Source organism: Saccostrea cucullata, unplaced genomic scaffold, assembly GCF_032062105.1.
Source record: "Saccostrea cucullata isolate Sc308-1 unplaced genomic scaffold, CSIRO_AGI_Scuc_v1 ctg786, whole genome shotgun sequence".
Lineage (NCBI taxonomy): Eukaryota > Metazoa > Mollusca > Bivalvia > Ostreida > Ostreidae > Saccostrea > Saccostrea cuccullata.
In genome coordinates this window covers 31868-97500 of record NW_026941723.1, presented here as the reverse complement: position 1 = coordinate 97500, position 65633 = coordinate 31868, and the positions used below count along the sequence as shown (strand labels likewise).

The window sequence follows — 65633 nt, the reverse complement described above, 5'->3', positions numbered from 1 at the left end:
GTCATAAGATCAATTGTCATTTCAGGTACAGGGAGTCAGTGGCTATGGAGATCAGATCCCCCCCCCCCTGGAATTAGCAGTTATTTAAATAAGACTATATATGTACTGTAGAGAATAAAAATGACTTTGGACATCCTCCCCCTTAGAAAACAGGGACTCCACCATCATTGTTTTTATTATTATTTTTTATTTCCATCTCAGGAAATCTTGGGCTGATTTTTTTGACTGAGGTGTGACACCCCCCCCCCCCCTTTCTGAAAAAAAAAATTCTGGATCTGCGTCTGTTATATACTGAATGTCCGCAACGGGAGATAACTTGACAATGTGAAATTTGTCGACTGTGGCATGCGATGATCTTTGACCATGTTGACCCTTTTTGAACTTCAACCTAACCATTTGCATTTATTTATTTTTATGCAATCTATACTAAATCTTGTACTTACCGAATGTCATAGGTCGTGACAACGAATTCATGAAATATAATCCATATAATCCAATTAAAACACAAATGATTTTAACTGACCACACTGCATCATCAGCATACATGTGCTAAATAATCTCATTCGACAAACCTTTGCTGATTCCGTTGCCAGTATGAATTGGCCGAGGTGTGCCGAGAGGTGATATCTATAAATATGATAATGGGTGACGCAAACCCAATGTGAATGTAGAAAATAAAACTGTTTAGTACAAGAACAAATTTCAAACTATCATAATAAACTAAACTATGTTTTTTTAAAAAAATGTGAGAGTGAGAGAGAGAGAGTGTGTGTGTGGGGGGGGGGAGGGGGGGGGGGGAGATAGGCATTTACAAATTAATCGGGTTGTATTTTCAATGGGTTTTTTTCCCGACCAAATACTAAAATCAGTTTGCACATTTTGATAAATTCATCAAAAACGCTTTGTACTAAAATAATATTTTATGTCGTTGAGAAAGTAAATTTAAAAAGTTCCAAATTATGGGAAAATTATTTATTTGAATCTAATTAAGTAATTTACTTCAATCATTAATTAAATTCTGTTATTTCAGACTGGTTATGAATTAAGTATTTTAAAATACATATGTGAGGCTCAGAGTTGATATGGTCATCTGAAAATTTTAAGTTCAATTTGACGAATACATGTACGGTGATAATTATAGAATTATTTTGACTTCTTCCTTGGAAAGTCCAATATGAATGAGTGTATATTTAGAGGCAAACACCATAGTGCGGGTATTACTGTCTCATGACAGCATCTAGTTTGTGACTTGTTAAAATATTGTTGTGTGACGTTAGCTATAGGTTTGTCATTAGGACAGAGAAGCTCTTACAAAGTTAAATCATACTGTGTAAGTATATTGTAGCTACTTGGCTAGAGTTAAAATGGCAACTTGGTAAGCAGTAAGACACCAGGCAGGTGTTAAAGGCTAAATCAAGAGGCACCAGACTCATATAGTCAGTTGTATAGTGAGGCAATTGTCATATGGCACCAGGCAGATGCCGGTATTAACTGAAGATATATAATTGTACAAAGCACTTAGGTCATTTGATTTAAAGACACCAGGCAGGTGTCATTATTATCTGTATATATTGCATTCAATCGTATCCCCAGTAAAACTCGGTAATCCGAGCACGGACCTACTGACCGCTCAGGTCCGACACGTTACAGTAGAACGTTGCAATTGAGTGTCAATCTTAAAACTTAATTTCCGTTTCACTGCTTTAGTGTAACTGGGCTAGATATGATATGTAATGTGTATAATGTGTTACATATACTTTCTTAACGTCGAAATAAAATAAAGGCGCTAAGAATGTTTTATTTTTGAAATTTAATTGAAGCTATCATACCTATTTAATAGATCAGTCCAAAGAAAAGGCGCGAATATTTACTCGTGGCGTTTGGCACGAAATTATGAATGCTTTTTTATAATTCTTAGACAGGTGATCTGTTGCAAAAGTATACACAAAGTATATTTAGAGCAGTACTCCCAATAGCTTAATGGTAAGCGCGTTGGGGATAAAAAAGTATTTTTTAAAAAAGCGCATTCACTTTGGCGACATGGGTTTAATCCTCCTTGTGACCAAATTTTGAATCTCTTTTCAGCTCGATTTTTCCTGGGTTTCTTTTCCTAAAGCGGACGGAAGACCTCTTGTTGCTCGCAACGAGATCGTTTCTAGTTTTCGCATATATTTGTATTCTTAAAGTTTATATATAGCTGTAGTTGCAATTCGTGAAAATTTCATCTCGCTAACAAAGGGTTAATGTCTTCCTTGCGAACATGAGGTGTAGCGAAAACTAAGTGATCTTTACTATATACGATATTTCAACTCTAGAACTGTAAAAGTGCAGTACAACTTAAAGATATCACGCTTAGAATAAATCAAAAATTGTATGTAAAGAAAATCTTATTTCAAACATTATAGAGTTTTGATTGAAATTCACTTCATCAATATGTTCAAGATTGTACTTCTTTCTTTTTCAATTAAAAAGTTACTCATAGGAAATTTCTAAATCTGATTTCAGATTAGGTTTTGTCAAAAATAAATATAACATGACTTTTTGTGCAAATTCAAACTGTTCAGGTTTTAGGTGATTTAGGTGTGATTCAAATGTCTGTAGTTTTAGCTCAAGTAAACAGGGAGATCCCCCTACCATTGTTGTATATATGTAACCTGGTGATTTCCCATCTTCTAAATGTACATTTATCAATGATAATCATATCTTGCTTAGACTTTGGGGAGATCCTACTGCCATTGTGATATTAGGTGCTCAATAAGTCTCTGTGCGTTTTTCTGGGATCTCCCGAGTAGTTAAGTTAGTTTATTTAAGAAATAAATAACAAGTTTATAAACTTCAATGGGAATTGAAGTGGGTCTGTAACCTGATCAAATAATGTGAAGGCCAAAGACCTTCTCAGAAGATTTGATCACGTACAAACCACTTCAATTCCCATTGAAGTTTATAAACTTGTTATTTATTACTTATATATACATTTGAGACAGACAATTGAATATTATCGAATTTAAATTATTGCACTAACCGTCCGTCGTAGATTTTGAAAAATGACGCAAGGTGTAAATCGGCTTGCATGGCGGTTAGGCTTCGAATTCATTAGGCTAAGGAATCTATTTCGAAGGGAATATTTTGTGAAAGGCTGCTTGTGATCAGTAATAGTGAACAGATTGTTGTCTGGGAATATTTTATTCGTGAAAAATGATAATCGATGCTGAAAAGACACAAGAAACACGTCCGAAGTTTGATGATAAAAAGTTGGAGGAATTTCGGTCGCTGGAAAGGGATGGATGGATCATGGACTGAGACACTTGTTCGAGCCAGTTAATTTGCAATTTGATCAAAAACATTCCACGGTTTCAGCAACTAAAGGCATACTTATCGTAAAACACTGATAAACACGGAGACACTGGCGACAGCTTTACATTGAACTACGAAAACGCCGAGGTGTTTGGCAGCTGTTCATGGCATGATTGCAAAGATATTTTCCAACAGATTTACACATTTATCGTGAGTAAAATTTAAAGATAAAATAAAAGTTTATCATGAAAATTTAACCAAAGGTCTATCCAAAAAATAAGGATGAACGTTAGAGACTGTGCAACTGACAAAAGTGAAGAAAAATGTAAACAAACGCTTGGCTCCTAGTTTTCTCTATGTACACAGGTTGAATCGATAGCCCAAAAACTGTATGAAATACTTGTTTACATTTAAAATAAAATAATATTATCATTTTACTTGCTTATTTTATTCATTTTTATACATGAAAAGCAAGCAGAGCAGGTCATTTTATAATTCATGTACCGGTAGATATTATTGCGCCGTGTGATTAGGTCATGTATTGACCTCTGACCTCTGACAAATTTCATACAGAATTGAAGATATTTTCTCTCTGTATGTTTATATAATGGAAAGATACCACAAATGTATATATTTGTAATTAGTTGTTATCTTCGTCATGAAGGACAGATGATACAAACAAATAATGGATGCCTGGATTGATATATATATATTTCTTGGTCTTATTTCATTGAAAATGATGTAAAATATAAATTTCTAGAATAATGAAGAAATTGTAAACATTCTATGATGTTCAAAATTCTACCTCTGTGAAACCATCCTTATTAATCCATACAAATATTTTTCACCTCAAATCCCATTTTTGTGAGAATTTGAGAAGAAATGTTAAAACTACATGGTTAAACATTCATTTTACTCATAAAAACATGACTTAACTTGTTATTTTTAATTTTTCTGACAAAAGGTTGTTTGTATCATCAGTCCTTTTAAAATAAATGACAATATTCATCAAAGTATGTCTTGTAGTGTTTTAAGGAGGTAAAAATTAACAAAGCTAAAAGTTAACAAAGGGAACTGGTTTTCACACATTCTTTACAATACAGGCATTTGTCTAGCATAAGATAAATGGAGTGCATAAAGCAATTTTTTAAAAATAGGAAACAAACAAGCATTATACTAAAAACTGATGCACGGTAATAGTATTTTTACTTGTTTCATTTTCTTTTTCTTTCATTTAATTGGCAATGTTTAATTTAAGAAGTAAATCTTGATGGAATTGCTCTTCTCATCCTTCGCTGGTCCTTAATAATGTATTTTGTAAATATTCACTAACATGGATATTCTTACGTCTGTATTAAGGACAGTTTCTCTTTCCAGATTCATTGCGAATCACTAAACATAATTCGCTCAGGTACTGCCGTCGCGGTAGGCTACTTTATTTTATGTACCTAACATGTATCTCTCAATTTTAATATTGATTTAATGCAATCACGTGACGTCGTGATCCGACTTTCCACATCACCATACTGTGGTTTTCTCAATCCATATCACCACTCTCTGAAACTGATGACGTAGTACGCAGAAACATGCCGTTAATTTTCTTGTGCGTTAAAAACGTCCCTTATCATTATGCTTTCTTTTATTTATAGATATTATACAATTGATCTCTTTAAGTTTTATTTTGCTATATTTAGGTAGTAATACATCTATATTTTTTTTTAGCTTTTGCAATAAATTTTCTGCCATCTCTCTCCATATGGTGATTTAAATATGCATGTAATCTTAATTAATTATATGTATATATAAATACAAATGCTTTTAGGATAAATAACACAAACAAACTTTTTTCAGAAATCAGCATTATTTCTTATAGATTTAAATTTAAATTGACAATCTGAATAATGTTTGCCAAGTAGAGTGGGAGAATTTTAAAAGATTTTGTCATAAAGTTAAAAAATTGTGCAAAATTTTGTATGGAATTATATAGAAGGCAAAATAAAATCTCAAATCTAAGCACCAAGGAAAATCTACGACTTCTTTATATTTCAGGGATTTATTATTTATATCAATACAAATCAAAATCAGTCAAAAAATATATATCAATCCGCGCATCCATTTTTTGTTTGTGGTAAGTACCCTTAAGTAGGCATATAACCTTTTTGACCTTCGGTTCAATTTTCGTATACGTTTAACAATTATTTTGTGTCATTAAGGGAATATACTTAGTATCTTGAAAATGTGATATGTTCAAACCAGTGTCAGTTGATTTTAAGTATTAACATGATAAAATCACGCGATACAGTAATTAAAACACAACAGCTGTAAACGATTGGCGGGTACAGTTGTAAATTTATACTAGTAATAAACGTGAAACCCCCATTTTAGAGAATCTGACGAATAGGTGATATAAAAATTATAACACGCGTTGAGTCTTTTAATGTGCAAAAGAATCAAGTAAGTTAATCCTTCTTAAAATATCAAAATGGTTCATTCAGAGCTAATCATGCATTGGAAAAGAATGATTATTTAATTTTTCAAAACACACACTGATATTTGTCGCTTTTATTTTATACTGCAGAGCACTATAGTGGCAATCTTGTTGTGTATTAATTAAAACGTTTACACTAAAATCATAATTCTATTAAGAGTAGAAATGTTCGAAAGCAAAATCCCTTCATAAGTATCGCACTTAGTGTTGTATACAGAGTGTAGCAAGTTGAACATATCCGTGAACACAGTTTTTGTAAACAGGGCACGAGCTCTGTTATTGTTAAGGTTTACGATTCACCGGAGGTCTTTTCAAGAGAGAGCGCTCTCCCAAACATTCCTTTTGGAGGTATAAGGAATTTTTGCAAGCGCTCGCGAACAATCGCTCTGTTGAACAGGCATACGGCGTGTTCAATTGTTCAAGTATGCTCACCCAAACTGCACAGACGGACAATATATTGTGTGTATGTTTTGCTTTCGAACATTTCTACTCTGAATATTTTCTGGATTATAGCTTTAATATATTTCATTTATACACAACAAGATTTCCACTTTTCTTAAGTATGAAGAATAAAATCAAAATTTGTGAAAGTGCAATGAGGTTTCAACCAAATCCGTCCAAAAATATGAAGTTTCGATAACTTTTAGATGAAATAAGATTTTTAATATATTTTCATGTGAAATAAGAGTGCAATATATAAGGCGTGATAATATACAATAAAAACTGAGGAAATATTAACTTCAAATCTGTGTCTATCCACCTCTAAGATTACCGTTTGGAGAAAATAAATCCTTAGTATAAATCAATTTATGGATAAAAACTGACCAATGGTCAATTTGTTTTCTGTAGGATGCATAAATTTGCAATTGCTTTATTACTATTATTGCCGAACACACCGGAAACTGCCGGGAACTGTGTAACAGAAAGAACCAGTAAGTGGAACACTTTCCGAGATGATTACCTGTCAGCCATTCAAACTTGTTTCACGCTAGGATTTGTCAAAGAGCAGAGGGGCAATACCCTCACAGAAAAAGGTAAAAATAAAAGGGTGTGCGTTGTTTTTGCAACTTAAAGTACATCAAATTAAATTGGTAATTGATTTGTATCGAAAAGATATTTTAGGAAAACAATGTACAAGTTGATTAATTTCTTCGTATAGATTAAAAAACAAAACAAAAAATTGTATGTTTGGCTGAGATATTGTGTCAATCATGCCAAATTCCATAAGATATAGACAGTGTGTTACGGAGAAAGCCATACAGAAACTTTATTGCGTGGCAAATAGGCTAAAATAACGAAATAGTACCTTAATTTTGTATTTGACAAATAAATATAATGTTTCTTTTTGATTTGAGATTGCTATTTGTGAGTAAATCATACTATTTTGCGTTAAGTGTAGATTAACAAATGGTCAATATCTACAATAGTACAAAATTAATAAATTCGATTCACTTAAATAATAAATAGCAAATGTATCTACTTTTGATTCGATCCACTGAAAATGGAAAGTTAATTTAATCCTGTTTAAAAGATAAAAGTGATAGGCAAATTACTTACTTGGTTTTCTTTTCTAGAAACAATCGCATTCGAAGCGAGCCTTAATTCTTCCTTGAGCAGTATAAAGAGCGGTGAAAGAGTAATTTTCTCCACTTTGGATGAAAACAATGGTAACGGATATGACGCAAGCTCTGGTATATTCACTGTTCCCGGAAGTGGCGTTTATGTTTTCGTTTGGAGTGTAGTGTCGACAGAGTACCGCTTTTCCACCACGGCTTTAATTGTCAATGGAAAGCAGAGGGCTGTTCATGAGTGTAATTCCACGAAAGCAAAAAATGATTCGTGTACACGTACGACTGTCGTAACACTGGCGGTCGGTGATAAGGTCTGGATCGAATGTGTCAAGGACAACTCATCTATTGATGATTATAAAAGTTCATCTTTTGCCGGATTTAGACTTTAAAATATTTCAAACTGATCTGCTTTTGTTTTCATTGAATCGTCAAAGGAAAATCAAAATTGAAATCATCAATTTTTGGGAGTAATGTAGCTATCAACTTATTACTTTTTTAAATAACAAGATCTAATATGTGACATGTATAATATAGATCATAGTTTAAGTTAAAGTTAAGGTGATCGCTCTCAAAATTCATAGATCTCTATTGGCTTAATAAAAAGATACTTTCATGTTTAAGTTATTATAATCTTTTTTACATGACTTTTCCCTTAGATGTGGCAGTATCATATATAAATGGTATTCTCATATCATTTTAAATTAATTTGTTTCTACAATAGAAAAAAGTCACCATATGAACATGTTCCTTTGTTGACCAAGTCTGGCAGTGGTTAGAACGTCTGCGATAGACCCGTGAGTTCGAATATTCCCCGAGACATGAAGGCGGATTGTATAAACGAAGTTTCGCACTTATCGCAGAAGAGTATTTATTAAAAAACTTTGAAAAACCTTTATAGTAAAATGCAAATTGAAAAAAAACAACTTTTTACTCTCTAACTGTTTAAAAGATAACAATATTATAATAATTTTTTTTTTATCAAAGCAAAGATATTCGAGAAGGAAGATATGGAGATAACGAACAGTATTCAATATCAAAGTCTAAAAACAAAACAGAATAGGAGCAGAGCAAATATGGAGCTCCGAAACCTCAGAGGTGGGATCATGTGCTATGGAGGAGTGAGCACCCCCTGATGACCGGTCGCACCTGCCGTGTGCTCCTTATAATGATCGGGAAATGACGAAAAAAATCCGTCGTCAATTCAATGTTGAAAAAATGGACTAACAATTAGTATGAAAAACATCAGTCAGCATTTGACTAAATGATAAATTGTATTTGCGGACCATAGAACTTACGAAATGATGACTTTAAACGAGACTGCTGATATTCTTGTTTCAACAACATGCTTGTCAATAATTTACCTCGTGTTAGATTTTTTTTCATACGTAGAGCATGCTCTTGCGTATCGAATGAAAACACTGAAGAAAATTCTTAATGTTTTTGTTTTCAACACCATATGAATGACAGTTATGGAGATAACGAACAGTATCCAAAATCAAAGGCCATAAAACAATACAAAATAGGTGCAGAGCAAATACGGACCTACACAATATTATGTTTTACGGTGCGACCGTTTGTGCAGAAGTGTATTTCATGATAACCTCAAAACCGATGGCTTAACTTTTAACTTTGATCTGCGTCTGACATAAAGCAAGAAACTAAGTCTAGAATGTGACGTCACACGGCGTCTTATTTTCTGTAAGATGGATGTTTGATGATGTTCTTGCAAAAACAATAAGTTAATGAGCTAAAATTTGCTTTTATTACAATACTATGGCCAATTTTTATAGTACGAGGGGTGATCAAAGAGTTCGAGAACAAATTGAATTATTTCTATAAATGAAAAAATATAAGGTTTCAGTGTTCATCATTATGTATTAGCAACTGTTTGCCAATGCATGAATCACGTGACGCAGGCGGTCACGTGGTATTCTTCCTAGCGTTTTGACACAAAAGCTTAAAGCATTTTACCATCTCTTTTCTTACCATGGAATTTTTTTTCTAAAAAAAAAACACCATTTGTCAGAAATGGCAAAACCTCTGGAACTGTAATCGTGGATAAGGATTTCCTTTCCCAGAATGAGCATGATTAAGTGTACTTTTATTAAAATATATTGCAGAGTATGTAGAGGATTTAAAAAAATCAAAATCACTGCAAGAAAGAAATGTTCACAAAAAGTAATGGATTTTTTATTCTAAATAATCGAATTGGAATGCTTGTAGCAAAAAAAAAAAAAAAAAAAAAGAAAAAAAAAGAAAAAAAGAAAAAAAAGAAAAAAGAGAAATATTAAGATTTACGCTTGATTTTCTCCGTTCTCGCTGCACCATCTGTAATATATATTAATTCAGTTAACAAATGATTAGTGTACATAAAGAAATACATGTACCATTTTTACGCCATAAAACAACAATAACAACACCAACAACAAAACAACAATGATTAAGATTAATGAATGGTATTAAAATACAAAGGCTAAGGTATCTGATTTAAAAAAAAATTATATATGAACAATGTTTGAAGCTCTATCATCCTCAAATTTACAGTCTAATCATATGTATTCGACGTCATCCATAAAAATTCACGAAGAGGAACCCTGTCAATATCCATTTAACATGAAAATATTAGTAATCAACATTATACTTTATATATAACAATTATTATATACAATCTAATATACAATGTAACATTAAAAAGGACATTATTAATTTGTTAAAAAATTATATCACAATCATAACAAAAAACACTCTATTTATAATACACAAAAATCTCAACTTTTTAATTATCTCATGCTTTGATTATTAAGCATGCACTAATAATCCTAACCTTTTGTTTTAAATGCAAGTGACATTCACCTTCTTAACGTATCGTATGTTTCACAGGCAATTAAAAATAATTCAGGCTAAATAGTCTGATGTTCCTTATTATGTTCCCCAAACGAAGTTGGGGAACATATTGTTTTTACTCTGTTTCTTATTATTATGTTCCCCAAACAAAGTTGGGGAACATATTGTTTTTACTCTGTTTCTTATTATTATGTTCCCCAAACGAAGTTGGGGAACATATTGTTTTTACTCTGTTTCTTATTATTATTATTTTTCTTCTTCTTCCTGGGTACTTTTTTGTCCGGGAATGATCTTGTAAACTGTTCATCCGATGTAGGTAAAACCTTTTTAGGGTTAGTAGACATGTTATGTAGATTTGCCTAGTCAAGGTCATTTTGCGCGCACGTGCTTGCAAGAGCGCGCACGTGCAACACGAGAAATGATCAATATAATTGATATAGACTTACTTTCTCAATTTTTGATGAAATGCGTTGAAACTCATATTGTAATGATATATTAGTAGCATAGACAAGATGACATGGTCAAAATAGCAAGATCTCACGCGCATGCACGTGCGCTTTGCTCTGATTGGCTGAAACTAAAGTCTCAATATCTTTCTTGTTTTCAGACGAAATCCTTTGACATTTTGAACATAGTCATGTATTACGATATCTTACAACATGACATATAGCAATTATCATGAAAACACGTGTATGCACGTGCACTGCAATCTGATTGGCTGAAACTTTAAATAGCTATAACTCCCTTGGTTTTCAACCAAACAGGATGGGATTTGGAACATAGATATATATAATGGACTTCTACAAGAAGGTATGGTCACCATGCACATGCATGCAAGTGCGTGAACGTGTGCTGCAATCTGATTGGTTGAAACTTTAAACAGCTATAACTCCCTTGGTTTTCAACCAAACGGGGTGGGATTTGGAACATAGATATATATAATGGACTTCTACAAGAAGGTATGGTCACCCTGCGCATACATACGTGTATGTGCGCTGCAATCTGATTGGCTTAAACTTTAAACAGCTATAACTCCCTTGGTTTTGAACCAAACGGGGTGAGATTTAGAACATAGATAGATGTAATGGACTTATACAAGAAGTTATGGTCACCATGCTCATGTATGCACTTGCGTGCACGTGAAATGGGTAAAATTAAAAATACACTTGAATGAGCGTTTTTTTTTTTATACTTTTGGATTAAATACTTTAATATTTAGCATATTAAAATATATAGATTGTGTAGACAATATGACATGGTCATTACGCACATGCATTCACATGCCCAAGTGTGCAATGATAAAATTTGAATGAACATAGTACACTTTTGGGTAAACGTTGTTAAAGTCTCAAATGCATAGAGTTTGTCTTATTTAATTACGCTTACAGGGAATATGACTATAAAAGGGAGTTGGGGAGCGTTTGGGGAACATCTGTAACGGTCCCCGTTACAATTAGCACTAGTTATTATTATTTTTCTTCTCGGGAAAATTTTGTCCGCGAATGATCTTGTAAAGTACACATCCGATTAAGGGGAAACCTTTTTAGGGTAAGTAGGCATGTTATGTAGATGTGCGGAACGAAGGTCATTTTGCGCGCACGTGCTTGCAAGAGCGCGCACGTGCATCACTTGAAATGACCAATATAATGTATATTGCCGTAACTTTTCTATTTTTTGATGAAATGTTTTGAAACTCATAATGTGAGGATATATTAGAAGTATAAACAAGACGACGTGGTCAATATGGCAAGATCTCACGCGCATGCACGTGCGCTACGCTCTGATTGGCTGAAACTAAAGTCCCAATATCTTTCTTGTTTTATGACGAAATCCTTTGAAATTTTGAACATAGCAATGCAGTAGGATATCCTATAACATGTTATATAGCAGTTTTCATGAAAACACGTGCATGCACGTACGCTGCAATCTGATTGGCTGAAATTTTAAATAGCTACAACTCCCTTGGTTTTCAACCAAACAGGATGGGATTTGGAACATAGAAACATATAATAGACTTCTACAAGAAGGTATGGTCACCATGCACATGCATACACGTGCATGTACAAATGCTGCAATCTGATTGGCTGAAACTTTAAACAGCTATAACTCCCTTGGTTTTCAACCAAACAGGGTGGGATTTAGAACATAGATAGATGTAATGGACTTCTACAAGAAGGTATGGTCACCATGCTCATGTATGCACGTGCGTGCACGTGAAATGGGTAAAATCAAAAATACACTTGAATAAGCGTTTTTTTTAAAAAATACTTTTGGATTAAATACTTTAATATTTACTATATTTAAATATATAGATTTTGTAGACAAGAAGATATGGTCATTACGCACATGCATTCACATGCGCACGCGTGCAATGCTAAAATCTGAATGAATTTGGCGTTGTTAAAGTCACAAATGCATAGACTTTGTCCTATTTAATGAAGCGTACAGGGAATATGGCACTAAAAGGGATTTGGGGAGCGTTTGGGGAACATCTGTAACGGTCCCCGTTACAATTAGCACTAGTTATTATTATTTTTCTTCTTCTTCTTCCTGGAACTTTTTTGTCCGGGAATGATCTTGTAAACTGTTCGTCCGATGTTGGTAAAACCTTTTTAGGGTTAGTAGACATGTTATGTAGATTTGCGGAATCAAGGTCATTTTGCGCGCACGTGCTTGCAAGAGCGTGCACGTGCAACACGTGAAATGACCAATATAATAGATATAGCCACAACTGTTCTATTTTTAGATGAAATGCTTTGAAACTCATAATGTGAGGATATATTAGTAGTATAGACATGATGACATGATGAAAATAGCAAGATCTCACGCGCATGCACGTGCACTTTGCTCTGATTGGCTGCAACTAAAGTCTCAATATCTTTCTTGTTTTTTGACGAAATCCTTTGAAATTTTGAACATAGTCATGCATTAGGATATCGTACAACAAGAAATAAAGCAATTATCATGAAACACGTGCATGCAAGTGCGCTGCAATCTGATTGGCTGAAACTTTAAACAGGTATAACTCCCTTGGTTTTCAACCAAACAGGATGGGATCTGGAACATAGATAGATATAATGGACTTCTACAAGTAGGTATGGTCACCATGCACATGCATACACGTGCGTGTACATGTGCTGCAATCTGATTGGCTGAAACTTTAAACAGCTATAACTCCCTAAGTTTTCACCCAAACGGGGTGGAATTTAGAACATAGATAGATGTCATGGACTTCTACAAGAATGTATGGTCACCATGCTCATGTATGCACGTGCGTGCACGTGAAATGAGTAAAATCAAACACACACTTGAATGAGCGTATTTTTTAAATAATTTTGGATTAAATACTTTAATATTCAGTGTATTAAAAATATAGATTGTGTAGACAAGATGATATGGTCATGACGCAAATGCATTCACATGTGCACGCGTGCAATGCTAAAGTTTAAATGATTTTTGTACACTTCTTTGTAAATGTTGTTAAAATCTCAGATGCATAGAGTTTGTCTTATTTAATGAAGCTTACAGGGAATATGGCACCAAAAGGGAGTTGGGAGCGTTTGGGGAACATCTGTAACGGTCCCCGTTACAATTAGCACTAGTTTACATTATATGAAGTAGTAGCTGCACTTTTTGTTTTTTTTTTAACCATTTACAACCGATACCGGTGGTTCTCCTAGTGGTGTCTCTAACGCCAGCACCACAACCTTCCAGAATACTGCTTCACGGGTACCACCTTCGTACCAAGTTACAACAGATCTCTTTTTAAAGGTTCGGTGAAGCGAAGAAATCATATTGTTACTATTGATGCTTTTATAAAGCAAAAACACGACTGATGTCTCGCCTTTTTGTCTTAGTCTTTCCTCAACTAGATTAGTCTGCCAAAGGCACCATTCACTTTTTGCAAACTCATTTGACAAAACCACCAGGACTTTCTTACTGTTTTTAAATGCTTCCTCTATTTGGCCACATTTATCAGCCCCAACTTCGAATTCTCTATCAGGAAGACACAATCGAAGTTCCTCAGATTCAAGTTTTGGAACCAGTTTTTGGAAAACCCAGCTCTCATCTGCATCACAGTATACGACATAAGCATCATACTTGAATTCCTGTTCATTCAGAAGTTTAACATATCCCATCCGTTTTAAACGATAATAATAAACTAGGTTTCTAATACTTGGCAACTGCACGGCAATAATAATGGAACTTGACACCAACACAAAAGCACATACTGACATAGATATAAGTGGAATTAGCCAAGGATTTTTCTCTTTACAATCTTCTTCTGTAAGGGTAAGTGATAATATCGATTTACGAAGCATGTTTCCGGGCGTTTGACATGTGTATTTCTCTGGGAAATTCAGAAGGGTTACATTTGTTTTCTGTAACCAATTTCTAAACCAAATCATGTCGCATCCACAGTCAAAAGGATTGAATGCGAGACTGAACGTCTCTAAATTATTAATGATATACGGAGGAATTGACGTTTGGTTAAACACTGCAATCCGATTTAATGCTAGATCCAAATGAATCAATTTTGTGAGGTTTTCAAAAACAGTGTCTTTCCATCCGATAAGTTTATTCTGCTTTAAAGAAATTCTTTTCAAAGACTTCATCGATCTGAAAGTGTCTTCGTGAATGGTGTCCATTCTATTCTCTTCCAGGAATAGAGCTGCTAATTTATGTAAGGGTTTTAGTAGCACGTTTCCTAGCGACCCTGTTGGACAATGATTTCCATTGAGGTATAGCGTCGTCACATTCGGGCACCATTTAAACATGTGTTCAGGGTAATATTTTTTATTACCCTCGAAGTCAAAATCATTATAGATAAACTTCATCGTAAGTAAGCTGGATATGTTAAATGCATATTTAAAAATTATTTTAAGACTTTTCACATACCCTATTTTTAACTTCTTAAGAGATTTAAGAGGACTAAATATGTTATTGGAAAGTTGATATAATTCGGTATGGCTCAGATCCAGGGTTTGAAGAGACTGCAGACAAAGAAAGTTTTTTTTAAATAAATATTTCAATTTTGTATTTGACAAATACAACTCTCTCAGATTTGGGTGTAAACTTTGCCTTGATGTATTACAAAACACTGGCATTTCTGAAAAGTAGTTAAAACGGAGGTCTAATTTTCTTAGTCGTGGGAGGCATTGAAATTGATAACCTTTCAATGTTATTATGCTTGTATTTGAGAGATAAAGGGTCGTTAGATTTGGGGTAAAACTTTGGTGTTTTTCACTACAAAAATTTGGAATATCTTTCATAATATTATTCCTGAGATCTAATATGCGAAGAGCAGGAAGGCAACTAAACGAGTTATTACTTAGTCTTGATAGAAGAGAATACTGAAGTCGAAAATCTTCTAGACCTGGAACGTTGCTTTTTCCCTCTGGATTGCAAAACCTCGGAATACTAGTAATTTTATTATTGTTAAGGTTTAACTTTTTAAGGCTCTTAAGGCATTGGAAACGTTCCTCTGGTATATTTCCTATTATACCAATGTTTATAAGATTTAATTCCTCCAGTCTGTTGGTGACTTTTCGAGTATCAAAACACAACTTGGGAAATTTTCCAAGTTTCGTGTTTTGTAGATTCAGTATTCGAAGGTCTGGAAGACATTCTAATGTACAATTTGGAATATTCCTCAGCTTTGTTGATTGAAGCTGTAGGCGTTTCAAGTTTGGAATCCCTCCTATGTCACCCTGGCAAACAATTAAATCTTTAAAATAAGAAAATGATAAATCTAAAGCTGTTAAATTGAGGTCTCGAAGCACTTCGGTAGTGAAGTTCAACAACTGATTTCGCGCCAAAACTAATGTTCTCAGGCTCGTATGTGAAACATACCTAAAAGTATCAGGTACGAGTTTCTTCCAATTATTAGAAGTCAAAAGAAGAACCTGTAGGGATGACGTCATATTTCGGAAAGAATCTCGTAGAATCTGGGATGAAAGTTTTTTATTGTGAGATATTTCTAATGTAGTGAGTTTTTCAAAATATTGGAAAAGTCCTGACTCCAAGTATTCCAAATTCAAGTGTTCAAGCCTTAAAGTTTTTAATGGGAGACTTGTTATATTTATGAGATCTGATGCTGATAAATTTTGACGAGTGAAATACCGAATTGTTACATCTGATGTGTTGCGTGGAAGTCTAGGAAGAAACTGTAATGGTTGCTTCTTTTTTGCGGGTCTGCATATAGCTGAATGAGCTTTATGATCACACAAACACAATCCAAGACCACAGGAGGTAGTAATCGCTGATATGGTTTTCAGTAGGTGAAGAAATACAGGAACATAGATGAAAAATACCTTTATGGTCATTTTGCTTCCCGATTTCTCTAAAAATAAATATAATTGCATATTAATGATATGTTCATTGATAAGACATATGGAAATATGTTGTATTAAAAAAGGAAGTTATTATATTTTGTTACTCACAAGATCAAACTTCCGAATAAAAAGAAGCCATTGACAACAAAAATGATAGCATTGACGAGGGAAAATGTTTAAATAAGGTTCTCAAAAGTATTTTTCAGCAAGTCCGCTATAAAATTCTATATTTAAGAAAACAGAGAGAAAGAAAAAATTAAACTGAACAAAAAAAAAGTAATTTTAAAATAGATAAATAAAAAATTAATATTCCACTTGAAATTAAATGTAGGTTTTCAAGGAAAAACTTTATTTCATTTTATTTTTCTAAATTAATTATTAAATGAGAAGTGTTTTATGATCATCATTGTAAATTAATTAGTAAATGAGAAGTGTTTTATGACCATGATTGTAAATTAATTAGTATGTACTTTGCATTGGCAAACTCCTCTTTAAATGCCACCTGCTTTATACAAGAGTGCAAATAAGGAAAATAGCAAAAATGGAAAAATATTGTTCATTACTTGTATCTATTTTTGTCAATTTGTTAATCAAATTATCAATTTTTAAATTTTTCTAAAAAGGAGTTTTAAATCTATTCTTGTCGCAAATTTATAAAGAAAAAGATAATTTATGTGTCAAAGCATTTTTGAAGCATATTAAAACCACGCTTAAACATTTTATTTCAATGATGGATATCAAAATACATGTAATCGACTTAATATGCACAACCGTAATCTGTCAACAGCTAACAGCAAATAGCTAAATAGCAAACATAAACTACGCTCAAGACTCTGTTTAAAGAACCCAGTATAACATTTAGGAGTAATAAATACTGACTCCTAAAATAGGTAATGTGAGATCTGATGCCATGGAAGAGTAAAAATCCCTTAACGACCAGTTACACCAAACTTGTGCTTTTCGTCAAATTCAACGAAGAAGACGGAAAAATCCATGGGCAATCCTTTGTATAATAATTATATAATAATTAATATGAAAAAAAGTCAGTCTGCATTCGACTTTATGATAGTTTGTCTTTAAATGTAAAAATGTGTCATTTAGAATCAATTCTAATACTTATTGTTAGGCCGTTATTTGCAAACTGAGTTGTTGACAGATTTTCCCGCTTTTTCTCAATCATGACAAGGAGCACTGTTCTGATGTGCCGGTGTCGCATAATATTTGGTCCGCCTCGTTTAAAGGTCCGGCTGGACCTAATACGATAACATATTAGGTCCGCCTGGATCTATAAGAAAAGGTCCGCCCTCGGCCTTTTATACAAATTGTATGCATGTGTTCATTCGATATTAATTGAAAAAAAACTATTCTTTTTAAATTAATAAATGGTATAAAGTCGTATTAATAGCTAGTGTTTCCTTCAAGAGAATGTAGTCAACAATAAGTAAGAAATTGATACATAAATAGGAATGTATAGATTTATTGATCAAGTTTCCTGTCGGGAAAATGGGACATGCTTCTTTTGTCGTTTAAATTAATACACTTATATCAACATTATCATTTAAAAATATTTAGAATACAAATGTACATACATTAACCTTCACTGCCTTATTTACTGACAGATTAATCAGTATGGAATGAACAGATGAATGTTCTTTAGTCCAACAAATCATTTAGTTACAAGTCTCTTTCCTATAAACATGATAAACGTTCGACTTCCACTCGCAAAGAAGTTCACATCTTTCAGAATATTTCTTAATAATATTAATTAAAAAAATCTGTCATTCTATAGCTAGTATAATATTGTTGTCAATAACTGGAGAGTCACTGTAACAGGGGCTTATGTCACGGTGTACTACCCTACACCGTTATTGTAAAAACAACATGCCTGCGGATTGGGCAGTTGGGGTTAGCCTATAATTGTCTTGTCTGAGAAAACCTAAAGTACCATATCACATGTGTTTTTATTAGTTAACATGACTAATAATAAGAAACTTTAAACGCATACAAATTTAAATAAATTAGATAGAAATAGAAAGTGACTTTATAAATCACGACGTATCAAAAACTTAATAAAGTACAACCACTTCGTTGCAGCTACTTGGTTAACGTTAGATTTTTCTATGAATGTAAGAGGTTATTTTGATTTCTTTGTATGTGTGTTTAAATTTATAATAAGTTTATTTTGTTGCGTTCAGACAGATATTCAAGAATGTAATTGAAATTATAGTTTTGACTTCTTGTCAGTTTAAATGAACAAAAAATAAAATAAAATAAAAACAAACTACATATATACTGGTGTATGTCACGAACCAGAAAAAAAGTTAAAGGAGCTCACAGCATCATAGAACAATGAATTACATGTATATTTAATAATAGGCGTGTTTAAGAAATTTACTCTCTCAGTGTACATAGGCTTCGGAACTGGGGGAGGGAGGGGTCATTGTTTTTGCAAAGATTGTCATATTGATATATGCAGTGAAAATTGGATCGTAAGTTTAACTCCTTTTCAAAGGGCACGTTGCAGTGTAGCCAAAGAAGGGTACGTGGTAGTGTTTGGGGAAAAATTGGTACGGAAAAAAGTTAAAATCACCTACCACCCCCCCTCCCTTTTCTTTTTTGCGCTTTTTTTAAGGTTTAACAAAATTTTCTCTTTGAAATAGCCACGCTCTTCCAATTTACTTCCGACGCCAATGATGTTACAGCAATTGAAAGAACTTTATTCAGTAATAACCAATATTTGCCCCCCAAAATCAAACTTTGACGATGAAATATTTAATTATATTCTTAAACAGGGGGATATATGCTGACTTCAAAGCACTGAATATTTTCATAAGCAAAAATTTTCCTTCATAACATAAAAATATCTGAAATACAGAGGGCGAACCTTATATTATACACTGTACTGCTTTTTAAGGTCCGACCTAGCTGTCCCTTTCTCTAGTTTTTAAGCTACGAAAATAAACCCTGTCTAAAATACAGAGGGCGGACCTTTTCTGATAACTGCATTTTAAGGTCCGCCCTGTCTATTTCTATAGTTTTCAAGCTACGAAAATAAACCCTTTCCAAAAATTTCCCTTTATAACATAAAATATCTGAAATACAGAGGGTCTACCTTATATTATAGTGCGTTTTAAGGTCCGCCCTGTCTATTTCTATAGTTTTCAAGCTACGAAAATAAACCCTATCCAAAAATTTCCATTTATAACATAAAAATATCTGAAATACAGAGGGTCTACCTTATATTATACTGCGTTTTAAGGTACGCCCTGTCCCTTTCTCTAGTTTTTAAGCTACGAAAATAAACCTTGTCCAAAATTTTCCCTTTATAACATAAAAATATACTATCCATGTATGATTATCATTATTATAAATGTCGCAGTTTTGAAGTGTACGCCAAGTTCAAGTTCATTCAAGTTCAGTTTATTCGCTCAAACCATATAAATAGTACATGAGGTTCAACAATATACATGTATGTACAAATATATACAAAAAATGATATACAAAATACACTTGAAATGGCGGAAATACATTCGTATGAAGTAAAAAAAAATGACAATGGAGGACAGACTTTTTCATATACTCTATTTATGTAACTGCAAAATCTAATTAATACCTTGGAGTCAGCAGATGACAACAGTTCTGAGAATTTGAAAAAATTTGGTCTATTACAATATTTACTAGGAAGATAATTTTTTCTACATTCGGAAAAAAATTTACATTCTAAAATATAGTGATACTCATCAGCTATTTGTCCATTACTACAAAGATTACATAGTCTATCATTTTTGGGAATTCCAAACCATCTCCGAGTCTCAACTGGAAGACGATGATTTGCTGTTCTAAGTTTAATTAAAATTGTTCTAAACTTTTTTGGTAGTAAGGCTAAATATTTTTCAAATCCAAATTCTGTTTTGAAGATACTATAATTTCTGTATGTACTGATCTTTACGACGTTGTTCAACTATACTTTTAACCATTTAATATTTAAAAAGCTCTGTTCATTCCATACATTTGAGAAACCACAACTATCAAGTATATTCTTAATACATAAAATCCAAGGGTTCTTATGACTTCCTGGACAAAACTGTTCAAATAAATGTCTATATGTAACATAAACAATCTTATTTTCAGGGCTTACCAATAATTTTGCCCAATAGGATATCATTCTTGAATACACTGTTATATACAAAGGGAAGCGACCTGTTTCGCCATAAAACATATAACTAGGAGTACTACTTTTTAAATTAAAAATATATTTCAAAAACTTAAGATGAACGCGTTCAATTATTTCAATATTCTCAAAACCCCATATCTCACATCCATACAGAAGTACTGGAGTGACAACTTTATCGAACAAATCAAGCTGGCAATCTACTGGTAAATTAAATTGTCTAATTTTTCGTATAATTCCATACATGGTTTTTTGAGCTTGGTATTCAAATTCGTTCACAATTTCAATAACAGAATTATTGTAGTAAAATACATTTTTAACAAATGGACTTTTCGAAAAAATCATAATTTTTTGTTTCGTCTACATTGACATTCAGTTTCCATTGTACACAATACGAATGAAACTCATTTAGAGCATGCTGTAAACCCTCTGCAGACTCAGACATTATAACTGTATCGTCAACATGGAACAGAATAAATAATTTAAAATACAGCAAAGTTTCATTTTCAACAGAGTTTAAACTGCTTACATTATTAAAAGAAAGCCCATGCACATTTCTGCTGGCGAAAAACTCTTCTAAATCATTAATATACATAGAAAACAGGAGAGGTTATAAATTTTCTCCTTGGCGGACACCAATGTTACAATTGTAAAATTCAGATGAAAGACCTGAATATATTATTGTTTAGCATTATTTATTTTAAAATTAAAAAAATCAGATCTATTGATATGCATTTTAGCTAACACATAACCATTAGGTTCACCGACCATTCAATGACAGCGCCATCTGCCACGGGCTCTACTTGTGGGTACCTGTCAGGTAAACAAATACGTTAACATATTTGGTCCGCCTTTTATAAGAAATTGTTTTATTAGCTATACACACCGACAGATTTCACACCTTTAATTGTACTAATTCACACAAAGCAAATTCTAGGGAAAAACAAACACGTGCACAATAATTGTGACATTATTAAAGAAGTCATGGTCCTAAAAGGCACTGCTTAAAACACATTAAACGAGTAGATTTTTGTCTAGAGATACGTGAATGTTGTACAAAAAATAAAACACAAAAGGGTAAATCCTTCCTTCATCATAAAGTATTAACAAACGAGCCTTAATTTCATATATTAAAGTCAAGATTAAAACATTTTGCACCACCCGGACCTTAAAACGCAGGGGGGGGGGGGGGCTTTTCTTATACGGGCCGGACCTTTTCTTATAAAAGGCGGACCAAATATGTTATCGTATTAGGTCCGGCCGGACCTTTAAACGAGGCGGACCAAATATTATGCGACACCGGTCGACAGGGGATGCCCACTGATGCTTTTGCTATATATGTTAATTTGCTAATGTGATGATACGATTAAAATATATATAGATAAAATAATAGATTGTTAATCTCAAACACTGAAAAACATGTCATTTAAAATTTTGTACCAATGTTTTTATGCATTGGATAATGTTTATTAATAATGTTTTAAAAGTTTGAACAAAGCTTATATTGAAGGAATCACTACATATATCTAGACTTTTGGGTATGCGAGGGCATGAACGATAATTGTAAACTTTGATGATTTGCATAACAGGCGACGCCCGCATGCATGAATTATCCAACACTTGCAACAGTCGTTTGTGTCTCTGGCATATCAAAATGTAAAGGAAGGTCTTAATTATAAAGGAGATCATAAGCTAGGTTAATTTCTCAATTTGTTTTCCAGAAAGGTTAACAGGCACTAAGCATGTTCAAGTTAAAGCCCGAGATAATAAGCACCGCCCTCAGATTTACCTGGTCTGTATCCCCCCGTCAATCAAATATATTAAGGTCCATCATTGGGTACTTGAAATTGATTGACATTTAGCTACTATTTCCTATATATATCTTTTTCACCTTGTTTGACACGCGTGGTCACCATCAAGTTAACTTTCGGTCTTCTGATGTTTACCACTAAATTACCATCGCAATAAGGAAGTCGTTTCGATGCAAACAATTTTAGCTTGATTATAATTAAATATGATTATCTCTATTGCAAACATGTCATTAAAAATGAAAATTATCGCATATAATGTTTTAATAAAATAGAAGAAGATTGTGTATATTTTTCTAATGAAAAGTGCATAGGGGAATGAAGTCATGTTTTCACTCGTAAAAATTAAAAATGATTCTTGTTATGAGACGCGGCGAAAAATTACGATAAAAATAAAGTAGAAAAAATAAGCTGGTTACATTTTTTGCATGTAATGGATAGTAAGGATGAAACAAAATATCTGATAGGTAACAACTTCGACTGGACAAGTATTAAATTATTTAGAATTTCTTTCTTTCCTTTTCCTGTTTATAGCCGACCATTTCTTGCTTCGTGGGCCGTTACCTTCGTTCAAGGTCACAGGTGTTAAGAATAGTTTTGAAAGAAATACATAGGCCTACGTTAGCAATAATTTAATATTTCGTTTTAAGTTGTTTAATTATAATCTAAATTTACTTAAAATACACACGTACTTGTATGTGATTTTAACTTTACAAAACCATCGTTAGCGGTTTTTTCACAATAGGATACAGAATGTACATTTGCTAATAAAAGGACTTTTTATACAAACGTGAAGTAACTGTTACAATTTAACCGTGATGGAAGCCCTGTAGTTACTATATTTACAATAATTATGAATAGTTTTTAAAATTTTGAAAGGGACAGACAAAGATGAGCATTTTACTTTTGAAGTTATGCCTGTTTTTCATATTGATTATTTTTTTTTTCAACGAACTCAAGTCATTGCTGCTGTGACCTCACAGCATACCGTAGATTTTTTTTAAAAGTCGGCCTGTGAGATTTCTGCTTGTTTGATATTAGATATAAGTCTGAAATTAAGGAATTTTACAATAATCACTAATTATTATTGATATTTCAAATTTACAATGTCGAGATCTGCTAATTTTATGATGAACAGTAGGCCAACAAGCTGTACAGGTAATACTCATGGACTTCTTGTGTATACTGTTTGTGTATAGGGATTAGGGCTTCCCACGGTCTGCACGACTGTCAATGCCTCGGGGTGCCAGTCATGTAAAATTAAATCTCTCCCCTTACCTGAGAAACCGTACGGTTAAAAATCTCGGCCTTTAAAGTAAGATCACCACTGATCCCTTATATCTTTCACAATGCATTGTATAATGTCATTAAAAAGTCTATTAATAAGTTCAAGATCAATTTATCAATGTGAGGAGTATTACTGTAAAACAACTATTATTCGCGTCATCTTTTATTCGTCAGTTTGAAATCAATCCGCGACTATTAATTTTCACGATTAAAGAAACATTTTCTAAAAAAACAAAGCAAAATACATAGGTAGCGACGATTTATAATCGCGACTAAAAGGTCGCGAAACTCAAGAATATTTCTCGCACGCGAATAAATGTTGGTTTACATCAATTTATGCCAGAAAAATTATAAGCAATTTATCACATCCTTACCTTTTGTAGCTTGATATGTTACGATATGACAGAGATAAAGTGAGATCCAGTTAGCGTCCCCTATTTTCACCCTACTTTCCACTTAAAGCTGCAGCATTAAAGGCATTTCAAGTTAATGCATGGATTCATTCTAAAAACTCTCGGCGTTAAAACAAAAGCAAATAAGATAAGAAATCTTTGCAAACATAAAAAAGACATTTTTTGAATAATATATTGCTCTCTTTTTCTTTAATTAGCATGAGAGGCCTTACATGTACATTGTATAAAATTGAAGTTGACACAAATCTAACAATTTGATGCACAGAATTATTTAAATTGTAAGTTGATACCAACACGCTTATAATTCGTTATAATGACATAAAAATTATACGGAATGCTCTATACATCCAGAAGAAAATGACATGCGGAGCGTGATAAGAAAAATTATAGAAAAACACCCGCCGTTTTAGTTTTTAATTACCTTGTAGAAGATGTAGATTACTGCAATGCTTGACAGAAGTGTTTGTATTAAAACAGGGATTGTTGAATCTTATATATATATATACATATACTTTACTTCCTTAATGCTTAAACTTGCACTAATACTTTTTCTAATTAACTTAAATGTAATCAGAAACATAATTATGCTCTTCATTCAAAACCAGAGGGAAGTAAATACTTACAATGGTTTATATCATTGAATTATAAAATTCTCGGAAACATAAAAGTCTGATTAAGTATATGCATTTATGTTCTTTACGTATTCTGGAGAATATGGTGGCATATTTCTGCCCCCTACATGCAAGATAAATTATGTTAACATACAACATAATTATGTAGACATGCAACATATTTATGACAACATGCAAGATAATTATGTTGACATGAAAAATACCAATCTCATAAGAATGTATAATTTAAATATGTTTAAATTTACTTTCTAAAGCTCGTATCTGACATTGTAGTTGCAAGATGCAAGATAATTATATAGACATGCAATTTATTTATGCCAATATGCAGGATAATTATGTAGACATGCAACTTATTTATGTCAATACGCAAGATAATTATGTCAACATACGACTTATGTATGTCAACATACAAGATGATTATGCTAATATGCAAGATATGTATGTTGATATGCAACTTATTATCTTGCATGTTGACATAAATATCTTTTATGTAAAAATATAACTCGCATGTTAACATAAATAAGTCGCATGTTGACATAAATAAGTAGCATGTTAACATAATTATCTTGCATGTGTACATAAATATCTTGCATGTGTAATTAAATATCTTGCATGTGTAATTAAATATCTTGCATGTCTACATAATTATCTCGCTTATTAACATAAGTATCTTGCATGTTAACATAAATATCTTGCAAGTCTACATAATTATCTCGCATGTCATCATAAGTAACCCTCATCTTGTCATAATTATGTTGCAACTTGCATCTACGATGTCAGATACGAGCGTCAGTATGGGATTTTACCCATTTTAAAATCAGATTCTCTTAAAAGATTTGTAACTTGCATGTCAACATAATTATCTTGCATGTTGACAAAATTTTCTTGCATGTTGACATAAATTTCTTGCATGTATCTTGCATGTAGGGGGCAGAAATATGCCACCATAGGAGAAGGACTAAGTTTGCTTTTTTTCTTAAAAGCGGCAGACAAAATCAGATTATTATATCATGAACAAATAAAATATGTCATGTATTGTCAGTTTACAAAATAGGGGTCAGAAAAAGGGGATTCAGATAAAGAGTATTACACATATCTGGCAAAAAATTCTACAACCTGACCCCCAGCACCATAATAAAACTAACGTGATGTATATAGGAAAAAGTGGAGGGGGTCAACCAGAAAGAATTTTCGGTGGAAAGAAAATGTTAGAATAAAATTTAAACCCGTGAAAACAAGGTTGAAACTGTGCTTTTCATAAGGAGACATATTTTCTTATAGGTTATTTAAAAAAGCGTATCAATCGTTTAATTATGATGTTGAGAGAGAGAGAGGGAGAAAAAAAAGAAAGATAAAAGTTATCATAAAGATTTTTTCATACATTTGATATATTCATGGAGTATAAATGTACATGCACATATAAATAATTTGATTTATTTAACTTTGTAATTTTCTTTTCATATTCATTTATTCTCCCTATTTGTAGAAAAAAATATATTAATTGAATTAAATGAAAAAAAAAAATCCTACACAACTCCAGTATATGGCATTGCTTTTTTTTAAAATTATATTTTATGTATCATATAATTTAGTTTCATATTCTTAAAAACGCCCGCGTTAGAGCTCTAGAGTCGCGAAGTAAGGAGTCAATCCTTACGCCGCGGGTTCGAATCCCACTGTTGGACGTGGAGACCGTTTTTTTCGAGTTCCCGTGTCGCAGTAGGTGCTGGCGCGAAAAAAATGTTCCCTTCCTCCTCAATGGCACTGAGTGCCGAGTAAAGGACACAATTTGCATCTCTCTATCGGCAAGTGGTGACGTAACCATATGAGTGAAAAATTTTCTAGAGGGACGTTAAACAATATACAATTAATCAATCATTTAATCAATCATATTCTTTAACACCGAATTAGGATGACTTATTTGAAAAATCTTTGTATTGTATAACATACTACTATATAATATCGTACTTTTATCCTTTACCCTTTATTAAAAGAAATCCATTGAATTTTTATGTCGTGTTTAAATATTTACATGAATTAATTATCTATGATCGTAATTCTAAAGGACTTGCATAGAATGTAGCCAAAATTAAATCGAAAATTTACATACATATATTGAATTATTTATTCTCTTACTATGGGTCCACCGGGAGTTTGAACGTTGGTGTTGCATATATTCAATATCTCATTTCGTGCACTGGGTACCCCTACCATTGATACATTTATAAACCATTAATATTGAAAAGAAGAAATAAATTATTTGTATTAAATAATGTTTGCTTTTAATAACCCTTAATGTTCGTCAATTTTTTACGTAATTTTTTAGCTACCGAAAAACGTTCATAATAGAAAAGAATTATTCATAATGTCTATCATTTCCTAACAGCACTGTCTCGTACCATAATTATAAGTTGTATATAAATATACCTTCTGCCATACTGCTTTAATGTGTATAGATAAAATGATGACAGTTTAAAGAAGAAAATGCAAAAAACAAGCAGGTCATTTTTGTTGGACTCGAATTACAGATTGACAAGAACATGCTTATTATTCTATACGTTGGTTTTCCTTGTATTTCCAATTGCTTTTAGCAAATCTAAGCATTATGACTTTTTTTTCAATTTTTTACAAGTACTTCATGGATTTTTTGAGGAAAAGAAATATTTTTGGCCAGATGTTTTGAAAAGCGTGTAAAGTACTTCCTTTTCTAATAAGATATTCTAATATGTTTTACGGTGTGACCGTTGGGGCGAGCGCAGTTGTACCATCAGAAACACTCTAAAAATTGATCAGCCACTTCAAACATCAAGCCGCACGAGACATCTCGACTAGCTATGACGTCACACGACGTCACGGAGCTCGTCGGAGCCTACGGAGACAGGAGAGCGTCTCTTTGAAACTATAGACCTAGTGCAATTTTGGTTGAAAAACATTGTAGAGTTATTTTTTGTTTCTTTGAAAGATTTCTACAAACTGATCTAGCCTTTTATGCTTTACGTTATTATTTATTTATTTATTTGCGCAAAGGACATTGAGTAGTGCAGGGATATTGAGAATGTTTCACAGAGAAATTTGGCTGACCTATGTACAGATTTCAATCCAAATTCTCCTCCGTTCTTACTCGTTAGTCTATTGAGCTCGCTGCGCTCGCTAATATACTCTTACATTTGTATGCCTTCAATATACAATTTTTTTCTAAGTAAATGATAAAGTTAATATCTCTTTCTAGAATGCTTTAGGATTATTGTTATACTGTTATATCCCTCTTGAAGATACATATTGTCCTCCGCTTTCGCGAAAGCGAGGGGACATTAAATATTATTCGTCTGTCCTTCTAGCTGTCTAGCTGTCCGTCCGTCCTTCACAAAAACATTAACATTGACCATGACTTTTGATTAAGTGGAGCTATGACTTTCATATTTCACATGTGTATTCCTTTTGACAAAACCCTCCTTTAAGCACCACCAAATTTTACCTTTTGACCTTGAACTTGGAGTTTAATCCACTTTTACACAAAAATGCCAAACTTTTACTTTGGTCATAACTGTTGAATGGTACATACTAGGATTTCATATTTCACAAATGTATTCTTTGTAATAAGACCTTTCACTGGATTTCAACAACTTTGACCTTTTACATGTACCATGACCTTGGGGATTTCTGTACTTATAAAAAGACTTTAACTTGATCATAACTTTTGAACGGTAAGGGGTAGGGCTTTCGTACTTCACATAATTTATGTAATCCTTGTAAGAAGACTTTTCATTGGATACAAAGAACTTTGACCTTGACCTTGGAGTTGATCTTCTTTTCTAAAACTTTGACGATGGCCACAACTTGTGAATGGTAGATACTAGGAATTTCATATTTCACATAGGTTTTCGTTGAAGCAAGACGTTGCATTGGATACCAACAACTTTGACCTTTTGACCTTGACCTTGGAGATTTCCGTACTTATAAAAACTTTCCTTTTGACCATAACTTTTAAATAGTGAGAGCTAGAGCATTTATACTTCACATATGTAATCCTTGTTAGAATACCTTCCATTGGATAACAAGAACTTTAACCTTCTGACTTTGGAGTTTGACGTACTTTTAAAAAACTTTTACCTTGGCCATAACTTTTGAACGGTAAGGTCTAGCGCTTTCATACATCACATTTGTAATATTTGTGGCAAGACCTTTCTTAAGAAACCAACAACTTAGACCCTTTCACCTTGGAGTTTGATCTACCTTTCAAAAATTTATCCTTGACCATAACTTTTGAACAGATGGTGCTAGGGATTTTGTATTTCACAATCGTATTACTTGTGAGAAAACCCCTACTTTGGGTAATAGTATATTTAATTTGCATTTAAGAAAAGTTAAATCTTCGTTATGATGCCGTACGGGGTCATCAGTGTTTCACAAACACATTTTGTTCCTTCCTGAGAAGGGATAGGACTTTAATACCGTATTCGACATGTGCATTACCTGTGACAAGATAATTCCGAACATGCTATGATTTCTTACCTCTTGACCTTGACCTTCACGATTGACCTTATTTTTTTTTTAAAAATTCAACTTCAATGATTAATTTCTAAATAAATGACATATGATAAGGTGTTTATATTAGACACAATATGTCATAAAAAAATAACATCTCACCAACAAAGACCCTGAAAATGGGGGACCACAATTCTTTGAATTTTCTTGTTTCCTTATGTTCTTTATCTATAAAGAAAACATCATAAAAATTGGAACATAACAAGAGTGTAGCTGTATTAAATAGCACGCTACACAATTGAGGGATTGTTCGAGAAGATTCCACTCATATACATATAAAGAGTCATCTAAGGCCGGTTAAGAATTTTTAATAAATCGTCATTCAGGGATATTAAGAAGTGAAGGATCTTTACCGTTCCATGATCACCTTCCATGACAAAGGTTTCCATTTTTAAGGTCTCCTGAAAGAGACCGACAACTTTCACACAAATGTACGGAGCATTTGACGGAAGAAAAGTTGCTGCTTTTTACTAGTATTTCAAATATATCTGAAGTGGAGGAAGGGGTTTAAACGCATACCATTCCCATTATGGAACCGGTGCTTTAACAAATGGGCTACCGTGACCGTCTATACAAATGGTATTTAGTTGATAATCTCCATATTAGAGTTTCGAAAATATAGATATAGTACTCAAAATATCATATTTCAACGTTATATTGATTTAAAATCATATTGAATTGCTGAAATAATATACTACAATGGATTGACAGACTTTAAGTATTGTAAGTTTTTTTTAAATGTTGTTGCCAAATGTAATTATTTGAAATCTTTGTTTATAAACATCAATTTAATCATAACGTTTGTCTTTAAAGAATTGTGTGAAATGAAAATCAAATTATTGTTGATCTTTGATAAGAAACTCACTTAAATCGCATTAGAGCTTACATTATTCTGAATTCAAAATTAAAAGTATTTAATGATATCTCTTTACAACAAGGATAGACAACAATTATGAATCAATAATATTAAAAGAAATAAAATTACAAATTTTTTTTAATTAGTAATTGATTCCGACACATTTTATAACATTGGCTCTTTGTGCCCTTATGTGAAGTAGATACTGACAATTAACGTTATCGCGATATTGATTTTCTAATATATTATCCTTGTAATATTGATCAGACCTCCATATACAAGAAACGGTTGCAAAAAAAAAAATCAAGCTTTTTGAAATATTTGAATAAAACGAGGTCACTCCAACGGTTTCCAGTGGGGAGAATATTCTGTGTTTCTTTTTAAAAGGAAAAACTCTACATGACAAAAGATATATAGTTTAAAGCAGCGCTCTGTCCAAAAAAAAAATTATTATAAGGTCACATTTTAGAAATGATTCTAGTACCTAATGATCATATTTTGGATAATATTATGAAAAATCCCAGTCGTAATATTCTGTAGTTTTACGTCGAAAGATAAAAAGCACAATATAGCAAATATTTCAAATGGACTCGAAATATTCATGAATATTCTTGGATTTTTTTTTGTACCATTCCTTAAACTATAAAAAAAAAGCATAAGGGAAAAGCATGCCCTACCTATTGCTGTATCTGTTTGAGAGATCAGGGAAATGTTATAATTCTATCGTGTTATCAAGGTAGAGGAGCTCGCACCATTTCTTAAGTGAAGCTAAGGTACACCAGATTTACAGACCTTTACGCTTCCGTTCATTCCTCCGCTGGTTGTTCAAATGATGTTGAAATAGATCAAACCGAATGAGCTTTGTTTTAAAAATAATAAATGCTACTGATTGATAGAACATGTACGTATGTGTGTTTATTTTACGATTTAATAAAGGGAAATGGAAAGATATATCCTTCAAAACAAGCGTAATAGTTGGGCTGAAATCTTCCATTTGTATGCCTTCCTAAATCTGACCTTATTTGTGCAAAATAATATACATTTGTTCTGATTACTTTTCTGCAAAAAAGTAAATAAATAAACAAATTTCTAAATATGCACTAGACACAATGCATTAAATTTTGTTCTTTATTTACGTTAGTCTTTTTCTTGACAAAATTCATTCTCACGATAAATTAATTCTTCCGCATTTTACAAACCTCAAACTGGAAAATTCGATCTCTGAAATGAAATCGATAAAAAATGTTGTTTTTATCAGTGTAAATTTCACTTCTCTAAATCTGATTATTGTAATATTTCCCCTTTTCCTTTAATCTCACAGATCGTCTTTGAATATATATTTCGTCACGTTATTTTCAGGGCTAACCAATAATTTTGCCCAATAGGATATCATTCTTGAATACACTGTTATATACAAAGGGAAGCGACCTGTTTCGCCATAAACCATATAACTAGGAGTACTACTTTTTAAATTAAAAGTATATTTCAAAAATTTAAGATGAACGCGTTCAATTATTTCAATGTTCTCAAAATCCCATATCTCACATCCACAGAAGTACTGGAGTGACAACTTTATCGAACAAATCAAGCTGGCAATCTACTGGTAAATTAAATTGTCTAATTTTTCGTATAATTCCATACATGGTTTTTTGAGCTTGCTCACATTAATGTTTTTTAGTTTTACAGAATGAGCCTGATCGGGAAAAGAGTATACTAGGCATTTAAATTCGTTCACAATTTTAATAACAGAATTATTGTAGTAAAATACATTTTTAACAGATAGACCTAAAAAATCATAATTTTTTGTTTTGTCTACATTGACATTCAGTTTCCATTGTACACAATACGAATGAAACTCATTTAGAGCATGCTGTAAACCCTCTGCAGACTCAGACATTATAACTGTATCGTCAGCATAGAACAAAATAAATAATTTGAAATACAGCAAAATTTCATTTTCAACAAAGTTTGAACTGCTTACATTATTAAAAGAAAGCCCATGCACATTTCTGCTGGCGAGAAACTCTTCTAAATCATTAATATACATAGAAAACAGGAGAGGTTATAAATTTTCTCCTTGGCGGACACCAATATTACAATTGTAAAATTCAGATGAAAGACCTGAATATATTGTTCCTTACCATTATTTATTTTAAAATTTAAAAAATCAGATCTATTGATATGTATTTTAGCTAACAAATAACCATTAGGTTCACCGACCATTCACTGACAGCGCCATCTGCCGCGGGCTCTACTTGTGGGTGCCTGTCGGGTAAACAAATGCGTCACACCCCCATTGTTTTATTAGCTATACACACCGACAGATTTCACACCTTTAATTGTACTAATTCACACAAAGCAAATTCTAGGGAAAAACAAACACGTGCACAATAATTGTGGCATTATGAAGTCATGGTCCTAAACGGCACTGCTTAAAACACATTAAACAAGTAGATTTTTGTCTAGAGATACGTGTATGTTGTACAAAAAATAAAACACAAAAGGGTAAATCCTTCTTTCATCATAAAGTATTAACAAACGAGCCTTAATTTCATATATTAAAGTCAAGATTAAAACATTTTGCACCACCCGGACCTTAAAACGCAGGGGGGACCTTTTCGTATACGGACCAGACCTTTTCTTATAAAAGGCGGACCAAATATGTTATCGTATTAGGTCCGGCCGGACCTTTAAACGAGGCGGACTAAATATTATGCGACACCGGTCGACAGGGGATGCCCACTGAAGCTTTTTATATATATGTCAATTTGCTAATGTGATGATACGATTAAAATATAATAGATAAAATAAGAGATTGTTAATCTCAAACACTGAAAAACATGTCATTTAAAATTTAGTACCAATGTTTTTATGCATTGGATAATGTTCATTAATAATGTTTTAAAAGTTTGAACAAAGCTTATATTGAAGGAATCACTACATATATCTAGACTTTTGGGTATGCGAGGGCATGAACGATAATTGTTAACTTTGATGATCCACTTAACAGGCGACGCCCGCATGCATTAATTATTCAACACTTCCAACAGTCGTTATTGTCTCTGGAATGTCAAAATGTAAAAGAAGGTCTGAATTATAAACGAGTTCCTAAGTTAGGTTAATTTCTTAATTTTTATCCATAAAGGTTACCTGACACTTCGCGTGTATAAGTTAAAGTTAGAACACCACTGATCCCTTATATCTTCAGAATGCATAGTACACTCTATATTGCCATAATAAAAAATCTATTAATAAGTTCAAGATCTATTTTTTTGAATGTGAGGAGTATTACATTTATGCCAGAAAAATTATAAGCAAGATTTCAAATTCTTACCTTTTGCAGCTCGATAGGTCACGATGTGACTGAGATAAAATGAGATTCAGATTGCGTTCCCTATTCTCACCCTACTTTCCACTTCGACAAACCTATTTACAGCTGCAGCATTAAAGGCAATTTAAGTTAATGCATTATTTCATTCTAGAAACTCTCTGCATTAAAACAAAAGTAAATAAGATAAGAATTCTTTGCAAACATAAAAAGACATTTTTTGAATAATATATTGCTCTCTTTTTCTTTACTTAGTATTAGAGGCCTTGCATGTACATTGTATAAAATTTACGTTGACACAAATCTAACAATTTGAGGCACATAGTTATTAAAATTCTAAGAGGATACCAACATGCTTATAATTAATTATAATGACATAAAACTTATGCTCTGTAGATCATATAAGAAAATGAAATGCGGTGCACGATGAAAAAATATATAGAAAAACACCCGTCGTTTCAGTTTTTAATTACCTTGTAGCAGATGTAGATTACTGCAATTGACAGAAGTGTTTGTATCAAAACAGGGCTTGCTGAATCTTTTATCCCATGATTATATACATTTTTGTACTTCCTTAATGCTTAAACTTGCACTTATACTGATTCTAATTAACAGAAATGTAATCAAAAACATAATTATGCTCTTCATTCAAAACCAGAAGGAAGTAAATACATACAATGGTTTATATCATCAGAATTATAAAATTCTCGGAAACATAAAAGTCTGACTAAGTATATGTTGTTTACTTATCCTGCCCAAGGACTGAGCTTGCTTATTTGGTTAAAAGCGGCAGACAAAAACAAAGTATTATATCATGAACATATGAAATATGTCATACATGTATTAACAGTTTACAAAATGGGGGTCAGAAAAAGGGGATTCAGATAAAGAGTATTACACATCTCAGAGGCAACAAAATTCCACAATCTGACCCACTGCACCACAAAAAATCTAACGTTATGTACATCGGAAAAGGGGGAGGGCGTCAACCAGAATTATTTGTCGGTGAAAAAAAATAGAATAAAATCTAAACCCGTGGAAGCAAGGTTTAAATTGTGTTTTTCATCAAGAGATATATTTTTCTTAAAGGTTATTTAAAAAGAGTATCAATCGTTTCATTATGATGTAGAGAGAGAGAGAGAGAGAGAGAGAGAGAGAGAGAGAGAGAGAGAGAGAGAGAGAGATAAAAGTATCTTATAGATTTTTTTCATACATTTGATATGTATGGCGTTTAAATGTACATGCACATATAAATAATTTTGATTTATTTAACTTAAGTTTGTAATTTTCTTTTCATTTTCGTTTATTTCTCACTATTTGTAGAAAAAAATAAAACAATTATATAAATTGCATTTAGTGAGAAAAACCTACTGTAACACAACTCCAGTATATGGCATTGTTTTCTGTTCATATCATATGTATTATATAATTTTGTTTCATATTCTTTAACATCCAATTAGGATGACTTATATGAGAAATCTTTGTATAAATATATTATTATATATTATATATTATTCTAATAAACTACTATATAACATCGTACTTTTATCCTTTACCCTTTATTAAAAGAAATACAATTTTTATGTCGCGTTTAAATTTTTCCATGAACTGTTAATTTATGATTGTAATTCTAAAAGACTTGCACAAAATGAGGTCAAAATTAAATCGAAAAATTACAAACATGTATTGAATTATTATCATACCAGCCTGAGAACATTAGTATTAGCGCGAAATCAGTTGTTGTACTTCACCACCGAAGTGCTTCGAGACCTAAATTTGACAGCTTTAGATTTATCATTTTCTGCTTTCAAAGATTTAAGAATTCTTTGCCAGGGTGACACAGGATATACATCAAATTTGCATATTTATTATTGACAACAAAAATGATAGCATTGACGAGGGCAAATGTTTAAACAAGGTTCTTAGAAGTATTTTTCAGCAAGTCTGCTATAAAATTCTATTTTTATGCGTGCCTGGTATTAAAGAAAACAGAAAGAAAGAACAAATTAAAACGAACAAAAATATATTAAAATTAATAAATAAGAAAATAATATTCCACTTGAAATTAAATGTAGGGTTTCAAGGAAAAACTTTATTTCATTTTATTTGTCTAAATTGATTATCAAATGAAAAGTGTTTTATGGCCATGATTGTAAATTAATTAGTATGCATTTTTGCATTGGCAATATCCTCTTTAAATGCCACCTGCTTTATACAAGAGTGCAAATAAGGAAAATAGCAAAAGATTGAAAAATATTGTTCATCACGTGCATCTATTTTGGTCAATTTGTTAATTAAATTATGAACTTTTAAAAAAATTTAAAAAGGAGTATAAAATGTATTCTTGTCTCAAATTAATAGATAAAACGATAATATATGTGTCAAAGTATTTTTGAAGCGTATTCAATGATGGATATTAGAATAATCGTCTTAGTGGACATTTTCGGTTGGGTGAACTTCTACAGCTGTTAGCGACTATGGATAAAGACGTGTGGAAACCATGTTGTGTCAGAACGAAATAACTAATACAAACATGATTAACATGTATTATTATGTATCAAAATAGTTATTAGATACTTCGACATTTTTCAACAAAAAAGTTCAAAACAAAAAAAGTATTCCATACAGTATCATGTTACATCCGCACAAAATACCTAATGCCAAAACCGTAATACTACTAGATGATAAAACATATTCTTTGTATATATTTTTATATATTAATATATTATTATGATAAACTACTATATAACATCGTATTTTTATCCTTTACCCTTTATCAAAATTAATACAATTTTATGTCGCGTTTACATTTTTCCATGAACTGTTAATTTATGATCGTAATTCTAAAGGACTTGCACAAAATGAAGACAAAATTAAATTGAAAAATTATATACATATATTGAATTATTTATTCTCTTACTATGGGTCCACCGGGAGTTTGAACATTGGTGTTACATAAATTCAATATCTCATTTCGTGCACCGGGTACCCCTACCATTGATACATTTATAAACCCTAAATATTGAAAAGTAGAAATATATTATTTATATTAAATATTCTTTCCTTTTAACAACCCCTAATGTTTGTCAATTTTTTATGTAAATTTTTAGCTACCGAAAAACGTTCCTAACAGTACTGTCTCGTATCATAATTATAATTTGTATATAAATATGTCTTCTGTCAGACTGCTTTATTGTGTATAGATAAAATGATGACGGTTTAAAAGCAAGGAATGCAAAAACAAGCAGGTCATTTTTGTTTAACTCGAATAATACATTGACAAGAACATGCTTGATATTCTAAATGTTAGTTTTTCTTGTATTTCCAATTCCTTTTAGCAAATGAAAGCATTATGAATTATTTTTTTTTTTTTATATTTTTTTACAAGTACTTCATGGATTTTTTGAGGAATAGAAATATTTTTGCCAGATGTTTTGAAAAGCGGTTTTGAATCTGTAAAGTGCTTCCTTTTCTAATAAGATATTCTAATATACTCTTACATTTGTATTCCATCAATACACAATAATGAATTAATAATAATTTTATTTTGTAAGTACACGATCAAATTAATATCCTTTTCCTGAATGCTTTAAGATTATTTCAGTACTGTTATATCCCTTTTGTACATGAATATTTCATTCATATAGATATAAAGAGTCATCATCTGCTAGTGAAGAACTTTTAATAACTCGTCATTTAGAGATATTAAAAAGGAAAGGATTTTTTCCGTTCCAGTATCACCTGCCGCAACAAAGGTTTCGATTTTTAAGGTCTCCTGAAATAGACCCGCAACTTTCACACAGATGTACCGAGCACTTGACGAAAGAAAAGTTTTTACCAGTATTATCAAATATATATATCTGAAGGGGAGGAAGGGGTTTCAACGCATACCGGTACCATTTCCATTATGGAGCCGGTGCTTTTACAAATGGGCTACCATGGCCGTCTATACAAATGGTATTCAGTTATTAATCTCTATATTAGAGTTTCGAAAATATAGATATAGTTCTCAAAAAATTATATTTCAACGTAATATTGATTTAAAACCATATTGAATTGCTGAAATAATATGCTTCAATGGACTGAAAGTTAATATTGTAAGTAAGATTAAAATGAAAAGAATTTTTTAAAAAATGTTGTTGCCAAATGTAATTAAAATTTTTGTTAATCAACATCAATTTTATCATATACGTTTGTCTTTAAAGAATTGTGTAAATGAGAACCAAATTATCGGAGAGTTGCTCTTTATTTAGAAACTCAATTAAATCGCAGTAGAGCCAACATAGTTACTTATTCTGAATTCAGGAAAATTAAGAAGTATTTAACGATAACTCTTTACAGAAGATACAGACAACAAAATTAGGAATCAATAATTAAGAAATAAAATAACAGAATTATTTTTATTTGGTAATTGATTCTAACACGCTTTATAATATAGGCTCTTTGTGCCCTTATGTAAAGTAGATACTAACAATTGACGTTATCGCGATATAGCATTTCTAATATATTATCCTTGTAATATTGATCAGACCTTCATATACAAGCCAAAAAAAATGAAGCTTCTTGAAATATTTGAAGAAACGAAGTCACTCCAACTGTTTCAAGTGGGGAGAATATTCTGTGTTTTTTTTAAAGGAAAAACTCTACATGACAAAAGTAACATGTAGTTTATAAAAGCGCTTTGTTCGAAGAATTTATTATAAGGTGACATTTAAGAAATGACTCTAATACCTGATGATCATAGTTTGGTTAATATGAAATATCCCAGTCGTAATAGCTGTACTTTTAAGGCGAAAGGTAAGAATGATAATATAACAAGTATTTCACATGGACTCGAAATATTCATGCAGCGTGGATATTTTTTTTACAATCCCTTAAACTATTTAAAACCACAAGGGAATAGTATGCCCTACCTATCGCTGTATCTGTTTGAGAGATCAGGGGAATGTAATAACTTTACAGGTTGGAAAATAATAATCAATAAATAAGGTGGGAAAGGGCACAAAAACGCTCTTGCCTTTTCTATCTTTCTTTATAAGTGGAGACATTAGCCCCTGTGACTATGTATATGATTTAACTGCATGTTTATGTCTCTCCGTTCTGCCTTATTAAAACCTATTTGAATATCAGCATTGATATATGTATCATCGTGTTATCAAGGTAAAGGAGCTTGCACCATTTCTAACGTGAAGTTAAGATACACCAGATTTACAGACCTTTACGTTTCCGTTCATTCCTCTGCTGGTGTTGAAATAGATCAAAACGAATGAGCATTGTTTAAAAAGAAATTAATGTTACTGACTGATACATTATGCACGCATATGTGTTATACGATTAAATAAAGTGAAATAGAAAGATCTGTCTTTAATAACAAGCATGATTATTGGGTCGACATCTTTTACTTTACGCCTCCTTAAATCTGACCTTATTTGTACAAATGTACATGCGTTCTGATTATTTTTCCGAAAAAATAAATTTCTGATTCACTAGACATTATGCATTTAATCTTTATTTATGTTGTTTTATTTCTTGTCAATATTCATCCTCACGATGAATTAGTTCTTCCTCATTCTACAAACCTCAAACTGGAAAATCTCAATAGAAACTAGACATATGCAAAGTTATGAAAAGCAATAATTTGAAGAAATTAAAATAGACATATATTAAAGATAAAAACTAATCAAAACAAAAGAAATTGAATAAAAATATGTCTGCTTCTGTTCCTACAGATCCTGGCTTATATGAACTAAGATAATACGAAACTTTTAGCTATAAGAATTTCGGTGACTTTAATATTGTAGAGACTACTGTGATAAGTAGAGTTGCATGCAAGTGCTTTTATCAAATTACTTTTCTTTTTTTATGCCCCCGCTTGAAAAGCGGAAGGGTATATAGAAATCGGGACATTTCCGTCCGCCCGTCCGTCCGTCTGTTACGCTTTGGGGTACCCTTCTCTTATTATCCGCAACTCCTCTCATACCACTGAATGAAATTTTATGAGACATTCACAGATTCTTAATTATATATTGTCATTGTGCATCCCCTATTTTACTTTTTTATACGACAGATATTGTAGGTTTCCCATAGCAATATATGGACACTGCCATTATATTCATTTTGGAGGCAGGGGTAACATTTGGTGAGCTCATTGCTCACAGTACCTTTAGTTTTATCATTGAAATAGACTCAACTTATACTTTTATTTCGAAAACATTATGTGGTCTGAAATTGAATTTTGCAACAAACTTTTTGAATTCAATATCCAATTTGCATACGTTATGAAATCCAATACATTACATTGGCAGAAATTTTTGTAAAATATAACCCAAAAGTGATTTTTAAAGTAATTTATATCAGTTTACCTTATCATTTCATTAGTACTAAAAAGCCAAAAATACTTAAAAATGGCTTGCATGCATTAAAGAGATTATCAGAAAATGCAGAAACATTTTTTCTACAAATGAAAATAGTAAAATCACTTACTCGCTTACTTCAGAGCAACAAACCAAACAAGGTATCCTTGTAAACTTACCTTATTTATAAGAATATATTTCATATCTGAATATCAACAGCAGGTGTTACATGTACAAGGCAATTGATACACATCAAGAGGTTTATTAGTCACAATACTCACCTGAGATAATATGATGCTATTCCCCAATATCAGCAGATGCATGTTTTCCAATATGTTACTAGATAAATGATCTGGTTATGTCTTATAGTTACTTCACATATACTTCTCATGTCATGATTGGTATAGATTTGATACTGTACCAGCTGAGTATTATTTCATGCTTCCATAATAATATTGTTATTTATATCCACAAATTTTCTGTAATGATTAAAATGAAGGATATGGAGATAACGAACAGTATTCAAAATAAATGTCCATAAAACAATTCAAAATAGGAGCTACGCAAACAATGACCTTCAAACCATCAGAGGTGGGATCAGGTGCCTTGAGGAGTAAGCATCTCCTGCTGACCAGTCACACCCGTGTGCTCCTTGTCATAATGGGGAAATAACGGAAAAAATCCGTCGTCAATTCAGTGTATAAATGATATACTAACAACCAGTATGAAAATGTCAGTCAGAACGCTCAATGATAAATTGTATTTGCTGACAAGGTCATTGTAACTGCTGATATTCTTGTTGCATCAACTTGTTTGTCAATAATTTAGCTCGTTTTAGAAATTGTTCTTACGTAGAGCATGCTCTTGCGTATCCAATCAACCGAGATATATAAATGCCATATGCAGGTGATGAGGGTATATTGCTGCATAAGTTAGGGAAGTTGACGATAGAAAAGTTAAAGTCATCACGTTTATCATAAAGCTTGGTTGTTAGATTACCATTAACGTCTTTTTAAAGTAAAATATCCAATTATGAAACAGATGTGTCAGACTCTGTGGTATCCTTTATCCCAAACTCACCAGGATATATAGTATCGACATAGGAATGGAAATATCCATTGTTGATTGACAATATGTCGTCGATATATCTAAAATGAGTTGAAAACCACATCAAGTGTTTTTTTTTCTTATCACAAAATAGATTTTTCACAAATTCTGCTTCATATGAATACAAAAATAGGTCTGCTAATAACGGAGAGGAATTGGTACCCTTGGAAACTCCAATAGATTGTTGGAAGACCTTGTCTCCAAAATCCACACATATATTGTCAATCAGAAACTCGAGCATCTTTGGGATGTCAACTTCAGAGTACTTGTGTGTGCAAGCAAAATTTGTTTTAACAAATAATTTTGCAAATGACCAATAACCAAGTAACAAAATTTACGAGTCCAATTTTTTTTTTAAATCAGCTGTCAATGATGTCAAAAAGTAGGACTTAAATTTATCATGGGGAATGGTTGTGTTAAAAGTCATAAGTTTTTAACTGTTGATTTTGGTAAAATCTTGTGATTTTAATTTGTCTAATTTGACTATTCGCATCACGTTTTGTTTTGCTTAACATAGTAAATAAATTATTTAGAAAAAAAAAGTTCAGTTAAAATGTCATTTATTGAATCTGACAGACTAAAACTACATTACATATCACATACTTAAATAACAATTAATTGGCTGGATAAAAAAAAATAAACGACAAATTTTCTAGCTGAATAATTTACTAGTTGCATGACATTATTCTTACTAATCCCAAGATAACATAAGAAAAACAGAACAGTCATTATCATAAAGGCATATTAAGCACTTTCAAAATAAAAAAAAGTGATGGACAAAAATTGACAAAAAGCTTTGAAGAAAAAAAATATTGCATAAAATGTATGACTTACTGAGCCGACCATTGCTTTACTGACCTTGATCTGAGGAATTGATTTTGTAAATATGCTCCTAAATATTTCTTTGCCATACTTTGTTTCCGTACATGTAATCCAGCACCACCTTATTTCCGGGAGTTATTATTTCAATAAATTTGATTTTGCACTTCTTTATGATGCTTCTACATCAATATGAATATTCATTGGTTTGTACTTCTTTAGAAGATAAAGGACACCGAGAGAGAGAGATTAAAGGCATATATATTTCAATGCAACATGCTTCGCATATCGTATATTTTTAATTAAACACCAGCTGCTATAGAAAAAGTTTCAAGAGCAGATTAAAATTTGTATCACATAAAAGATATCTGCTTTTTTAAAAGCGACATGTATATACACCAAAAACCAAATCAATGCGTATCTTTTTTTTACAGTCAGTTTATTCTACTGATTTACATCACTCTAGATTCCCTCTTGAGGCTCTGATATTTGGAACCAAAGAAGGGCGAGATAAAAAAATAATTTCATACATTTTACTTTTAAAAAATATCGTTTGGGCAAATTATTATTCAAATTTAAAAACAGATAATACAAACATAACAAGACCCTCACGGACCTTATGGGTCACCTGAGTATCATGTAACAACTTCCGAACAATTGAATTTGGTTCGTGTTTTAAACCAGAGGCCATGAAATGCACAATTTTGAAAGAAGCATCACCGTTTATCATCATTATTCACTTAGCATGCTTACTCTAGTTACTTATTACCCAGAGATAAATCAGAGTAACAAAGAGAAAAGGCAATTCCACGTTATAACCAGTTATTCACCCCATCCCAAAGGAACCACTGACCCTTGGGCCACTTATTTCAAAATTTCGAAAAATTTTTCATAAATTCTATTTATTCATAAATGGTTGATTAATACAAAATTTTAATGAGCAGATTTCAAAGCATTAATTTATTTTCAGAATATGTAACAAACCTCCACCCTCCCCGATACCCCTGACACAGGGAGCATGAAATTAACCATTTTGTTTGATGCACCTTTTTTCATCATAACTATATATACTTAGATCATTGACATACTACCCTGAAGCAAAGGGAAAAAAATCAAAGAATCAATGTATTTTCACTATAAAATCAAAAGAGTCCCCCCTTACACCAAATGTCAAAACCCCTGACACAATGGCCATAAATTTCACAAATTTGGTTAAGACACCCTTGCTTATTCTAACTATATATTAAGTTTATTTACTACCCAGGAGCAGAGAAGAAGATTTTCAAAGAATTAATGTTTTTTTTCACTTTATAATCAATTGAGCTCCGCCTTTACACCAGAACCCCTGACTATGGACCCATAAAATTCACAATCATAACTATGTACTTAATTAGTTTATTTTATACCCAGAAGCAGAGTAGAATAATTTCAAAGAATTGATGCATTAATGCATTTAATCAATAGAGCCCCACCCATACACCAGAACCCCTGACCCTTGGCCATAAGATTCACAATTTTGAACAAGGCAGTCTTACTTATCATAACTATGATATGACTTGAATATAGAATGAGACTTCTATAGGCTTTCGTAGATTTGATTTGTGTTTCTGATCTGATAATTTTTTGATGACGTTTGATTTATTGGAGAATTATATCTGCTGCTTTCCTTTGATCTTTTCAATAATCGTGGTAGAATTCCTAATTAGGGTTTCCAAAAATGTTTGTAATCCTGTATATATGGAGTAAATCAAACTAACTTTCATTGACTGAAATTGAAAACGAATTCATTACTAGCAAGAGTCCCATGGGCCACATTGCTCACCCGAGCACTGAGGCTAGGAAAAAGTAAAAATTGGTTTATTATTGAAAAGTTTAAATCCAAAAGTAGTCCCATGACCAATCATGGTTTTTTATTCTTGAGAAGATGATTTTTAAAGAATTTTCTATATATTTCTGTGTAAAACTTTGGTCTGCCATTGTGGCCCGGTCCTACCCCGGGGGACATGATTTAAACAAACTTGAATCTACACTACCTGAGGATGCTTCCATATAAATATGATCAATTATGGCTTTGTTATTCTTGAGAAGAAGATTTTTAAAGAATTTTCCTATATACTTCTATATAAAAATTTGGTCGGCCATTGTGGCCCCGCCCTACCCCAGGGGGTTATGATTTGAACAAAATTGAATCTACACTACCTGAGGATGCTTCCAGATAAATATGATCAATTATGGCTTTGTTATTCTTGAGAAGAAGATTTTTAAAGAATTTTCCTATATACTTCTATGTAAAACTTTGGTCGGTCATTGTGGTCACGCCCTTATCCAGGGGGTCATGATTTGAACAAACTTGAATTTACATCACCTGAGGATGTTTCCAGATAAGTTTCATCTTTCCTGGCACAGTGATTCTTGAGAAGATTTTTTAAACACACCACCAAATTTTCATTAATTCCCAATTATCTCCCCTTGAATGAGGGTGTGGCCCTTTATTTACATAAACTTGAATCCCCTTCACCCAAGGATGTTTTGTGGCAAGTTTAGTTGAAACTGGCCCAGAGGTTCTTGAGAAGAAGTCGAAAATATGAAAAGTTTACAGACAGACAGACGGACAGCTAGACAGACGGACGCCAGACAAAATTTGATCAGAAAAGCTCACTTGAGTCTTCGGCTCAGGTGAGCTAAAAAGCGATCTTCAAGAATACATTCCAAGAAAGAGACCAAGTTGTAAATAAAAATATACAGAATCGCTGCAGAACAACTGTTTTCCATAGTTTGGAGCTTAAGAGAGGGTTCATACCGTGCTTGTGCACCCTAGAATTTATCAGGGAATTCATTATTTTTCGTCCTCTGCTGCATGCTTGTGAAATTGCATTTTCGCTCGTGAGTGTGTCAGTTATCTTAATCCCGGCATACGTGTTTTCATTTGTGATGTTTATCCGCGCATTGTCTTTTCCCAGATGAAAGTTCTTCTCTGCATCAGGTTGTCTGCGGTTGTGCTTACAGGTAAAGTACATGACACAGCTTTTCAGAGGATTATATGTTACATGTAATCTCCATTTCGATGCCTAGTTAGATACAACATTTAGCTGTCTTTGCATCCTGCTCTAGGTACTGTGAAACAAAGAGGAGTCGTCAGCAAGGATAACGCAAGGAACATGAAGATCGCAAACTCGAGGGCCGATATTGAGATGATCTAATTCATGTATAAGGCCTTCTATCATAAGTAAAAAGAACCAAGAGGGACAGGTCTCATCCTTGCCCAACGCCCTGTTGTAAGACATATTCATCCGACATTTTCCCGTCGTATAATATACAAGAAGTTGTGTTCTGAAACGAGTCAAAAAGAAGACGCCATCCTTTTCCATTTATGCCAATGTGATACAGTTTATAGATAGAACAAACCCATGTGCCACACACTTTTGAAGGCCTTCTCGTTATCCAAAAATGCTACGTACAAATCTGATTCTCTTTCTAAATAGTGATTCACAGTTTCGGTTAAAACAAATGCTGCCATTATACTACTGCATCCTAAAATCAGAGAGAGAGAGAGAGAGAGAGAGAGAGAGAGAGAGAGAGAGAGAGAGAGAGAGAGAGAGATAAGATTATTTGATTACGTTGTTTCATATATTAGTAACATTCTCACTGTAATACATAAACTAGTTATATACAATTGTTTCGATTTCAAATGTCTGTTATTTTTATTTTCATTTTCAAGATATCAACCTATTTTGAGACTTTGGTCAACGAGACCATCAAGTTTAAATAGATTTTATTTCAATACTTTTTACTAATTATACAGGAATATGTTGAATTGACATAATATGATATGAATAACTGATAGAAAAAATTGTTTCCGTTTTGCTTAAACGTATTTGTATCTGGCTTTGAAGCCCTTTGCTGTGTTATAGGAGTTTGTCCTAAATAGGACCAACATAACTCGTCCATCGGAAGTAAATCTGTCCATAGTCCATCTTCTACAACAGAACCTGTAAAAATAGAGATAAAATGTATAGGTATCTCTCATCTCTCGAAAATTAGTTCCTGACATTTGAAATATTTTTCTTACGTATTCGTTTAGGAGATTTTGATTAATGACCCCAACTCTACAGTTTGTTTCAAAATGATAGAGTTTTATTTACCAAACATGCTTTAGTGACAACTGTAAATCATTCTAAGGTATTAATTCTTTTCCTGAACAATCAAAAACAGTTTTGCTTTCCAATGTTAGAAATTGTGCAAAGATACATCCGACATATATACTTTTATTAGCATTTACACGCTCTGTTTTCAACTCTAAAATCACGATATACCTTTAGCCCGAAATGAAAGATAAATATTGTACTTAGAAAGTTTTTTAATGATCTACGAAGAAAAAAAGAACTGACTGATTAATTTGTCAACATTACCTTGGACCCGTGGCAGAGAGACTTTTGAAACGGACTTCTACAAAATCTAAACACCTTGCGTGACAGGTGATATCGAAAGTACCGACAAATTCAAGCTGGACACGCCTACCAACTGGTGCCTGAAAGACATTCTTATAATTACTTAAGTTTGGAAAGATCAGCTCAGAGGGCCATAAAACTCAGACGAGCTCATTTTTGATCTCAGTCTCACTTTTCCACCATATATTCCTTTGGTAAAAGTGAGACCAAAACCATAAGTGAGCTTGTCTAAGTTTTATGGCCCCGGGTCCAGAGAATCAATTTTGGTACTTGTCAAAATCCACATTGACAAATTTGTCTGAACTGTTAAAAAATTCTGTAGCATGCGCACTCAAGTACATAAAATGCAAAGGCACATCATAATTATACTTTGTCCTCAAGGTTCACATTCAAATCTATCTTGAATAATATTAAATGAAAACTCAATTATAGTCAAAAAACGTTGGATTGATTGATTGATTGTATACTGTTTAACGTCCCTCTCCAGAATATTTCACTGATATGGAGACGTCACCATTGCCGGTGAAGGGCTGCAAATTTGGGCCTATGCTCGGCACTCAGGGCCATTGAGCAGGGAGGGATCTTTATCGTGCCACACCTGCTGTGACACGGGGCCTCGGTTTATACGGTCTCATCCGAAGGACCGCCCCATTTAGTCGCCTTTTACGACAAGCAAGGGGGTACTGAGGACCTATTCTAACCCGGATCCCCACGGGGTTAAAAAAAAAAAAAGGTTGGAAAAAAGAACAATTATCGATCTAAATTCAAAACGTTTAAAACAATACTTTCTATGACAAAGCATTGTACGTAGAACAAAAACCTCTTGAAGTTCCAAAGGTAATATATAGATATGTAGCAAACTAAGTATGATTCAAGTGAGAACAATTAAGACTTATAAAACGAATTTATAGATTAGTTACCTCAATCTTCCAGGTACATTCCGAATCCGTTGTGTAATATCCTGGGTAAGAGTACCCTGGTGAAGTGATGAATCTGTGGTTTGCTTCCGCAAATTGGTATTTATTTCCACATCCAGAAGTAAGTATGTCAATAAAAAGTTTCGGAAGATTCACGGCAAATGTAATATCTTTTATAGGAAATGAAAATTTAAGATACATAACTGATTTTTGGAAATTGTATTATGGAAAATCTATTGTTTATGTTCTAATTTCATTTTTGCAAATCTGTGTGAAAACATTACTGCTTTTTTAAAAATGAAATATATAATTTGAAACGCAATTTCATTACTGTAAACGTATTTAATTTCACGATGTTTGTATTTTCAGAATCTTTCTTGTGAATAAACATGGTTGTGATTCCTCTATTCAAATTAATTTTTAAAAATTGAGAGTTTGATTTTAGGCAGCAATTTCAGCTACATGTATTTACTATATCTGTGTTGTTGTTTTTTTTCTTGAAAAGTTGACTTTTCAGGCTGTAGTAGTTCACAGTATATGAAATTTCTCTCATTAAATGAAGTTAATTGAAACAATTTAGATACGTTTTGTCATTTATGAACGCCTTACCTGGACCCTTTGGATACTGACAATACTAACCAATCCAACCATCCGGGCATTTACATTGTTCGCAGTTTGTGGGATTTCTATACCCGCCATTTTTGCACTTGTGCCATGTTAATCCCTGGGAGCATTTGCCTTTAATAAGATGAAAAATATTTCATTATAAACCATTCTGTAATTTTATTCTTAATATCAAGATTCAAGGATGGAAAATATTAACCCTTCTTACTCTGACAGTAATGGTAATTCATAGCTTTGATGTCATAAAATGATAATGCGAGTTCTTGGCCCATTGTCCTTTCATAGTTGTCTTGCTTGGCAATGATTGTTTTTAATCTGGGTGATTTTGCAAATGCCTATTTAAATTTTAAGTAAAAGGTCATTTTAAAAATGAAGCAAATTTAATGAAATTTGAAAGATGGAATTTTCTTAAACCGAACTTTAAAACAAATTTCGGCTCAAGTACATTATAAGACGAAAATAGTTCCTTTTTTCTCGTAAGAATATATATTTTTGCATATTCATTTATATTTATAAATGTACAAAAAAAGATAAATTAGCATATTTTGCATATGAATTAAATATATATATTAATGAATATTTAGGGCCATTGTTGGTGAATTAGTTACCAATGCAACCAATTTATTGCATTATATATCAAATGGATAATAAATGTACGAAATTAATTTAAGAGATCATCTGTTCATGAAAATTATACTATGTCTGCTTAACAGGTCGACAGGTAGACAGGTCGACAGGATGACAGATCGACAGGTCGACAGGTTGACAGGTTGACAGGTTGACAGGTTGACAGGTCGACAGGATGACAGATCGACAGGTCGACAGGTTGACAGGTTGACAGGTTGACAGGTCTACGGGTCGACATGTCGACAGGTCGACGAGTCGACAGGTTGACAGGTCGACAGGTAGACAGGCAGACAGGTCTACGGGTCGACAGGTTGACAGGTAGACAGGTCGACAGGTCGACAGGTCGACAGGTAGACAGGTCGACGGGTTGACAGGTCGACAGGTAGACTGGTCGACAGGTTGACAGGTCGACAGGTTGACAGGTAGACAGGTAGACAGGTTGACAGCTCGACGGATAGACATGTTTATTTAAATATGTAATTCTGTTGACCTGTCAACATGTCGTCATAGGTTTGGATTGTCAAATAGAGATGTATACATCTAACTGTAATCAGACATTGCGCATATGAAAAGAGAATAAAAATTACACATCTAGGCATACAATGTACATGTATCTTATGATATGAGTGAACCCCTCTCCTAAGATGGTACTTGTTGGGTATACATCTAACTGTAATCAGACATTGCGCATATGAAAAGAGAATAAAAATTACACTTCTAGGCATACAATGTACATGTATCTTATGATATGAGTGAACCCCTCTCCTAAGATGGTACTTGTTGTGATTTAACTAAATAAATATACAATAAATTATTTTAAAAAAAGCTGTCTACCTGTCGACCTGTCAACCTGTCAGCCTGTCGACCTGTCAACCTGTCGGCCTGTCGACCTGTCAAATTGTAAAACAAATAAATATACATTGAATTATAAAAAAGCCGTCTATCTGTCGACCTGTTGAATGTCAGCATATCAGCCTGTCGACCTGTCAAATTGTAAAAAAATATGTTTGTGTTGTTATTTTAGATGTATTCTTGGTTTTTATTATAAAGAATTAAAGTGCTTGTAAAAATTTATTCAAAAGTGATTTGCATTTATTGTATTGCACATGTTTATATTTATCTAAGAATATAACTGATATAATTATACATGAATATTTATATATTATAATAACAAAACCGATTTACTGCAGATTATGTGGATGGGACTATTTTCGTCTTATTTTGTACTTGACCCCAAATTTCTTTACCGTATCATAATAGTGCATAATGGATCCAAAGTCGTATGGGGTTCTATAGGTTAGACTATTAGATCTTATCAAGAATGCATGTTCTCTGCCCCATTCGATGTTTTTGGTTTGTATGGTGACGTAATCGTCTCTGTCTGGTCTGTTTTGCTCATGCCACATGCCCAAAGCATGTCCAATTTCATGAAGAACGGTTCGTAACTAAAGCGATCATTTAGAAAATACCGTAAACAACAATGTTAAAATGTTCTCTGGGAAATGAACTTTTAGTTGGTACGTGATCAGGTCAAGTACCACATAAAATTTCATTTCCCAGAGAACTTTTTGACATTGAAACCCGCGTTAGCTGGTTATTTAAACAATAAAATGCTTTCTCTGTTTGTTATTACTGAAATTAACGGAAACAGCTGTTTCAGAAAAAATACATAACCCGCTTAAGTGGGTTATGTATTTTTTTCTGCAATAGTGCAACCGTTCATTCCAGTAATAACAAACAAAGAAAGACATTTTATTGTTTATATTTATATCTGTGTAATTAATCATTTAAAGTAGGAAATAAAAAGATTAATCATTGTATTAATGATGCGAATGTCTTTTTACGTTTCATTGATGGAACAGCCACAGATCAAGAAATCTGTACAAGCGACATGCCTACTGTAGTTCATGCAGTGATTAACGCAATGGGATTTCTTAAGAAATAAAGGAGAAAATATTCAATGGATGTAAATATGTTACTTTCCGGGAAATCAGGTTATTTACAATTTAATTAATTTTACAAGTAAAAAACACAAAGGGATCTGATAAACTACAGTAAAATAAGGTCTTAGCGTTTCTATAATTAAATGATTGACACACAATTCCGTGCGACACGTGCCGTAATCTCTTATTGGGGTAGAAGAGCAAGTTTGAGGCAAGGAAATTTTTTTCCAAAGAATGAAATCATTATTTTGTGAATTCTTAAAGCATCCTTGCATGATTTATGGCGTATACATATATCATGTATAGATATGCATAGAAGATATTTTTAACATGTAGGTCTATACTTACGTATCTAATACCGATTATCTTTATAATATTCTCATTTATTTAGTGCAAAATCATTTCCAAATACACTTCAAGTTTGCTGTTACAAATATCCGCGGAAAAAATGTGTCCGCGTTCATAGCGTAAATCAATCTCACGTGCACGCGGATAAAAGTACGTCTACAGCACAGAGGTCGGTAACATACTGTATTTTATTTTACGTAATCATATTCACTATATGCATACACAAAGAGAAAGGGAAACAACGTCAGCCCGAATTTACACAGGGTCGATCTCGGAATTATTTCGTAGAAAATACCATGCAGTCAACTAAATTATAACTGGAAACATACTACAATAAATATTCTTTAATAAAACAGAAATCTCATTTATTTATATAGCGTTTAGTCGATGTTACTTTAAGTCGTCCACTTAAACGTGGTAAAATTCTCACACTTTCTCCAGTTTTGAAGTCTTTCCGGAGCTGAAAAACGCAAGCCAAGCGTTCACAAAATTCATCAATAAGTTATTATTTATATAAAAGACAAAATAATAACCTTTATGTGACTTGTATTATTCATATCCAGTATTTGTAATTTTATTGATTTTATCATGCTCTGAAGTTTTACTCATACCCAGTTCTTTGCAACCCGGCTAGGTATAGTGTACCTAACTTTACCCAAACCACAGTTAGGAATTTTTGGGCCAATCAGCGTGGCTCATCACCTCGTGTATCATTTTGTATTTTTCTACTGAAAGGAGAAGCCACACAGAAATTTTAACGAAAATTACCCTCCATCCAACCCCAGAACTACCTCCTCAATTTTCAATTGTTTTCTCCTGCCTGGCCTGTATTTTTTAGATAACCCACCTTTTTTGTGGACAGGCAGGTTGTGTTTTGTATGGATTTGAGAATTTGATTTTCATGTAATTTTAGATTATGTTTGCTGGGGGTCAGATTGCATAATACTGTCTTATTGAAGATAACACTTTGTCAATTTTTCTAGTCCTTTCTGACCCCCAATATTTGTACTGTTTCATATTCGTCATTTTATGAATAAATGACATTTTTTCAATTCAACACTGTGTTACTGGTTCTGCCTGTCTGGTCAAAAAACGAGCTTAGTCAACTTGGCAACTTATTTCTGCAACCAATGGAACATAAATTTCTTTTGTTATTTGCAAATTAAACGTACAGCTTCGATTTGAATAAATACAGTGGCTTTTTTTTTGTTCACGACAAGGCCCGAGTCGACAACTGACGACATTTTCGAAAAACCCATGTAAGGTCAAAGACGGAGCGTGATTGGTCAGATCTGTTCTAGGAAAGCACTGTTGACCAATCATATCTCCCGTCAAATCTTAGATGCAATATTTAGCGAATTTAGTGTACGACTTAAACTACATCACATGCATGGCAGGATATCGGATTTGCAAAACACGACTTACACGATTCTTAAATGACCATGATGATATTTTTTTTGGAAAACACGAAATATTACTGAGATTGACCCTATGTAAATTCAGGCTGACGTTGCTTCCCTTTCTCTTTTTGTATGCAGATAGTTATTACGTAAAATCTAATACAGTTTGTTACCAGCCCCTGTGGTCAACAGTAACTCTAAAGGAATATCGGGTTAAAACAGTAAATGCGATTTGAGGCTAATTATAGTTTTTTAAAACTTTATTCACACCAAAATAAGATTTATTGTACATCTAGTGATTGAAAAATATCCATATTGTTTATTATTTTATCTTTTCCATCGTTATTAACTTAGAAATACTCCAAAACAAGTAACTGTTGCACCGTGACAGAAAGACAAAATATCACTCTGTGATTCAGACGCTCTATGACCTCTGACCCCCAAATAACATTTACACAGAATTAAAAATATTTTCTCTTCAATAAGTTCATCTAAGTAAGATATTTGCAAATGTAAATATTTATATTTGATTTTGTATGAAAGATATTTAACTTTTTTTTTCAACTCTTACACATAATTAGAGTATAAAAAAGGGAGCATTTTTCCACATTATCCTTAGATATAATGACGCAAACAAAGTCATACAAAATGAAATACTCACAGATTTACAACCTGCTCCGAGGTTAATTTCATTAATACCAGAGTCTCTTCGCCCAAGATAAGCCCAGCAACTGATCCATATAAAAGAAAATGTTTTCTTAAATTTATATCGTAGCTTTTACTTGTTAAAATCAAAAGTTCATTGATTTTAACTGACGACATCAAATGAAATATAAACATTAATTTGGGGAATAAGGTATGGAAAATGCTGCACTGATTTTCATAAAAAAAATTTCAATTAAGGTACACTTATTGTGTGTGTAAATTATTTTTAGAGATGTTATATTATTAACATTTATAAGTTTATGTGCATTGTTGCAGACTCACAATTTGATGAAATTTGATATTACCCTTCTTCGTTTTCCTTAAAGTTGATTGCTGGTGCAGTTACTGTTTTTGCCTCCGTAAATGTTATACAAGTCTCTTGCTGCCAGATAGATAATGCTTGCCTAATCAATGCCGCTATAAATGAAAACAGATTGTACATTAAGAATGTATGTTTTGATATACATGTACTGTAAAACTTTTATTCGTTTGCGAGACATTTTTGCGAATTGCGATCGCGAGAGTCTCGTATTCGCGAATATTTCTCGCCACGAACTGGTCCTTTAAGTATTTGTGTCTTTAGTAACAGATCCGAAAAAGGTTTGTAGGCAAAAAACAATCGTCGCGAACTAGTTTACTCAAGGTTACTCAAGGCACAATTAAGTCGTTGCGAATAAAAGTTGGTTTACAGTATTCGGTAAAACCAAAACGGATTTTTCATCATTCTTCATAAGATTATATAATTAGTAAAAAATTGTCAGAGATGATTGCTAGTGGACATCTAAGATATTCCTGATTTTAGCCCAAAACACTTTTATTTATTCCGAGTATTAAGAATATTAAATAAGAATGAAAAAAAAAGATAACCACGAAATTGAATTTTTTTCACGATTTTCAAATTGAATAACAAAATATTTATATAAACATCTTATCCATGTTACCGTAAGCAGTATTAATCAGCTGAATACGATATTTAATTGGAAACGTCCACTTCGGACTATCTTCTACCTTCCGCTTATCAAAGGGTTCAAGTATCTGCAACATTTTGAAAAAAATTCTATATAATTGTCTTTAAAATTTTGAGAGGATCTTACTGTATAAACGATACTCGAAGATATCAAAACAAAATTTTATAAGTTGCTCTATTTACAAAGAAATTAAACTGATTAACTAAATAGTCGAAACATTGACATCCTTTTTTACAAAGGTGATGTTGTTCAATGAAATTAAATGTATTTTTTTTTATCATTAATAGAATATAAGATGTAAAGACATGCATTTGTTTATCTTACAACTGTTTCCGTTTCATTGTTGTTAAGCCGGAGATACTGAGGGTTTCTTCTATAATAATCCATAAGTTTTGCTGCAGATTCTTTGTCTAATTTGACATCACCGTCAATCATGTCAATATCTTCTAAGCTTCTTTTAGACGACTTTTAAATGTAAAAAAAAGAATATGTAAAAAAAAAAAATTATATAAGCATAAAACTATACTGAACTTATTGATTCAACTTACATCTTAATATTATTTTATTGGTTCTTAAACCCGGGTAAAAAAAGCGGGGGCATATAGTAATCGACATGTAACTTTAACAGAATCCTTGTTACAGAATAACATTGTGTACCTCCAATTTTACTTTTGATTTATCACTTATTCTGGGTCTCTCAGATTAGGACTTAATCATTTTAACCGTTTTATTGGGGTTATCATTTAGTAAGCTCATTGCTCGCAGTAACTCTAATTATTTTATTGGCTTGTTTATCTTTTTGTTCTTATAATTTCTAACCTTTAATACAGAATTTGCTTTGCTGATCATCTCATCTAGAAGCGACATCGAAGATTCCAAAGAACTTCCAAATGCTCTATCTGTTCTCTCTTCATTTTCTTTAGATTCCATTAGATTTTTAAGATTTTGAAGGAAGTTTTCTAGATTTGTTTTAGCTGCATCATCCGTATTCAAAGGAATTGCAACTACAAGAACCAATGATGCCGAAAAAACAGCTCCTCTCAACATGATTGTTTGGCGCGAGTTTGAAGTATTTTTCTCTTATATAGCCCCAAAATTCGGTTATTATTTTGAACTTTAACAATATTCATTCAAGGTTACAGTAAGCAAACAACATTCAAAACATCAATTACAAAACGGCTATTATGATATTTCATGTAGACCCCTCTATATAAAGATAGTTTTAGATCCTTTTAAAAGTAATATTTAAGAAGATGGGCGCATTTGGCGTGTGATCTGCAGGAATCATTTGTACGAAACATTTATGGTTAAAATGTCCATGATTTGGTTGGCTGAACATAGCTGACAAGATTTTACAAACATGTCTATAGTTTTTTTATTCATTTAGTTTGAAAGACTTTGTGAGATTGTAACATTTATGTCCGTTTTTCCTAAGGGGTACTATAACATAGTAATGTTTCACAAAAAATAAACACCTAAAATATTGAATGCATTGATACACGATACGTGTACATGTACATTATAGAATAGAAGATTGCAATTGATTTCGCTCGAGAACCAAACTGATCCAAAATATATTTAATTCAAAATTTCAATACATCAGTACATAAAACGAAACTGACAAAATAAATGGTTGTTTGCATGAAAAAAAAATTAACGCCCCATGCAAGGCTCGAACCAAAAAAAAATTCTTGTTTAGTGCACTGAACAGGGAGCCCAACTTACTAAGCTATCAGCGCTACACATATACAAATGATTTTAAAAGGTCAAAGAAGCATTTGGATTTTTTGGGGAAAAGTTCATTTTTCGTTGTCTCTGGGTCTTCTCTCCATTTTTTAAAAATGTGTATATGTTTCTTTGAATTTAAATACACACAAATAACGTTTAAAGTCATGGAGAGAAGACCCAGAGATAGAAATTTTTTGGGAAAACATGTTTAAAAATATATTATTTTGTACCAAATGTCTGATTTGGCCAATTTTCAAGTTAGTTTTTAGCAAATCAAAGCTCAGTTTCGGGAAAATATTTTCATTTCCTGTTGCACAGGAGCCCGATGAATAAAAAAAATTGTTAAAATTTCATGTGACATGTCGATAAAATTTTCACTTTTCAATTACGCCCAGATTCCTGCCGAATGCCAATCAAAAGCGCCCTCGTTCTTTTGATTAAACTGCTAAAAATTGTTTTAATGACAATATATGTTTTATAAATATTTTAACAAACTCATTTCAACGATTCATTAACTAAAGAAATAGAACATTTAAGAGAAACCAGCCATTTCAAACCCGTATGGGCATGTTTATAGCTTTTGTTATTTTATTTTTGTGTTATTTACAAAAATGTTCAAATAAAGGGGTTCACCTAAAAATAATGTCACATATACTGCCAGTGTTAAAACCTGAGTAATATTTTCTGATATTGCAAACAACATTTGACGCACGTAAACCCCTATTACTCTTATTTTCTATCTGAAGGACAGATGATACAAACAAACTTTAGTCCAAAAATTTTAAAATAACAAGTTGGGTCTTGTTTTAATGAGTAAATTGAACAAGTTTCACCGCGTAGTTTTTTTCATTTTTTATTCAAATTTTCATACAAATGAGACTTGAAGTTAGAAATTTTTATAGATGAATTAGGATGGTTTCAGAGAGGTAGAGTTTTTAACATCATAGAAGGTTTACAATTGCTTTATCTTCTAGAAAATTTATTTTTTGCATCATTTTCAACGAAATTAGGTCAAAAAATATATACCTGTCCAGGCATCCATTTTTTTTGGTTTTATCATCTGTCCTCCAAGTCCTATTCAAAGCGGGCTTCAGTAAATCATGTTCTACCAAACCTGATCTTTCTTTTCTTCTCACAAAGATATTAACAGAAGTGAAGGAGAAACATCAAGAGTATTATGCAACATTATATTTACTATAGTAAATCAAAATACTTAAGTTTTCATCATAGTACATCAAGCTTAAAAGTTTTCGCTATTAGAGTAAATCAAAGTCCCAAATATTTTAATATCTGGTACTACAGGTAAATATGGTATTTTTATGTTATGATCGTTATGAGACTATCATTAACGTTTTATTCGTGTAAAATTCTACACACAGTGTATGAATTAGATTTTTCAAACTCTGTAGCGAGTTAATTTATTGATTAAATGTGCTCAAAATATCTTTATACATGTAACATCGAATTAGAATCCACTGAGGAGAATAAACTAGAAAATCTTTTCATTTAAAACTCATTAACTATAAATTCAAATAAATAAAAAAGTCCACTAGACTTCCAAACTATTTTCAAATTCGCGAAGAAACTGATATTTTACCTTTATACTGTTTAGGCCCCAATCTAATTAGAATTAGATGTTAGATCCGCTTGCATACTAGTTACACTAACACCATCCCATAGAGGGTCACGTCAGAGGTCAAATTCGGAACAACTCTAGACTTATTCGCTTCAACAATAAAGGATGCTTTTGCAGGCGACGATTTGATTGGTTGATAAAGTTTGAACTCTGACGTGACCCTCTATGAGATACTGTTAGATGTTAGTGTAGCGAGTATACGAGTGGATCTAATGTGCATGTAACATTGTACTTATGGTAAAACCATGCAAAATGAAAGATTTTTATCAAAATTTTCACAACAATAGCTAAATAGTGCGGAAGCCTATTAGTGCCAACCTGTATATATAAAGGAAAAGCGATATATAAAAGCAAACCTCAATATATAAAGGAAATGCGAAATATATAAACAGAACCTCGACAGAACCTCGATATATAAAAAAAATGCCATTCATATATAAAAAAAACACCTAGATATAAAGAAAGGAAATGCTATATATATATAACAAAACTTCGATATATAGAAAGAAAAATGTGATATATAAAAACAAAAGTTGGATATATATATATATATATATATATATATATATATATATATATATATATATATATATATATATATATATATATATATATATATATAATACCACTAAAAATGACCAACGACACGAACAATAAAAATTGTCAAATTTTCGGGACGCCCTATCCCTTCCTCAGGACAAAGAAAAGAGTTAAAAAGTCATAAGAACAAAGGAAAAAGCGAAACAAAAAACAACTAGCACTACTACTAAACTACTAAACACTATATATTTACATACTTAGTTACATGTTGATTTGGAAATTTTTAAGAACACTATTAAAGAAAGAATTCGGACCGCTATGAAATGCGTCCGGTCTATCGGGTATACTCGGGTGAAGTGCGATTTACATAATTGAACGAATTAATTATGCTAATTAATTACGACAATCAGTAAATCGTACATTGTTTCATTCTCTCAAAATGGCGTAACTATACTTGATAAAGAATAACCAAAGAAAAATATCATTTATTTTTGGTTATGTCTTTCATCATTTGACTTTTTCTATCATTTATTTTGTATTCAACCGTTGTAAATTATTTCTTTCCACTTTTCCCTTTCGATTTTTACTCATGTAACATTTGTTATTAATTTTTTTGAATTCTTGCACGAATTATCTACGAAATAATTAAGAATCCAGAACAATCGTTCGTTGAATCTTTCGACTTCACACGACTAAAATATTAAAAGTAGTCTTATCATTTTGGCAATTATTTATTTTCAAATATGTCCATAAAAGATAACCCAACATTCAAACTTTTGAAGAAAGAACACCAAAAATCAATAAAAACTGAACACCGGGTCTCCAATTTACAGACCTACTTAGAGTGTAACATTATACCGAAAGGCTTTCAGATAAATGTTACACCTAACATAGGGCCAATCTCCAAACGCTTTCAGGAGCGCTGGGACGTTATTACAAGGAGATGTTCTAAACAATTAATGTCACTCTGTCTTTCTTGGGATATCCACAAGTTAGGACAATTGAAGAGTGAGATCAAGTCCTTAGAATCATCCCTCAACGATATCATGTCCAAGGCCGATCTTGATGAAGCCCATAATATTATAGACACCTATAATATGGCCCTAACAAATAAAGTCAACAAGACTCAAAGAAAGAAATTTCTCCGGGACAGTGTTCCACAGTCTAGGAACAACTGGTCAGAAGTCAGAGTTAACATAACACGTAAACCTCGCTCGAGACGCTTCAAGCGCACTAAGACAATAGCGAGAGACGGACCCATACAAACTCCTGACGTCTGCCCAGTGCTCAATAAATCTAGTGCTCCTCTCTCCGAATCGGAGACCTCACTTCTTTCCAAGGGGCTGAATTTCTGCCCCACGCCACATGAGGTCGACGAAAAACAAGTCAGAGAGGACACCCGAGCATTCTTCCGGAGACTTCGTTTGAAGGAGCACTTCTCTAGAAAAGACTCCGAAGTAAATTCATACGACTCTTCCAAGCCAGATTTACACGATCTAGAGGAACACAAACTCTATAGGCCCACGAGTGACTGGGAACCTGCACCGGGCAAGTGTGGCGCGCTTGAGTCGTATATTGACGCCGTTGAGTCAGACATAGAGAAGCTCCTTTCAGTAACAGACAAGACTCCCGACAATTTGAGTAAGGAAGAGAGATCTGCCTTACAATCATTAAAAAATCGGGATGACATTGTAATCAAGAAAGCAGACAAAGGCTCTACAGTTGTCGTACTGGATAAAGAGACTTACATGGCGGAGGCCCAAAGACAACTCTCAGACGAACGTTTCTATAAGAAAATGGACTCTGACCCTACTAAAGAATTCTCCACCGCCATTACCAAAACTCTTGACGATATGTTTGAGAAAAATGAGATTGGTATCAACGTCTATGAGACCTTAAATCCTATTGACTGTAGACCAGGACAATTCTATCTGCTTCCTAAAATACACAAAGAAGGCATGCCAGGTCGCCCCATAGTCAGCGCAATTGGACACCCCACGGAGAAAATTTCTGAATTCATTGATTTACATCTCCGTCCACACGTAGAGAATTTGCCATCCTATCTCAAGGACACCACGGACTATATTAACAAGACGCCCTCTACTGGCCTCCCAGATCATACCCTCCTCGTGACTATGGACGTCACATCTTTGTACACCAATATTCCGCACGATGAGGGTATCGAAGCCTGTAGAGAAGTCTGGAATAGTAGGTCCATACAAATTCCTTCTACCGAGTCCCTTGCCAAGCTCCTTGAACACGTTCTCAAGTTCAACAACTTCATGTTTAATGGAGAACATTACCTGCAGGTTAATGGCACTGCTATGGGTACGAAAATGGCACCGTCTTATGCCAATGTCTTCATGGGCAGACTGGAACGCAACTTGTTACTTCAAGCACCATTTAGGCCCCATAGCTGGTTGCGTTTCATTGACGATATAGAGATGAAGTGGGTGGAATGTCGCGAGAGCCTCGAGGCATTCATTACGTTTGCCAACACCTTTCATCAGTCGATCAAATTTACAGTAGACGTATCTAATTCGAAAAACGTATTTCTAGATACCACATCTACCCTGATTGATGGTGAAATCGAATTCAGTCTCCACACCAAACCCACAGATTCCCACCTATATCTTATGCCCACTAGCTGTCATCCCCCACACACTTTTAAGGGAGTGCCTAAGGGTCTAGCCACCAGAATTCGACGCATCTGTTCGTCCCCTGGCTTATATCAGGAGCAAAGTGGTCTTCTTAAGTCCCACCTATGCAAAAGAGGCTACAATGCCCGCAACGTACAAACAGCTATTGATGAGATGGCGGGACATGACAGGCAAAACCTATTACGCTACAAAGAGAAAGAAAATAGCGGTAGGGTCCCTCTGGTAACCACATACCATCCCGTCCTTAAGCACCTAAGCGGTATCCTTCAAAAGAACCTACCAATTCTCCATTCAAACAAACGAATGGCAGAGGTCTTTAAGGAACCCCCATTGGCTGCATACAGACGCCCTAGGAACCTAAAGGACATGGTAGTAAGAACCAGACTGGACAACCCATTACCTAACGGGGGCTTTAAGACTTGCTCTGACAGAAGATGTCTTCTTTGTAAGCACAGCACTGACACAGACAGTTTTAACAGCCCTGTTACAGGCCGCAGCTACAAAATACTCGGAAGTTTGTCCTGTCATACTGACAACTGAAATTTATCTCATCAGTTGCAAAGTTTGCTCCAAACAATATATTGGTGAAACAGGAGATCTCCGCAGGAGAGTCAATAACCACCGTTCGACCATTAGGACCAAAAAACTCAATGAACCCGTTGGGGAACATTTCAACCTTGAGGGTCACAAATGGGAGGACATGACAGTAGTGGTGATTGATCATAACCCAAGATGGACAGACGCTCAGAGAAAAAGCAAAGAAAAGTTCTGGATGCACAGATTGAAGTCATTCCGCCCCAATGGTATTAACAAACTTAATGACTTCACCAGAATGAACGTAAACTAGACCCGATTCCTGATGATACCAAACAAGATTATTCTCTCAATTTAGTGTAAACTCCACAGTTAATTTGCGTCACCAACTCTCGAACAACCCACATAACTATGTATTGCTTACGCCTTTGTTAATTAATTATGAATTATTTTTTACCGATAATCAGTCCTAAAACATTTCAAATTAAAATTTATAATAGATCATAATTCATATGTTAAAATGCCCCTTCTATATTATTTTTCTTTGGTTATTCTTTATCAAGTATAGTTACGCCATTTTGAGAGAATGAAACAATGTACGATTTACTGATTGTCGTAATTAATTAGCATAATTAATTCGTTCAATTATGTAAATCGCACTTCACCCGAGTATACCCGATAGACCGGACGCATTTCATAGCGGTCCGAATTCTTTCTTTAATAGTGTTCTTAAAAATTTCCAAATCAACATGTAACTAAGTATGTAAATATATAGTGTTTAGTAGTTTAGTAGTAGTGCTAGTTGTTTTTTGTTTCGCTTTTTCCTTTGTTCTTATGACTTTTTAACTCTTTTCTTTGTCCTGAGGAAGGGACAGGGCGTCCCGAAAATTTGACAATTTTTATTGTTCGTGTCGTTGGTCATCTTTAGTGCTTTTTATAAATTTCCATCCGTGACCTTGTATCTACTTGATAGATCCGACATTTAGGATATACAGTGTTGTTGGTTTTTTTAGTGCTTTATATATATATATATATATATATATATATATATATATATATATATATATATATATATATATATATATATATATATATAAAGAGAAATGCGAAGTATATAAAGAGAAAATTTTCCATGGCCTGACCTTAAATGACCTTCAGTGATTCGCCAACATCTGATAAGCGGCTCCCTGAGCTACTGATTGAGTGAAAACGGTAGATGTGGTTCAGTTTCAGGATGGTTCTCAGTGTTTTGCGTTTTCTTTATTAATTCATATGATGGTTAAAACTAAAGTTTATGAATAAAACTGCTGTTTTTCTTTTATTTCAAACGTGTTGGGGTAGAATAAAATCAAGACATTTTTGCTCGATATGTTTATTTCATGGCAAAAAATATTGGGTATTTTCATTTAATATACATATATAATTCAATGCAAAAACGCATATCTATGATTTCACGTTTTATAAGCATGATAACTTTTTAATTTGCATATAATCATGATAATTGCATGGAGTATTTAAAATCGAAAACAAGATTTTGACGGGGTTGTTTTCGTCAATTCGTCACTCAATTATAACGACATTACTTAAAAAAATGTTTACGTTGTAGTTATATTAACAACGTGGAACAATAATCCGCACTATAATTATTAAAGTGTGCACTATTACATTTCATTCATTCCAAAATACATAATATTTATTTCTTACACCCAAGACCCTTAAAATTAATTTTTAAAGGGTGACTGTTGCCTTCTTCTCTAAAAATTCATCCTCACATAAAAGAAAATTGTTATCTTTGTCTCTCGCATCTCTCTCCCATTCCGATTTTCAATTTGTTTACCAATCGGCATAAAAGTATATTATACTTACAATGTATATCATTAATTTGAATGTGGACATAGAAAAACTAAACTTGTTTAGTCTTAATGCTGTACATTTATTTTTATAAATACTCAGTTGTTGGACCAAAAGTATAATACAGTTAAGTTTTTGTAAAACATTAAACAAGGTAGGTTGTGAAAACGAAGTTGATCTAAAGTTCACGTAAAGCCAATAAATACACAGAAAGGACGATTCACATTATATCATGAACTAATTAATAATCAGATGCTCATCTACTCCATTAAGTGCATTATTTTTAGTAAAATTTCAATAAGAGTTCCTTAAGAGGAACAGAAATCTCCAGACCTGATTCTGGGAACGCATAGTGTAATATAAGATTATACTATCTCGGATCACCCCCGACAGTGGTTAATCTGTTTAAAATCTTGGTGGACAGCTGAGGAAGTCATGCAGTGGAAATTTTACCTTTATATATTGAGCATTTCTCTTTATATTTCCATTTCTAATGTTTTCTCTGTGATAACTGTTTGAAAGTTTGGGGAGTTTATTTCTTGATAATTCTGCTGGAATGAAAATAGGCAGGTCGATAGGTCAGCAGCTAAGGAGGCCTAATACGCATGCAAATCGACTATGTGTGTGACGCTAAGGAGGCCAAATATGCATGTAAATCTCGTGCAGCTGCCTTTGTATTTGACGTCAGTGTGCAAGGACTACTGAAATTGGCATGGAAGTCCTCGTGTAGTTTAAATCTATTAGTCTACATTTTTAATGTCTAAGTCTACAATTTTATTTCTTAATGAAATGGAAATATAAGGAATCACTGTCTAGTTAGGAGAGTATGCCAGAGACATCAACAATAGTGGGGAACATAGGATAATTTTAGCATAACGGGCTTCGCCCGTTCTGCAATTTAAAACTTGCTTTCGATGCCGATGGAATTCTCGCGGCGCTGCCCTACACTACACGGTCTTTGAGAATAGAAATTAGATATGTTATTTGGACATTAGTTTTAACAGAGGATTGAGACCAATACATGTTGTAATGAAATTAATTATTATTTATAAAGCACATTTTACAACAACTCTTAACCTAAGATAACTGCCCTAAGTGAAAAAATATTAATATAGAAAGCACAAAGAAATTCACCTTTATATGGATACCCACTTCCGCCCCAGCCCCTACCCGTGGCTGCTTGATCACCAAAAGTGTCTAAATCTTGAATATTCACGCCTCTCTATTGTGACGTCATATGCAGTCAGTGGGAAGTTTTGTTTCCATCGCAACAATTGACATCAACAGTATACAAGGCATATTTCGTATACTGGGATTGGATATCGAAAGGTCACAATATAGTTCATCATCCGACTATGCTTTATTTGCATTGGTCAATATTTTAATGAGCTATGAAGAATTCTCTCTTCGTTCAACCACGGCCAGAATGGGAGAGGAGCATACATTTTGGCCGTGGTTTGCAACGATGGGGACCGGGTTCACATTTGGTTCCTGGTCAGTTTATTTTACACCTGGGAAGACAAGGTCAAGCCATGTACATACAATTTACTAAACAGTTACTATCCCTTACCTGGTTGAACCCACTTAGTCACTACAAAAGCTTTATATTGAATATATTGATATATATTTACCCATCTGACAGATAAAATTATAATATTTATAATATTTGCAAGACTGCGTGTTGTGTAAACTCGTCTTAGTAAGACAGCGTAATTTGTGTAAACTCGTGTTAGCGTGACAGTGTGATTTGTGAACTTATGTTAGCGAGACTGCATGCTGTGTGATCTCGTGTTAGCGAGACAGCGTGTTGGGTGAATTCGTGTTAGCGTGACAGTGTGTTTTGTGAACTTGTGTTAGCCTGACAGTGTTTTGTGTGAACTCATATTAACGTGACAGTGTGTTGTGTGTTTACACAACAGCGTGTGGTGAGAACTTGTGTTTGTGAGACAGCGTGTTGTGTAAACTCATGTAAGCAAGACAGTGTTTTGTGTGAACTCATGTTAGAGTGACAGTGTGTTGTGTAAACTTTTGTTAGCATGACAGTGTGTTGTGTGTTAGCACAACAGGGTGTGGTGCAAACTTGTGTAAGCAAGACAGTGTGTTGAGTCAACTTATGTTAGCGTGACAGCGTGGTGTGTGAACTCATGTTAGCAAGACAGCGTGTTGTATGAACTTGTGTTAGCGAGACAGTGTTTTGTGTGAACTCGTGTTAGCGAGACAGTGTGTTGTGTGAACTCGTATTAGCGATACTGCTTGTTGTGTAAACTCATGTTAGCGAGACAGCATATTGTTTGAACTCAAGATAGTGAGACAGTGTTGTGTGAACTCGTGTTAACTAGACAGAATTTTGTGTGTTAGCACAACAGCGTGTGGTGTGAACTTGTGTTAGTGCGAAAGTGTTTTTCAGTGTTGTGATGGCGATCTGTGAGTTAGCCTAACGGCTTTTTGTGTGTCGGTAAGATGGCACAGTTTTATAAAAGCGCTGTTGAGCTTTAACAAGTGGCACTATCCGGACACCATAGCCTTATTACAATTGATCAGTTCACAGGTATACATTGAATTAATATTGTTGCCATTAAATCAGCATTTACAGTTGCAATTACCTAATTAGTAGATATTTATTCCCTTAAGGAGGAATTCCACACCAACTTTTTATTTTATAGATCTCTGAGTCAGCCTTTTTAAACAATGGTTTCAGCATTGGAAAGCTGACATTAGCTCTTGATTATTTTATATGATTTTTCAGCTCACTTTAGTTAAATTTTGACATGGTTAGGTCTAAATATTAAAAAAATTAATTTCTCTAAAATTTCTCAATTTCATTTCAATTTTTTTTATAATATGATTTACAAA

The 65633-nt window shown here is 33.0% G+C and overlaps 3 protein-coding genes and 1 long non-coding RNA gene across 8 annotated transcripts; 1 reads left to right on the top strand and 3 right to left on the bottom strand.

The window, feature by feature from the left end:
* Positions 1 to 5606: 5606 nt before the first annotated feature.
* Positions 5607 to 7754, top strand: LOC134258292 (complement C1q tumor necrosis factor-related protein 3-like). Its single transcript, XM_062740818.1, has 3 exons — positions 5607 to 5748; positions 6632 to 6816; positions 7357 to 7754. The coding sequence occupies exons 1-3, from the start codon at positions 5732 to 5734 to the stop codon at positions 7740 to 7742; spliced, it is 588 nt and encodes a 195-aa protein (XP_062596802.1). The 5' UTR covers positions 5607 to 5731; the 3' UTR covers positions 7743 to 7754.
* Positions 7755 to 13805: 6051 nt separating this feature from the next.
* On the bottom strand, positions 13806 to 34079 carry LOC134258293 (toll-like receptor 13). Of its 5 annotated transcripts, none has more exons than XM_062740820.1 (3): positions 34046 to 34072; positions 24173 to 24260; positions 13806 to 16540 (listed from the first exon to the last, which is right to left on the bottom strand). In XM_062740820.1, exon 3 carries the CDS (start codon positions 16521 to 16523, stop codon positions 13842 to 13844), a length of 2682 nt encoding a protein of 893 aa, XP_062596804.1. In that variant the 5' UTR covers positions 16524 to 16540; positions 24173 to 24260; positions 34046 to 34072; the 3' UTR covers positions 13806 to 13841. The 5 variants fall into 5 exon arrangements, with proteins under 5 accessions (XP_062596804.1, XP_062596803.1, XP_062596806.1 ...); XM_062740819.1 differs by lacking the exon at positions 34046 to 34072 and adding an exon at positions 24633 to 25020; XM_062740822.1 differs by lacking the exon at positions 24173 to 24260 and having other exon boundaries at positions 34046 to 34079.
* An 11512-nt stretch (positions 34080 to 45591) lies between these two features.
* Positions 45592 to 47943, bottom strand: LOC134258297 (uncharacterized). Its single transcript, XR_009990135.1, has 4 exons — positions 47826 to 47943; positions 47220 to 47386; positions 46261 to 46379; positions 45592 to 45840 (listed from the first exon to the last, which is right to left on the bottom strand). It is a non-coding gene; the product is annotated as an uncharacterized LOC134258297 (long non-coding RNA).
* A 91-nt stretch (positions 47944 to 48034) lies between these two features.
* On the bottom strand, positions 48035 to 53372 carry LOC134258296 (zinc metalloproteinase nas-36-like). The gene is made up of 4 exons (XM_062740826.1): positions 53169 to 53372; positions 52820 to 52889; positions 49715 to 49912; positions 48035 to 48175 (listed from the first exon to the last, which is right to left on the bottom strand). The coding sequence occupies exons 1-4, from the start codon at positions 53303 to 53305 to the stop codon at positions 48035 to 48037; spliced, it is 546 nt and encodes a 181-aa protein (XP_062596810.1). The 5' UTR covers positions 53306 to 53372.
* Between the last annotated feature and the right edge of the window lie 12261 nt (positions 53373 to 65633).

Bases quoted from the DNA above. Each gene is read 5' to 3' on its own strand.
- LOC134258292 (XM_062740818.1), top strand. The intron at 6,817-7,356 runs GTAAAAATAAAA...TTTCTTTTCTAG, and splicing joins CAATACCCTCACAGAAAAAG to AAACAATCGCATTCGAAGCG.
- LOC134258293 (XM_062740822.1), bottom strand. From the start codon at position 16,523: ATGACCATAAAGGTATTTTTCATCTATGTTCCTGTATTTCTTCACCTA.
- LOC134258296 (XM_062740826.1), bottom strand. From the start codon at position 53,305: ATGTACAATCTGTTTTCATTTATAGCGGCATTGATTAGGCAAGCATTA. The intron at 52,890-53,168 runs GTAATATCAAAT...TATATGGATCAG, and splicing joins TTTAAGGAAAACGAAGAAGG to TTGCTGGGCTTATCTTGGGC. The intron at 48,176-49,714 runs GTAAAGAAATTT...AAATTTAAATAG, and splicing joins TTATGCACTATTATGATACG to GCATTTGCAAAATCACCCAG.